The sequence below is a fragment of the Chrysoperla carnea genome, chromosome 2 (assembly GCF_905475395.1).
Source record: "Chrysoperla carnea chromosome 2, inChrCarn1.1, whole genome shotgun sequence".
NCBI lineage: Eukaryota > Metazoa > Arthropoda > Insecta > Neuroptera > Chrysopidae > Chrysoperla > Chrysoperla carnea.
Window position 1 is genome coordinate 72125903 of NC_058338.1, and position 72089 is coordinate 72197991.

Genomic DNA, 72089 nt, shown 5'->3' on the forward strand with positions numbered 1-72089 from the left:
GCATTTTATACTTTGGATTTATTTAAAAATGGTTTTTTCATCTATTTATGCATAAATCATAGGTTTTTTTATTAACATTTTAAAACAAAATCACAAATCATATAAAAAAAAAAAACGAACTTCTATTTTCACTGGTTCTAGAACGTGGTATATATCATATTTGTATACAGAGTGGTTCTCGAGCACCACACTTTCCTTGACTTATTTTACGCTAAATATGTCCCCTACACTTTTTTCCCAAAACTCCATAAATTTCCAAAAATACTCTCTTCAAAAAATAATAAAAAATTAAAAATAAAAAACACATTTTATTTATACCAATAACAAATGAAAATATTGGAAAATTCGAAATTATTTTTAAACCATCATGAAAATTCGACACAATAAAGTTGTTTGAATTGTTTTCAGATTCAGCGCATTCAAAAACATTTCCGAAAAGAATACTCATGTTTCTGTGAAAAGAATTATGTCGACCATTGTTATTATTACCAAAAAGGAAGTTATTACCAGGAAGGGAGGAAAAATCCTTTCATTTATTTTAACTTCCCAATAAAGGAAAATTCCCAATAAAGACAATGGTTAAACGACACTTTTAGATAGTTTTTGTATGTATGCATGTGTGTTTGTTTGTTCGCAAACATTTGTTCGCTCACGATTTTTCGTTAATTAAAAGTGATAACATCTAGATGTCCTAAAATGACAAAAGCGATGCTAGATAATTTGAGGGAGAGGAAAAAATAAAACTTAAAATTTTTCTGTTAATATTAAAAGACAAGAAAGATATTAAAAGAGAAGAAAGTGAAATTTTGATAATCATTAAAATTATAGATAATAAAATAATTTATCCCCCCAATCGATTTTCCTAAAAATCTATACTTTACAGAAATATTTACGAAAATTGAAATTTTGAATTGGTATAATATTAAATAAAAATTGCAAGTGGCAAATATTGATCCCTGCACTTCTGGCCTAGAAAGAGCGTACTTAGCCTCTAAACTACATAATATATCATTGTCATAATAAAATAGTTAATAGTTCAGTGTTTAAAGCAATTAAGGAAAGTTAGTTTAAAAAATGAATAGCTTGGTACATCTTGTACCAACCCACATGCATGTAATATATCATAATTTTAGGTAATTCATAAAATTTTGATAAAAGATAACATCCAAAGTTCTTAAAAGCATCTACAAATTTATACTTGTACTCTTGAATAGTTGATTATGTCTAATGGTAATAAACACATATACACATACCTACGCCTACATGAATTCTACGATTCAATAAATTTGAACCAATATTGGTGAATATTTAAGATTTTTGAATCTTCAAGGACGAAGTTTACCGAAACATGTCTCTTTTTGTCCACAAGACAAAAAATATTTTCTCTCTAAAATACTTTTACCAAAAATACGATCTCGGTAAATTATTTATGGGTTAAGTTACAAATAGAGAGGTTACCATGTTATGCAAGATTACAATTTTAATGGAGATGAAGAATAGTCTTAAATTAAATTAAATATTTTAATAAAAATACTTTTTAAGTGACAAGCTTTTATTATACTTAAACTATTTTAAATAACTAAGACTATTTGTAAAAGCATTAGGCGCTAAATATCAAGAATGAATTGGAAAATATGTGGAGGGGATGAGGGACTCCGATTCATTCTTGATATTTTTAATTAAGCGCCTGAAGCTTATACAAATAGTCGTGTATGAGATACTCAAAGAAAATTAAGTACTTTTTATTAAAATTTCTTGTTAAGGTAATTTGATCGCGATTGTTCTTAGCCATGTTTCATGAGGGGCGATGGTCTTCCAATGGCTGAACAGTTTTTCTTGGAGCATAGCTATAAACACTCTCTATTAAATTAGCTTTTAAACAAACAAAAGTTGAAATTGGTACATTCGTATAAAAGCTAAGTTGCCACAAACGAATCGATCGGATCTGATTTTATGTCGAAAATCCTTGAAATTCTTGTACTAAATTTTTTTTAATAAATATTGTTAAAACTAGCAATGGTAATGCAGATTTAAAAGAACAGTGGATCATTTTAGGATGAATCTGTAGATCGTATTGAAATTGACAATAACATGGTATGAGTTTCAGAAAGTATTTATATTTTAATAACCTAGACGTATACGTCTGTAAATACTTTTACACGTCAGATATTCATTAAAAATTTGATAATGTTATGAATTATTTGAATAGTTGTCTTCGCCCGTGAGATAAGAAATACTTTTCTCACTCAGTACGTGTGGAAAAAATAGTTCATTACCGCACTATAGGAAGGAAGGTAATGAATTCATTACCACACTAGCGTCGTAATAAATTCATTACCACACTTTTAATTTCTGTCAAAATTTAATTTATAATTTTTTTTTTATTATTTTATTTTTGCCATAGTTTAAATAATGATTATTGTTTATTTTCACATCTAAGAGGTGTAAAAAAACTTTTGAACGATACACGTATTATTAGCGTACTTCTGTGATTGTTCAACTCATGCTTTTTACTTCATGTGCAAATTTCGCAGGCATACGTTAATAAGTATACATTAATAATGCTGTTATCCCACTAATATCATAAATAACTATTATACACTGTACTGCAAGAGGTGTCGATTATTATTAGTCTGTATTCTAGAAGTAGGTACATATTCAAAATGTCTTGAAAGTATCAAATATTATTTTATGATTAAGCATAGAATCAAATTTTATATAGTGCCCTTAGACTAGCGTCCCTCCTACAAAATTATATCGAGTTTTTTCTCTTGTCTCGTTTCTATCATTAAATTTTCTCGTTTTTTTAAAGTGCCATTTAAACAGATGAAAACAAACAGTTAATCATTTCCTAATAAATTTTTTATCTGAAAAATTGATAATTTTTATTTTTTATTTGTGCAAAATTTCAACATCTTTACTTAATTTTAACACAACAAACTCGTGTTACAGTTCAACCTTAGCCAATTCTACATTAATATTTTCTCTCACAAACAAAGATGGCTTAGATATTAATGAGATTGAAGTGCATTACTTTAGACAGTAAGAAATACAGGTAGGTCTCGTTAATCGAACCACGTCCAGTAATGGGAATTTCGTCCTGCGCTTTCCACACCGCTCACTACCAATCATTCTAAAATGATATTGTTTGTTTGTATATAAATCTAATAAGATTCATTATTATGATTCTACACTCTCGCTTACATACTCAATTATTTTATTTATTATAAGTTTTTCCCATACAATATCAGTAAGCGAAACAAATTCAGTAATCCGAATACCCCTGGTTTTAATAAAGTTCCGATTATCTGTCTCGATAATGTAATGCAAATTATATGAACCATTCCCTCATGGCTGCGTCTGTACATGAAAATTCACCGTTGCCGATAAATCTGTTTCTTTTTTACTTAATAAAAACTATAACAGAATTAACCCCCTTAACAAATAAATGGGATGCTCTCTTGTTATATGAAACGTATATAAAAGATTTCATTCAATTAAACAGATTTAAAGCTCGTGATATTTTTCTGCATTCATTTCTTGCAATACCAACCCTGCTCTATCGGAAACAATATGTTAACAGGTCAAATAAAGATTCAATATCATATGTTCGTATATGGCGTAAAATCATGAAGGTGGCAAATTTTTGGTGGTAAATTCGGAGTGAAATAAATTATTGAAATTATTAATTAAAATAATGCTCCATAGATTATTCAAATCAATTAATTTAAGCGGCAAATCAAAATGTTTTTTCTTAATTTATTGCGAAAATCATTCCGGGAACGTGTCCGAAAATCGTAACCCGCCGACAATAACAGATAAAATACATATTAAATTTTTTTTTAATACTTCAAAGGTACTTTGTTACTTATTTAATAGTATAATAAATTGATATTTATAAGTTTCCTAGTTGATACAATATTATTTTGTTCGAAAATTCGACTTAAAGTATGGCGCACCATTCCGGAATCACATACATTTTTTTAAATATCTTTTTCCAGTAAAATGCAAAAGATACCGCTACTGGGTAATTATTTAAAGCAATTAAATGCTAATGAATGCCTGATGTGTTTGCTTTTAAAATGACACAATTCTAAGAGGTAAGCATAGTTTAATGTCAGATTTTTGGACCGTATATCTTCTCGGAGTCATTCCGGGAACGCCAATAATTCTAACTTAAACAAATGTAAATGACTTTTAATACAATATTTATTAAATGTTATTATGACCTTTTACTATTTTAACCAAAAAAATACCGTTTTTGTTATTGGTTACTTTTTAATCATTTTTATGTCAATCCATTTTATTTTTATGCAAATCCGGGAACGGGCATGATCGTTTTAAATGTTAATTTAAATGCTAATTTGTTATGTAAAACATTAAAACAATATTTATGACTGAGTTTACTAATATTTCAAGGATTACTTATGAATTTATTTTTTTAAAAACACAGAATACCAGACAAATCGTCATGTCGGGAACGCTTCGTCATTTCCAAGAAAGTTTGTAAAAGTCAATTAAATGACAAAAAACATTTTTTTTTTAAATAAATAATCCATTTCAAGCATAGCATAGTATACTTTTATACTATATTCGAAGAAAAAATTTTATTAATAGTACTTTTTAAGGTACTGAAGTTGTGAAAACAGGATATAATTTTAATTCATTTAATTATTCATTTCCAACTCTACCCGCTTAGATATAAATGAAAAATAAAACAAACAATGATTAAAATTGGTTTGTGAAGCAAAAATAAAAATAAAATATTTAAAAAAATATGAAACTCGGAATTTACCACCTTGGCGATTTTGCGCCATATATACAGTTTACAACAGCTGACCACATAGTATGTTTACCACATATAAAGCTCACGACTCATCAAAAATGTAATAACTTTCACAGTACCTTCATTTTCCAATTTATATAACATGATATAATATATCTATATATAAAATAAAATATCAGTTATATATCTGTAATTAATATAATAGATATTATTTATATAGAACTTACACAACACATAACTCACATTAATCCTAATTAAATTCTAATCTACCAAATATTTAATGCTTCTGTAATTGAAAAAATAATTATCTTTTTAATCGTGTGAACGTTTGTAGGTGTGGTGATCAAACAAAAGTAAATCGTTGTTTGAGTGGTTCTAGATATTGGTTATTAATAAATATAAATTCCCTCAAAAATGAAAACCCAGTTTTGTTTTATACACAAATTAAATCAATGAATGTTATTATCACCCAGATTTGTTTTATACACAAATTCAAACAATGATTGTTATTTTTTTTATCATGTTCATTAAAAAAATAGAATAAAACATGTTAAAACCAACAATTGACTGAGTTAATTGTTGAAATACCATGTATAGACAGTGTTGATTACTCTGTCATACGTATGTGTACATACATGTCACACATTTTTAGCTGATATTCCCATATAATACACACTATTACAATTTGCACATAATTTGCGCTCTCACAGGTAAACAGTGATGTTTACGAAAAAATGTTTCAAACAAAAGTTTATTTTTTTATATGAAACATTTTTTATATTTAAACTTTGGTTCTATCTCTAACGGTTTGCAAGATGGGTCCTACGGACCCAAGACCCAATTGACCTATGTTGCTCATTTACGAACTAAGCTATAAAAATTTCAGCTTGATGACTCTTTCCGTTTTTGAGTAATCGTGACAGATGAACAGACAGACGACAGACAGACAGACAACCGGGAATTGATTTTATGAACACCTTTACCAAAATTTTGTTCTTAGTATCCATATTTTTAAGCGTTACAAACTTGGGACTAAACTTAATATACTACTATGTATATTTCATATACCATGTGTGTTTGTACCATCTAGGCATATACATATCTGTAGTATGACAGAATACATCCGTTTAGTAATGCATCTAAGCGAGAGGTATTATATACATGTATTGAACATTAGTTGGAAGACGCTTTGAAAGTGGGAGTTTTTTAGTTACAGATAACTACTAAATCATCAAAACTCCCACTCTCTGCATGCATACAATAGAAGATCTGTCGTATCGTATCTGTACTCTTACAACATATGTATTATACTAAACTGGCTATTCTGTCATACTACAGATATGCATATGCCTAGATGTTACAAACACACATGGTATACAAAGTATAATACGAGGTTGTTCAGTATAATATTTAAACGTTAATGGAATCGTTTTGTTCAAAAATATGTATCCACTTAAATAGTAATGATATATTGTCTCAAGAGATGTTACCATTTAAATGAGTACGGGTATTTATTTAAGGAATATAATGCAATATTAATATTATTTTTTTTAAATTACCTACGTATTACTCTGAGAGAATGATCTTAAAGTGGACGACTCATTCAGTGGTAACATTTTTTTGTGGCAACAAAAAAGTATGTTTTCCACTTGAAAGGAAAAACAATTTGGTAGAATTTTTAGTTACGTTTGCTGTTGAGTAAATTAATCAAAATTCACGCTAACTAATTGCTCCTAAAACCCGCATCACAAACCAAATATTCCCATTGTCGATCGCCTAACTAGAATTAAACCAATCATGCTCAAAGAGATTTAAAGAATTTTTTGAAGATTCCAAATCAAACTTTACCTTACTTGCTTTGGAAGAAATGCAGAAACAAAATACAAACGAGAATAATGGCAGATATTGGCAGAGAATATTTTGCACATTCTAAAATATGATCACATTGTAGTGAATACCGTCAGTTATTAAATATAAAAATAACGAAAATATAATGCAGTTACAATTATTGTTATTTTTGGAGTCCATGTAAGCCAAGGAAACGGTGTCCATGTAAGCCACGGTGACAGAACAGTTTGCTACATTAACTTGGCTGACACCGACTCCAAAAATAACAATAATTGTAACTACATTATATTTTCGTTATTTTTTACTTTTTAGTGCATATTAATTTGTTTTTGAATTTTTTTTTTTTTTTTCTTTTGAAGGCAGTTTTTATTTTTATTTTCTGATTTTTAGTGAATCTGAAGTACACGAACTAATTTTTAACTAAAAAAAGAATCATCGAAATTGGTTGGCGTGATACTGAGTTATTCGTCCATTTGTCGCACACATACTTAATGCATATTTAAGACTTATATGGTTTTCCCATAGATAGCATTTTCAGAACTGGACCAAATTGAAATAGGACAACACGGGAAGCACGAGCTTTCAAATAGATAAAGAATCATCAAAATCGGTTCACCCTGTCAAAAGTTCTGAGGTAGCAAACATAAAAAAAAAATACAGTCGAATTTCTTTTTTGTTTGAAGTCGGTAAAAAGACAGCTTCCTCTCTATCTCAAAAATGGCCGCTCTACCCTATATATGTTCTAGGAGAGAAAAAATTCCACATCCACTCAAAAGCTTATTTATTATGCAGCAAGAAAAATGAATTCATGGAATTCTTTACGTGTCATAACCTAGAATAGGAGTATTACTTGTATTATTCAACGAAGATATAAGTAACCGTAATAATTATGCTTTTAAGTGAAAGAACGTTGGAATCTCATTGACCTTATGGTATTTATTAAAAGTTAATACAGTATAGCTAAACAAAGTACAAGGTATACGCTCCTAAATTACTGAGACTTAGGGAAATGAACAAATTTTCTTTAAATTGTTAATGAATGAAAATGAAATGTTTTTTTTTGTATTATATATAATAATATATTATGTATTATATATATATATTTTTTTTTATATTATAAATAATTTCATATTTTTTGAATGAAACCTTTTTATATTTACTAAAAATGTAAAGAATCTTTTCATTTTAAACATATTTCATATAGGATTCTATTAAAATTATTTTATCTTTAATATACTATGAATAATATAATAAAGACATTACATAGATATACAACTGACTATTAAATTCACCAAGATAATAAAATCATTTATTTCTTTAAAATATAAGTTGGTATGTATGTAATATGCACTATGACATCACAGATTCTACCTACAATTAAATTTACATGTCATTTGTGTGAACTTATCTGCAGGTGTATTAGGTACAGAATATATGTATGTAGACCATGGAGGTAAGAATATGAGAGGAAAGACCAAGACTTTTACAAAACTTAATGTTGGAAATAATTATTGAACGCCCTAAAGATTTTCTTAATGTGTTTTTTATAATACCTGATAATTTTTTTTTTTCGCATTTTAAGTATATCCAGAGAAATTAAGAAATAACAAGAACTAATATACGAACTTTCGACAGAACATAGTTTGGGTGACTGTCTTTGATTATCTGTTGTCATCGTTTTACAATAATATACACAGTGTATTCATTTCAAAAGTTTCCACAAATTTCCTGGCCCGATTCAAGGGGCAATTTCAAAAATGGAACCCAGAAAATTTTAGGTTTCACAAAATTCTCAATTCACCCATGATAAAAAAATGAATCGATTGGTTCTTATGATAAACTGCAAAGAAGATGGGCGTACGAAATCAAGTATTATTAACAAAACGTTGCGGTTTGGATACACTGGACTGGAATGAGAACTAGTACTAATGATTTCGTTCCAAAGAATACCAGTCTATATATTAATTTTTTGAGGAAACTGGGAATGATCTTTGTGGAATATATGTGGGTTGTCAGTATCCCAGTATCTACAATCATGTCAGTTATCAATCCCGTTAAGGAAAAAAAGGCACTTGTTGCTGAAATAGATATTGAAGATAAAATTAAGATTTCTAATGATTTCTTCGGGCATTTGTTCGCAAAATTCAATTATTCAATCGTAATTGTCTTAACTTAGTTGCTGATGAATTTAAATTTTATAAGAAAATAGCTTGTTATGTTCTATTTCAACACGGAGCCTATAGAAATATTGGTTACTTTGGAGACTTTTCTGATAGACGTTATAGGATCAACGGCAAAGTGACCGAGAACTTTGACTTGTGTGCCCAACACAAATTAATTTAATAAAGAGTTGTGATGGGTTCTGGTGCAGTGCATGGTATATGCATGAAGGAGGTGCACTCAGTCTCTGAAAATAATTCAGAAGCTGATAAATAAAATTATCAGCTAAAAAGATGGTAAAACATCTATATGGTATCACAATGGGCTCTATAGCCTAAGTGTGTCCTTCGTGGGCAGCCAATATAACCTAACGTAACCTATGATAAAAAACTTTGAACGTGTTAAGAACAGGTAACCTAGAATTTTTCTACTTTTAGTTCTTACTTTCATGATAAACATACATAAAATTCACACACATTGTTCATAATAAATTCAAAACACTTACTGTATTATAAATATGTACCTTTACTTTATAGCGTTGGTAAAATATTTATATAGAACCAGGTTCATTGAAACACTATACAGAGATTTTGGGAAAAATCAAGTACAAGCCTAACGAATTTTCGGAATAAATTCTGCTGGCTACGTGCTACTAGTAAGTGCATACATACTTATAAAACTTTTTTTAAGTACTGTTAACCTGCCAGAACTCGCACTGTCAGCATTTTGCTCACGCTTATTTTTAAATATAAATAAAACATTTATTTTTCAAATGGTATATAGAAACTTCATAAATAATTTCATCTATCGAAATTTGAATTCTTCAGATTTTTTCATGAAATTCCTCCTTTCAGAAATTGTGAGATTTTCTCTCATCACAAGAGTATACGTGTAAGCAAATAATATTAACTTAATACTAAATTTTCGGATCTGTTTTTGTACTTTCGTAAGTTTAATATAAGTCGTGAAATATGATGAAATAAGTAAAAATTTTTTCAATGATTTTGATTATTTCTCTGCTCTAATATTTTCAGTCTCAATCATAATTCATTAGTCTCGTAACCAAACTATTTTTAATTAGATAGTGCATTAAAAATTAGTTTATATACAATTATGTAGATGCTATGATTTAGGTACAAAGTAAAGAATATTTGACGAGCTAATTGCCGATCAAAATTCATGTTTGTCGGTAGTGTGATAAGCGGTTTTTAGTTATTCGCTGTGTGTGTAGTCATGGGAGGGACAATAAAAACGATTCCAGCGCTTCCATGAAAAATTTTGGCGATAAAGGAGGCTGTTATGACCAATTTTCAATTCTTTACATGTCAATGTTATAGGAAATGTCAAATTAAAATTATTGAAAAACACTAATTAATTAAACTTAATGCATTAAAAATTGTGAAAATAAGAAATCAAATTACACAAATATCCTTTTTCAAATGTAAATTATCATAATTTTTTATTTAAATTTGTGAGACAATAATATTAAATTTTCAATGTAAGTCATAAATGCAATCCATACAATTATATATGCATCCATAGAATTCCATAATTAAAGTATTGTATCGTTACCATGGAAACGCCTCCAATAAAACTCACGTACGGTGCGAATTGAGCTCTTTTACTTAAGCTCTGTAAACCATAGTTGCAGCTGGCGAATGCTATGAGAAAAATTTATAAATCTTATTATGGTAAAATGGAGAACGAACGATATTCCCTAATTCCTCCTACATTCAATATACTCACACCATGTTCATAAATTACAGAAGGGATATAAAATTTAAACGGATAAAATATTCTAGTGCCCAGTCAGTCCCATTTTAAAGATATAATTTTTAATTTTTCTACAGAGTTTGAAGAAATCTTAGAAATTAAAATAAATTCTACCTTCAATATTTTATTTTATCCATACACAAATGTGAATGCATACAATTTACGTATATGTATGTATAAATAATACTCGTAACTATGATAATACCAACATTGAATTCATATAGTAATGTTTATAAAGAGAGTTTTGGTGTTGGTTCAGTCTATTCACTAATTGTGAATTGATTCAATATAAATGCATGTTTACTAACTTACCAAACGGTTATCAAAAATGTTACAAATCGTCTGACTGTTTGCATGAGGAACCAATCATTTCACAAGCTAAGCTTCGGTTATTGATAGTACTATAGCTTTTAATTTTAAATACCTACATACTACTACTTAAAAAATGACTGTCCTTCATACAAACTTCCATGCCCTATTCAACCCCTCGAAGAATATATGTTCGCATGTCATGAGCACATATATCAATTTTTTCATTTAAACAAGTGAAATTTACAAAATTTTAAACCTCGAAAAATTTGTCGGGTTCAAAACCCTAAGGGCGTACTTGAAACGTATCTCTGGAGCCTTCTCCAAACTGAACCGACGTTGCGGATCATCGTCTATTTTTTAGTTGCTCTGCATACGGAACCCAAACTTCGCATTTGAAACATAGCTAAAAACACTCCATTAAATTACCTTTCAAACGAAACAAAAAAATCCAAATCGTTTAATCAGTTTATGCGCTACGATGCCACACACATAGCGATCAAAACTTATATCACCCCTTTATTTGGTTCGGGGGTTAAAAATGTATGGAAAAACCATTGAAGATATTTGCTATTTTTCATCAGATTATTTGTTTGACATTCTGCCCGAACATTAGACTATTAGTCATTTGCAAATTTTGGATAAATTGACCTCTTCAATTTAAATTGATAATTGCAAAGTTAACATAAAACCAACATTTTTGATAGACTAATAATAACCTTGATAAACTTTTACGAATAACAATATTCTTAAAAGGATTTATTTTAATTTCCGAACAGATTTGTCCTTTAAAAAGCTTTTGTAAACTACTAATTGTTTGTCAACCCTGGTAGTTCAGTTGGTTAAGGCGTAACCAATTCCGTTCGCGGTATGCAATGTGCACTCAGCCTCTGAAAATAATTGAGGAGATTATAAATGAAATTTAAAGCGGAAAAGGTGGTAAAGCACATATATGATTTCACAATGGGCTCTGTATCGGATCTAGAATCGCAATTCTACAAATGAGCCGCTCTAGTATATGACATTTTCAATCTTTCCAAATAACATAATGTTTTGTTCCAAAATTGCCTAATTAATTTTGACAAGTATTTATTGTCCTATAAATTCAATAAAACCAGAAGAAGCAACTACTACAAACGAACTTGTCGAATATCCTCCAAGTCGAGTAACCAATGGCGGCCACGCGGAGAGTGAAGTTGTCTGGAAATACTTCAAAGTTATTTGTAAATAAGCTCTACTATGTCATTCTTCTATGCCCACCTTTTGGCATTGTTTATGGACCTTAAATAAGTACCCTGTTGTAAAAGTAAGTAATTTAACGATGTATGTTGTGATGTTATATGCACGAATATAACAAACAGTTGAGTTTAGTTAGTTGACAACAATTTTATTGAAATAACAACAATCCATTCAGTCACATTTAAATATTTATTTATAATTAACAAAATACCATTCAAAATTTAATTAAATGAACTAATTTTGTTTAAATTTTGATTGAATTATAAATATATGTCCTACCTACATATGAAACGTAGCTACTGTATTATCTATTCAATTGAATTAATTTTTTATTGTTATGAAGCCAGAATATGTTTTAGTTGGTAAAATATTTAGGTACAAATATTTATTATGTAAATAGATTTTATAATTGTTATTAATGAGTCTTATAAATTTATTTATTCACTATTGTAATGTAAAGACATATTTGACTTGTCTGAAAAAAAAAAAAAAAAAAAAAAAAAAAAAAAAAAAAAATCGGGATGATTTGACGATTCGTTACAATATATCATCCAAAAAACTTTAAACAAAAAGAAAAACGACTTCAAAAGAAAAATTTTACCAAAACAAATTAATATGCACTAAAAAGTAAAAAAATAGCGATAATATAATGTAGTTAAAATTATTGTTATTTTTGGAGTCGGTGTCAGCCAAGGAAACAAGTCTGACAGAACAGTTTGGTACATTAGCTTGGCTGACACCGACTCTAAAAATAACAATAATTTTCACTACATTATATATTATTTTTTTTTTTTTTTACTTTTTAGTGCATATTAATTTGTCTTGGAAAAATTTTTCTTTTGAAGTCGTTTTTCTTTTTGTTAAAATTTTTTTTATTTTGTGATTTTTAGTGAATCTGAAGTATACTAACTAATTTGTCTCTAAAAAAAGAATCATCGAAATCGATTGGTGTGATACTAAGTTATTCGTGCTCTTTTCGTACATGCCTAATGCAAATTTAAGACTTTTATGGTTTTCTCATGGATGCCGTTGTCAGAACTATACCAAATTGAAATGGGGACCACACAGGAAGCACCAGCTTTCAAATCATCATCAAAATCGGTTCACCCAGTCAAAAGTTCTGAGGTAACACACATAAATAAAAAATACAGTCGAATTGTTAACCTCCTCCTTTTTTGTTTGAAGTCGGTTAAAAATCATGTCTATTCATGTATATGTTACAGTTAAAATATTATCCGATCAAAATTACTTTAAACCAGAATAGGATTTACGGAAATGTAGACCTAAGAAAATTTGAATCCCATTTTTGAATGCAAGGGCTAAAAACTTCAGAACTCAACCAACTCCTCTATAGCCATACTTGAAAATATTTAGAAAATAAAAAAATTATAAAATCAACAATCTGTTTCTGTCAATTCTCTCTTTTTTTTTGTAATCAATTGAACGGAATATTTTTGACGACTTTTATAGCATAGGATGCTCGTATAATTTTCAAATGAAAAATATAAGCAATAATCATTTTAGCCATAAAAATGATATTAACATAAAAGAATTCTAGATAACTATTGGAGATTGATTTGTATTCACATTATTGGGTTGCTTAGATTATTAAATTGCTTTAAAATTACCACAATTCTGGCACCATTATAGGGTCTACCATTAAGAATGGAACGTTAAACTTACATAAATGTTTCTATACCTATTTATACGGGAATATATGATACAATTAATTTGTAACCAGCAGCTTTCTGGAAGTTGTTTATACAAAAATTACTTTTTTTTTTATTGCTTGATCGCCTAGATTCTTTAGTCTACATCACTGATGACATTGTTGTGCTTAAATTAAATTTCGATTTTGCCCCGATGTCCTAGATCAGTATTTATCTATAAATATATAGGAGACTTTCTATAGATATAGATAGTCACTCATCACGATATCTCTGGAACTATAAGACCTAGAGACTTGAAATTTGGCAGGAATATTCCTTTTGCTAAGTAGAGGTCAGCTAAGAACGGATTTTACGAAATTCCACCCACAAGGGGGGTTGCGGGGGTGTTTATGAATAAAAAATTCATATTTTTCAATTATGGTTTTTAATAGTTCAAAACTTAGTCAGAATGTTTTAAATTACATTTAGAAATTTTTTTAACCTTCGGAGGGTAGAAAGGTGTAGCGAGAAAGTGGGAAGGAAATATCGAATATTTACAAATATACCTAAGTGGGGTATCAAATAAAAGAGCATGACGTGTACATTACAAAACTGTTATCCAACACAAGGAAATGTGGAGGGAGGGGTGCAAGTGGGGATGTTGCCCAGCAAAGCGGGTAGTTCCCAGCTAGTATTATATAAATACCTATGTATTATATAATTGTATTAAATAACTACTTTTGAGGGCATTTGATCAAACCTCACATTTTTACTACGTTCACACGTTGTACGATTTTTTACTAAACCCTTTGATTTAAACTTTTTTACCAAACGATGACAAGGGCAACTCATATTGATAAAATGAGCCAATAAAAAATGCATATGTTAAAAATTTTGAAAAAAATTTGCAATGTATATGAATTGTTCAACCATACATTCAATGTTACATGATTATTTCTCGAATATTATATACTTCGCGCTGCCCAACACGAAGCTGCCATTGCAATTTGGCTGGTGTAATAATATGTCATTTGACTGGTAGCACAAATATTTCCGTAAAATGGCATTTTTTTTTTATGTTAAGTACCTCTAACACAAGTTCTTTAAGTATTAAAGTATATCATTCTAAATGGAAATTATTTATATGTTGTTAAGATACTAACAATAAATATTATTTAGATTTAATGATGCTCAGTGTTTAGACGATCATTTTATGTTCATTTCATTTGGTCTATCAAACATGGTTTATTCATTGATAGGAACATAATATGAGCTTTATTTGATAAGGTAAAAGCGAAATTAATTGCTAGACAAGTAGTGCAGTATACACTAAAATTACAAATTATAAATGTTGGCATTACCGTTATATTTTTAGGACACCTTATACTTTTAAAAAGCTTATAATAATAATAATAATATTAGTTTAAAAAGCAAACATTATGCTCTAGAAAATTGCAATGGAAGAGGATTGTATTGATCTGTCGTAAAAAGTAATTATTCTGAAATGCAGAGTAAAATTTAAGGTTTGGATGAGATTCTCCTTCAAATAGAACAACTTTTATTAGGATAATTTGGACAATTCAAGCAAAATTTTGCAATGGTCTCGAAAAAATTTTTATCTATATGCCACAAATTAATGAAAGAGTGACGGTTGGCTCAGGTCTTGACTTTCTCCCGTTTTCTATGCAATAATTGGCTTGAATTTCTCAAATTCTGTAGATTCGCACTGTCTAGATTGACCAATCGCTGAAAATTGATAAGCTTTTTTATTCGAAATAAGAATTTGGCAGAATTAAATAATATTAAAGCTATTGACTGCTTATTTGACGCTGTCCGTTTTTTGACTTTGTCGTGTTTCTACCTATAAATCAAAGCCGAAATGGCATTCTCCAAGTTTACGGTGATTCAATTTAATCTTTCTAAATCGAAGCTATTTTTTACCCGACTGTCAAGGAGTGGTAATGTTTATTCGCGTGTATCATGTATGTATGTATGTATGTTTGTATGTATGTACATTTATTTGTAAATTTCTATAATACCTCGAATCTTCGAAACGGCTCTATGAATTTCAACATTTAAGGTGTTATATATGTCTCAGACGCCCAGTTGTTTGTAGATAGGTTTTTGAAAAAAACAATACAAATGGACTGATTTTCGGACTTAAATAGTAATACGTTAATGGCAGGAAATTAACAAACCTATCGAGTAGGGTATCAAGTACATTAAAAGGGAACTACACAAATAGATATAATTATATGTTTAAATTTAATTATAAGAATAAATTGGCTTAAAAGTATTAATATAGTAATAAATGAGAGACCTTTTTTAGTGCTGGAATACAAAAAAATCTAAAATAAAATAAATAATTAAAGAAATAAAAAGCTCGACCGGGACTCAAATCTTTCCAATAATGGACCCGAACTCATAAAGTTGTTCTGTTAACTACTGGACTCGCTTCTTCCTTTTTAATCGCTTTTCATTTTTCCTTTTTTATCGACTCGCTTTTCATTTAACGCAGTTGGTGTTTTATTTTCTCCCATGGATATTTCATTAAAAACTGAATTTTTTCCATCGATAATAATAGATCTTTCAATATACTACGTAACGAAATTAAAAATAAGAGGTTTTTTTGTAACAAACATTTAATAATTGACAAATGTTGGTAAACTCTAATTGACAGAAAGTCAAGACGAGTATTAGGTACTCAAGACGGGCGCAAATTCAGAGCTTTATGGAATGTTGGAAAAGCTTTAGTAAGGTAACGTACATCTATAACATAGTACTTGTCATCGTAATAAATTATGTGTTATATGATATTACTTGCAAACATATTTTGGTTATATATATTATAAAGGTCGTCTTGTGGTGTCTCTTAACAATTTCATTTGGTTAAGTAGTCGTCATATTTTATCTCATCATCTAAAAACCCACAAGATGATGATGATGATGATGATGATGGTGGTGGTGGTATAAAGTAGCTCTCTGTTCTGCGCTCTAGAAATTCTATTTCTCTGGTAGTTAGTAATCATTATTATTATTCTGAGTATGAATTTAATAGTAGGTATATTTTTATAATATTTTATTATCTTCATATTCCGTACCACATATACATGGTCATGTTTGGGCCAAACATGAAAACAAAAAAACCAACCTGTCAATGTCAATCGATTCATTTTGCCATTAATTTTTGAGAAAATGGAAAATTATTATTATATTTGTCGAATTGTATTTTTTGTCCTAATTTTATGTTTTATCGTTTAAAAAATATAGTTGTGAAAGATATAAAAGCTAACAGAGACAATTTAAAGTAAGTACAATGACATTTTTATGTTATGTCATAATAAATATCCTGATCAAACCATACGTAATGTGCGCACATATTGGGTTGACTACTAAATCAGAAGTATTTCTTTTTTAAACTAATACTACAATCAACACAACAAAAAGTAAGAGTAGCTATAAAATTAAATTCTTTAAAGAAAAAAAATATTTGACTTTTAGAATTAATACCTTGAATTTTCCGAAGAAAAATATTTTTAAATAAAAAAAGTAAGCACTAAATTTATAATGTACTAATGTACAAAAATTTTCAAGTTTTGTTTTGGTATGAAGTCTAGCTACAGTTTGATATGTAATCAACTTTCCAATTGTAGCATGAAACTATCACTGAATACTTTTGAATAAAATTTTTTTTGAAATCTTTCCAAATAAAAATACCCATTAATATTTTGAAACTCTTATTGGAAATTGAAATTATACCTTTCTTAAAATAAATCATATCGTTAGCGTATAAAATGTGATGTACACATCTACATACTTCGACTTTTTTCATCATTTTGTCGGTTTTTCAGTTTTTTGTTTATTTTGTATGTATGCTAAAATTTCAAGTAACATAAAATCATTCTCCTATAGATACTGCAGATCCAGCGCAAAAAATTGTAGCTTTGATATAACTATCTTAGTAAATAAAATAGTAAAATAGTAACATGTTTTAGACAAGGCAAACCACATTAACGAAAATCCATGTTCTCAACAGACCTAAAGGTTTTCTTAATTGCAGCTAAGCTCTCTTTTTAACCTACCCGTGAAGATTCTTGCACAAGGGTAAATAAACTGGACTATTTGGATCAGCATACTTTGAAGGAAATCTTACTTTTAGTCTAAGATCCCAATTAGGATCGACCTTCACCCATCTGTTAACCGGATGAAAGTTATTTTTTATGAAATATAAAATGTTAACAAATATCCCTGCAATGGGTTGCCTAAAAAAATGTGGTCCAGACTACTTTTAGTGAAAATATCAAGAGTAAAATTTTTAGAAATTTTTCACTGACTTGCATATCTTACGAATTTTGATCTACTCGAAAGTAAAAGCCATAAAGAATATGCAGCGGCTATGTTGTCTGCCTTTTTTCGTTCACTATTATCGCATTTATACAGGTTGCGAATAGTAATTACGTTCATCTGTTAATTCATTGACTCGCATATCTAAATAAAGATAATTTTGTTACAAATACGGTGGCATATGATTGGTCACAAAATATTGGTCAAAAATAATGTTTACAAGCTTTCCAAGTTTTGATATTTATATTAAAAATAGTCTTGACCATATTTTTTTAGGCAACCCGTTACAGGAATATTTGTTAATATTTTACATTTCATAAAAAATAACTTTCATTCGGTAAAAAGATGGGTGAAGGTCGACCCTAATTCGGATCTTGTACTATTTGCTTTGATTTCCAATTTTATAATGTGCTGAAATTTATTATTAATTAAATCCCTTTTAATTTTCACTTTTTAGAGCCTGATAGAGTTTATTGTTAATCCGAATCGTCGCGAATCAGTCATTAGTTTTAGTTTTATTTCGCGATAAAACACTTGCTTTAACTAAAAAATTCTACGTTTATTAAAAATGTTGAAAGCTCTTCTACAACCAATACTTTTCGCAATTTCTAAAAAAAATATCAATGAACAAAAGAAGTAAAATTCTTCTATTGTATATGTAGTCTTAAGTCTTCTAAAAGATTTAATAAAAATCCCAATAAACTAAAATGAACTAACTACCATTTCAACGAAAATATCACATCAAACATGTGATATTCGAATGAAACTAGAATGTCACATATTGTTGGCGCCTGACTCACACTTGATCGGTTCTGATGTTTTTAATGTTTATACAACGTATAGTTATTTTTTATACTTCTCGTTCTTACTCAATATTCTAGAGCCAGTAAAAAAATTGACCTAAAAATATTATTTTTATTTTTTCCATTACTATAGTTTTGTAAGAATAAGACGAGTAAGGTAGGTCGTATATGTACATCATTCTTTGGTAGACGCAATCGTAAAAGTAAAAAATGAATTTTTGATAACAATATTAGGCTGTAAAGGTTGTATTTTTTTTCATTTGTTTAATTTAAAGATTTTCTGAGGATACCATAAATATTATAAGTAGATAAACCATTACGAATTTATAAATTATCCATACAGAATCAATTCTGAGGCGGATTAAAAACTATTATCAACAAATTTGTATAATTGGAAATTCGTAACTTAACGACCAGTATGAGAATCTACTTATATTTTTGTTCACTTTATTGTATAAATTCTTCCCAAAAATCATTGTCTGCCTCTTTTTAGAAAAACAAGTTTTATATTTAAACTTTATAGTGATGTTCAATTAGGAGTTTTTAACGTTCATATTGTGCGTATTTCTAGATTTTCAAAAACCAATTTCACGAAGTGATAAAAAAAAAGTCAACATCTATATTACACAGGAATCGGGGAAATAATATATATGATCGGTAGTTAACCAAAAATAAAAACTCAGTACATGCAGGAAATAAAAACAATGAGCTCTGTTAGTTGTAACATTTTTTATTGTGTTTAATTACAATTAAAATGATAAAAGTAAAAAAAAAACGCCGTCTATTGTGTCATAATAGGTATATAAGAAAATTGTAGTACTGTCTATGAAGATAATTGGAGTATTTCATGTGTCAATGACCGAATTTAAAAAGGAAAAAACGCTGTTAGAATATGTGACAAGATTTATTCAGAGGACTTCCATAAATTATGAACATAAATACTTGAAAAATAAAGCATGTTAGATTATTAGTCTGCTTATAACAAATCCAATGCCAGAACTCATGAAATTATTGCTTTGAAATTCAATTAGAATACAGCGTTTAATTTGACAAAAAGTCTATACTGCAACATTCAGGTGTTTAGATTATGATTTGGTACAACCTCTCTTAGTTACTCCTAGGTATCATAAGAAATTCCGTAATTTAGGAGTGCTTTACCCTAGGAAAGCTACTATAACCAAGTCTAACCTAAAAATGATCGGGTATTATAAACAATAATGAAAAAATTATAGTTTATCAATATTTGCAATCTTACAATTACAAGGCCTGTAACAGTCAAATACTGATAAAATTCATCATGTTATTAAACTTCCACTCTGTAAAAAGATTAAAGTAATCGAAACATAATGCACTTACTAGACGGAAGTAAAATGTTAGTTACTATGTAATTAGAAAGAAACACTTGAACAATATTGAAGTGTTGAATAGTACTTACATGTAAAATGTAGATACTTTTACCAGTATGAAGTTTGTATGCAATGTAATATATAATAAGAATATAGCATGAACATTGTCTCTCATACCACGGTGTCGATGTCATCATACCATTGCCCGTCTTTGTCTTCTTTGGATGTAATAAGTGATAATGTATGGTACCGGCTCATATCAGTAATTAAAAGATTGGAGAATACAAAAATTTGCGTCCAATTTCGTTTCCTTTTATGACTTTAAAGTGCTTTAAAACGAAACAGAGGAGGTTTTGTAGACAAATTAGCGAATGCGGATTTAAATTTAACTCGTACCTGTTCTGACCTAATAGAGTAAATCAATCCAAGAGTGACTTTTTTATGCTTACCCAGATTTACAGTGTTCTGATACACGAAAATTCTGGCATTCATTTCAAGTTATTAAAAATGAAAATAATATGTTTTTGTGGTTGGAACAACTATATCGATTAGACTTTTCAGAGTTTTTTATGGGTTCATGAACATTGCTGTCTCAATAAGTAATATTGCTTCCTCAATATCAACCCTAGCTGAGACTTGATAATAATGCAATTAAGAAAAAGGTTTTAAATGTAGCCTTTTGTAGCTAATGTTAAAAACCACAATAGAATCGGCTCATCCGCATAGGAAGTCAAACGCATAGATATAGATACATCCGCTGGCAGAATAATGCGCTCTTTAAACTTAAAAATCGGTATTTTGTCAGAAGCTAAACATTGGTAAGGTGGAACGTTAAAACAAACAATTGACTGAGGTCATTATTGAAATACCATTGATAGACAGTGTTGATGACGTAATCGCTTGTTTTATTTTACGTCCCGAAAGTAAAGAAAGATATACATTCTTAGATAGCTACACACCATAACTGATATTCCTATATAATACATACTCTAAAATTTGCACCTACTTCGCGCCCTCGCGGGTAAACAGTAATGCTCACGAAAAAATGTTTCAAACAACAGTTGTCTAATTTTTTTATAAGGAATATTGCATTTTTTGATCTAGCTCCAACGGTTTACCACGCTATAAAAATTTCAGCTTGATATCTCTTTTCGTGCTGGCAGACAGGCGGGCAACCGAAAATAGAGTAATTAGGTGATTATATGAACACCTGTACAAATTTTTTTTCGTAGGATCAATATTTTTAATCGTTACAAACTTGGGACTAAACTAAGTATACCTTGATATATTTCATATATACATGGTATAAAAATTATTCCTCCTCCTGGGCGAAACTTTATGTTCATCTTTGACTGAAAACTTTTATAAATTGGACTATACTAACTACCACATCCTAGATGATCGTATAGAATATAGATATATAAGAGGTAAACTCTTATACAACTTATACTCAAACAAACGTATTAAATTCAATGAGGTAAGGGAGACAGTCGGTTTAGTTGAATGTCTGACAGCCACTTGGGCTTGTTGAATAGGTAATGATGTTACTACTACACTACACCACCGACGGACTATTCAAATATGCTGACAATGTACCAATCGAACTGTCGAAGATGATACTACTGATGATCATCGTCGTCATCATTCTTGACTCTTCGTACTGTGCCTTTGCTGTAAATTTATTCCGCTATTGATGATTTAAGATGTTGATAATAATACATGAGTCAACATTTTATTAATTTGATTATGCAGGCACCGCTTTAAAATATGTTAATTGTAAATTATAATGAACAATCATTATAAGAACTTATTTTTTGAAAAACATTTTAAAATTGTTACACGATTGTTAATTTTAGGAATGAAAAATTAATTGACAATATTGAGGATCGGACTATGTTTTTTTATCACTTTAGGTGAATAATTCTCACTACATGAGCAGAAAACTGAAGTTGATTTAAAAAAATCTTTGCTAGTATGCAAGATATGAACGTTTAAAATTCGTAATTGAACAAAGAAGAAGATACCCACTAGTAACGGCATAATTGTCATAGAGATTATTTATAAAACTTGGTGGGCTAAAAGAGAATGGGCAACCAGTGAATGCAATCTTTGATTGCTTAAAACTTCTTCGTTTTTTAATCAAAATTTCTATTTAGGAGCTTAGAAGTTCCATAATCCATGTTTACATTTACTTAAATTGACAATTTGGTGTCATTTTATGATACGGATATGTTCATTTTGGATTATAAGTTTTGCTAAAAAAAATGGTTTAGTTGTAACATTAAATGAAAAAGAAATCATATTGATAAACCGGGGCTAATTGAGCAGGTTTTGGCTTTCAGAGTTGTAGCTCCTTCACGAATAATCATATTTATTCGATTCATATATCAATCAATAGATTGTCCATTCCTTCCTTTAGAAAACGTCCTGTAGAATCTTTTCGGTATTTCTTATTATTTTCGAGAAAACTAGCTTTAAGTGACGATAGTCGTAGCTGCACAACTTACCTCACTATTGGGGTAACTTGATCTAGTATGTGGGGCAAGTTGAGCAGGGTTCGAAATAAATAAATTAACCTTAGAAAAGTCCCCGTTTATAAATCAATCATAAATGTATTCGTATATTTGAATTATTTAACGACGACGAACATCTGGTAAATATCTATAAAATATCCCCGCCATTCATAGTAGATAAAATCATTTAAAAAATTTCTTGTTCACCGTCATTTTTTAAATTCTAAAGCTTTAGCAGCATTTTTAAGCTGTTGAGGAGTGTCAATAGCCCTTAAATAGCCAATTAAATTTAATTATCATCGCAATTTACCGGCTTGTCAAACGATTATTTCACATTGTTAAGAAAAAAAAAAAATTCTAAAAATTTTTTTTCTACTTTTGACTGTTAAAATCAACAAAATAGCTCTTGATGTTTACTGGTTCACTGCTAGTCATTCTATGATGATGTGATGAACTAAGCACACCAATACCTCTCTTTCGTTCATTTGACGTATTGTCGTACGATGCGTAGTTTCGGCAGTATTTCAATTGACCAACTTGCACCATTGCACAACTAGCCCCGGTCAACTCTACGTTACCCTCATTTAAAATTATAAAATGTATAACTCAAATCACCTTCCTGGGTTTCTTTTATTGAAATTTTTTCTAATTACATGATTTTACACGGATCATTCTGTATCCATTTATTTGTAAAATCAAATATTTAAAGTAAGTTTAATTACTATTAATTAGTAGAGTTTTTTCTTGTATAAAACGATATGGGAAACGAGATATTCTAATTCTATTCATTACATTATTTTTAATCGTCATTGAGATGAACGAAAAAATAATTTATTTCCGCCACGGAAATAATGACGGTGTCGTTTTTGATAGAAAAAAATTTTCGAGAATCGACTTAATTATAGGCTACACAAAGAGTTTTTTTAATAAATGTAGTTACTCGTGTAATTTATTTTATGCTTAATGATTATAAGCTAAGAGTAATTTCTAGTTATTACCGTTGTACAGAGAATTTTTAATTTACATAATCGAAAAGCTAAATTATTAATTAGCACGTCTAAGACCTGCAGGATTATACAGGATGTATTTTCAAATAACAAAATTCTACTTATGGTATCCGAAAAAAATTTAATAAAATAATCGTTTATAAACCCTGATAAAGATTGCGTCATACATTTTTTCACGTTTGTAGCTATCACGAGGAAAGCGGGCTAAATAACAGGGAGATTGCGAGGTCACTACCACAAGGAGCCTTGATTCTTGGAAATTTAGTCAAAATTGAATTGCTTCACAGGAGACAGGAGAACAATCGCTTCTTTTGTAAAATATTTTTACAAAAAATTGTAATTCTTGTTTGCTCACAACGACATGTTTATTTGCGCCACATTTTCTTTAACCTTTATTTTCGTCCCATCTCTGCTTATTTGATAGTCGTGCTGATTTCTTCAAATTATTCTGTGTAAATGGTTATACGAAAGAAATAGGCTGCGTAGAACACCATGATTGATTTTATAACTTCTCGACTACAAAAGTACACTAAGTTTTGGACCACTTATATATGTATTTTATTTTTACATTATATTCATACTAAAATTAATAAATATATGAAAGTATTTATTATTGACAATTTTGTAATTTCATGAAAATTAGTCAAACGTGTTCTTTATAGGTCAAGCTTTCTCACTTTCTGTAAATTACATATCGCATACTATTTATACAAGAAGGTCCATAAATAGTTCTCAGTATAAATTAATTTCAGCATAAAAGAATACTAAACATTTAAAGGTTTAAAAATCTGAAATAATTGCGTTCAGAAGTTGAAAATTTCATTACAAAAGCTTGTAACACTGTAAAAATTATCAATATATCTACGAATCCCTTAAAGAAATTAGGTTTTCAATCCATTATTCCTCATCTATTCCTCACCTGCAGAATTGTTTTAAGCTCCACTGGCGGAAATACGTATAACTTCTGCAACGATCCATTATATTATTAATTTGAGTTTACACACAATGAAGTCATAATTTAAGAAATAATATTGCCTGTATTTATGAATAAATACTACATTTTGTTTAAAAATACAGGCAATATTGTTACATGAATGATAAAAATATTGTGTAAAAATTCAAATTAATTATATACGAATACATAATAATTCAAATCTGTGGTATGTCCAGATAGCCAAGGCTTTGGAAGATGAACGCCGTTGCAAGACGGAGACTCATTAAGCCGTGCACAAAAACTTAACAGCACTCACAGCATGTATGGAATCCGAAATCGATTATAAATAAGCTTGACTTTCCTTTTTGGTGCCGTTTCTCCCAATACGTCTAAGTGATAGTTTTTATTGTTTAAACGATACGTTTGAAACTTATGTGAATTGTTATAGCTAGTCTAAAACAATTTTATTTTGAAAAATCCAAGAACATACTTTGTCATCCTGCAGGGTTTTCCATTTTTTTAAATTGTACCAAAAACTTGAATAATACAAATTTAAAAGCTACATTAACTATCGTGAAGCACTACCGTTACCTAGTGACACATCCATAATCGTTCCAAGTTTACAAAAGTTGAAGAACCTATTCTTTTGAAATAATCAAGTTGAAAACAAGCGATGAGAGATACTCGGTAATATCGTATCACACCTGGAAAATTTACTTACTCTTAAATTATAACATGTACAAATTAGAATTAATTATATAAGAAAATGAATCGTTTGTATGTTTTACTTTCACAAGCTGTCTGGGAACATAGCTTCAATGTTTTAGAGGTAAATTTTAGAAAAAATTCAAAAAGAATCGAATATAAAAATTAAAAAATTGTAGGAAATTAAATTGAACTAGAATAGTGAACTAGAATCTGGATCAAAAAAATAAACTTTATTTGAATAAAATGTTTTTGTGAACAACACATTTGAATTGAAATATATAACTTAGCTTTTTAAATCGAAAAAATAAGATCTACATTTGAAAAACAACTTCTTGTTCTTACATTAGAGGCTGAACGAACTTTTAAAAACGATATAACTTAAGAAAAACCTGATTGGTTTCAACTGTTTTATTTAATTGAGAAATTCTCTGCATGTTTTTTATTTTTTATTTATTTTTTGATAAAATTTCCTGGCCGAAATGGAAAAATTAAAAACATTTAATTACGGTAAGACTAATTTTTTTTAATAAGTGCTTTTATTTTCAATAGTTGTGTAGACAAAATAGTAATTATCGATATTTAGTGCAGAACATATATAAGAAAAAACCTCAGATTTGAAAATAATTCTCCCGTCTGGTAGTAGTTGTTGGAGTTTAGAAAGTTGTTTAAAATATCGGGAAGGTGTAAAAATCAGGTATATATTTCACAGCCATATATCTATATCATGTATATATGTAATATACAAGGTATACAAAGCTTAGTCCCAAGTTTGTAACGCTTAAAAATATTGATGCTACCAATAAAACTTTGGTATAGTTGTTCATAAAATCACCAAATTAGCCCATTTTCGGTTGTCCGTCCATCCGTCTGTGAATACGATAACTCAAAAACGAAAAAGATAAGCTGAAATTTTACAACGTACTCAGGATGTAAAAAGTGGGGTCGACATCGTAAATGAGCAACATAAGTCAATTGGGTCTTGGGTAGGACCCATTTTGTAAACCGTTAGAGATTATAACAAGAGTTTAAATGTAAAAAAATATTCTTTATAGCAAAATAACCAACTTTTGTTTGAAACATTTTTTCGTAAACATCACTGTTTACCCGTGAGGGTGCAAATTAGACGCAAATTGTGTAGTATGTATTTTATGGGAATATCAGATATGTATGTGTGACATGAATGTATGTGTAATATGATAAAAGTCATCAACACTATCTATCCATGGTTTTGTTTCGCACTTTTCCTATTATTGTTCAACAACTTTCTACAATCCGATTTTTGCCAAAGTTAGTTTCTTAAAAGTTACTATTTTTCTCCAAAATGTTATGTTTGAAAAACCGGACAGGATAATAATATTTTATGTTTTCTTTTGCTTTTATTACTAATTGTGTAATAAGTACATAAAATTGCGAATTTCGTCCATAACTTCCGTTAGTTTGCGTCCATAACTACAGCACTTGTGCGATATTTGGATTATAAATAATATTTTCATAATAAAAATAATACCTAACAGTACCATTTTAAAAAATTTTTTAGGTGTTCATATGAGACGACTATTAGTATTCTTAAGGCCATTGGAAGTGGTAGATAAAATAAGCTGTTTGGGAGTGGATCCTAGTATTCCTAACTTAATATTTTTATGTTTGATTGTAATACCATCATGGATTTCAATAATAATTTTTCATTGCATATATTTATATTATCATTGCACGGACCTTGAAAATGCTATGAACTGTTTTGTTTCGGGAGTGATTTTTACATCGGTACGTTGTGCATTATGCACAAAAAACTTAAGTTATTTTACATATAAAAACATTTTCGGAATTTTCGTGAAATTTCTTAGGCAACTCTATTGGTGTTTGACTCAGAATTTCAAAAGAGTCTATTGATTGATCGAATTAAAACATTCATTTTCCGCCAAATACAAAGTTGCGTGGTTAAAGGTTTCTTTGTAAAACCTTACTACTATGATGGCTATATACTAGACGTAACCGAAATTTGAAAACGCAAGTTATATCAATAGTCTTGCAGTCTAATAGCCTTATTAAATTTGCTATTGTTATTTTAAAAATTTGTAGAATCTTTTAAGGTATTTCCAGCATGGCATTTGCAGTTTTTATGCTAAATATACGGTAAAAATTTTTTTCTACAAAATTTAACAACAAATTTAAATTTAAGAGCTCAATAGGGCTTACTATTAAATCCCAAAGTTTCAGACATTTTGACGATTTTAAACACGAGAAATTTATAATTAACTTCCCCATTTTTATCAATTTACGTCAAAATTAATATCTTATAAACGAAAATTAATATCCAATTTATTTATTTTTTAATAAAAACATTCCTTTGAAAATTCCTTCTTTTTTACAATTGTGTCGAGATAATTTTTTAATATCGTAAACAATACCCGTGAGGACAGCGAGTTTACATGTTGTGACCCTCAAACCGTATATTTTGCAGCTGATTCTCAAAACTTTTGCAGCGATCAAATCGACCAAAAATTCAGTAACAGATCTCTGGATCTCTGGAACTCACAGCTAACATTATTTTGAGCAAAGAAATTAGGCCCGGTCTTTCGATAAGTGTTTTCGGGCTGGAAACACCTTAATAAAGACTCTCTTTTTTAAATAAAAATATATATGAAACAATTTATTTTCTTTATTTATAAAATGCAAATTCAAATTAAAGAGATTTTATCAAAATTTTTTTTCTATAGATTACGGGTAGACTTTTGACATTAATTTTTAGACGCAATTTAATAAAAAAAATGATAAATATAATGAAACATGAATTTTGGCCATTGAATTTCTCAAAAAATGATGTTTACTATGCTACAAGGTTTAAATACACTGTAATTTGTTTCAAAATTTATGTAATTGTATTAATTATTGGAAGTTTTGTGTATGTTCAATATCAGTTTTATATCGATGATGGTAAACGAAAAATGCCTTTGGTTATGTGGTAAGAATCCAAAAATACTAGTTTAAAAAGAATAATAAAAAAGTTCCTTAGAAAAAAGAGTGTTCCTAGCTACGTTTCAATAAAATATGTTCAACTGCTTGAAGATTATAAACTCAACTCGATTTTGATTTTTTTTTTAAAGATAATTTGATCGAGAGCGTCCTTAGCTATGTTTCATGTAAATCCACTTAGCCATTTAAAGACTATCACCTCTTTTCTAGTTATTATCGGAGGTGCATTTCTTAACTGAAACTTGAAACATAGCTACGAACACTCTTGATAAAATTACAGACACACGTTTAACTTAAACATCTTTTTTTCGGTGATTAATAAATATACAACTTTTTAAGGTACCCACTGGATATTAATCAAACAATGCAATATCAATTATCGATGATTCATGTCTTTATTGGAAATTTATGGTTGGTTTTTATTTGTATTTATTATGGTGCATATTACATGGTGTTTGTCTTTACTTTTTGGAGTCAGTTACGTCTTTTATGTGAAGAACTTGAGGGAATTCGAAAGAAAAAATTTGAAAATGAAGATAAACTATATGAAGAATTAAAATTTTTGATAAAACATCATTTAAAATTAATAGAGTAATTAAAATTAAATTTTCATTTATGAAGCTAACTACATTTATTTCAAGTTCGAAGACTAATTAAAAAATCAATTTAAGTTTAAAAATCAAAAACACACGCTTTTTTGCACTTAAAATTTTAAAATAATTTTAATTGTAATGTAAAATTCAAAGCGCGGCGAGTTCTCGACGCCCACTCTTCAAATAATCTGATTAAACGGATATCGAGCACTCCAAGATTTGAATTTTATATTACAATTAAAATTATTATCCGCTTTTTAATGCAATAAAGCATGTTTTTTAAACTTTAATTAACATTCTTATTTTTTAATCTCGCTAATTTAAAGGCTATTTATTCTTTGAGTAGCAAAGGCAAAAAAATATTAACTTTATTTGGTTTCTACACCATGATTTGAATGTTCGTTTATCCTGGTGATCCCGGTAAGGTTAATAGGGTAAACGTATTAAATTATTGTATTGACATGAATCCTTCATACGAGTGAAAATTTTCAAATGAATTGAACATCTACAAATTAGGGAAAATTACGTTGAAAGATTCCATTACATACATTCATACATATACATACAGATCAACCTTATAAAATCGTGTTAATATAAATTTAATTTAATTTTTTTTTTAAATTTTAATTTCTACAGCTTTGCTCCTGATAAATATTACAATTTTACTCATATTAAACGACAGAATTCTTACTTTTACTTATCCGAGATTAAATTTCTTAAAATCTATTTTTTCTAATTTTTCTAATTATTTTCTCCCTACTTGCAGTGGCCGAAATATAATTTTTTTCGGGTAATGATGAAGGGCCATCGATCGTGTTATAATTGTAATTTGTAATTATTAGTAATATTATTCACAGGTTTTGGAATTACTTTTTGGATTTATTTAATTTAAATGTACTGTGCGAATACTTCACGATAACTTTTGCAAATTCGGGTTTGTTTACCGCAGTCCGAATAATTGTAAGTACAACAAATTAGGCAGGATTTTTTATTTTGAGTAAAAAAATCTGGTAAGATAACTAAAATACAGAAAATACCGCTAAAGCTCACGGTACACAATATTGAAAATAAAATTGTGTATCAAGTGGTGTGTTATATCCTTTTTCAACGATCAATACCATAACTATAGTCGTTTCTGTTCAACAATAAAGTTGAATTACTTTAGGATATGATATCTCAATAATAAAACGGTCATTATTTTTATAATGACCGTTTAATGACCCAAATCACCTAATTAGCCCATTTTAGGTTGTCTCTCTGTCTGTCTGTCTGTCTGTCTGTCCGTCTGACAACACGATAACTCAAAAACAAAAAAGATATCAAAATGAAATTTTCACAGAGCGCTCAGGACGTAAAAAGTGAGGTCGAGTTCATTATTGAGCAACATAGGAAAATTGGATCTTGACTCCGTAGGACCCATCTTGTAGATCCTTAGAGATAGAACAAAACTTATATAAGAAATGATCCTTATAAAAAAATAAACATTTGCTTGAAACAATTTTTCGAAAACATTACTATTTTCACTTGTTTTAGTTTTATTTTTTCTTTTAACACAAAATAAATGCACATCAAACGGTCAGTTAGTTATATAAAAATATATGAAGGTTAGTTTTTATTCTAGAATTAAAAAACTTACCTCTTGTTTAAAAGACAACCTTCTCTATGCTCTTCATGTTAATTATCCGAACTTTAAATTAATTTATCGCGAGCCTGAGACGGTCAATCGACTTCAAATTTTTATTCAAATTGTGTTATTATATTCTAAAAAAGTATACAAAAATTTAGAACAATCCAGTTCGTTAAAACTTTTCTCAATCTCTTAATAATATCAATAAACAGACAAAGATGAGACTCGTTGAAGACGATCCTGAATTTAAGGTTAAATTCACTGTATCTGAAAGATATTCTCCTTTGTTTGTACGATATCATATTTTGTGTTTTAGTTATCCTTTAAAAAATTATATGATTGCTTTTAAGTTTAGTCGTAGCTTTCTATTCCATACTTTTTGAACACTATTTTATTTTGTTTTTCTATTTTAGGAAGACGATATGATCAAAATAATTTATATTGTGGTCATAATATTAATTACGGTTAATTTCTTATACTATTCGATAACTGGATCCATCATTGAAATTGAAGTATGTTTCAGTATAATTTTTATTCAAGAATATTTACTTTCACATATTTACTTATTAACTTTTACCCGCGTTTTCACCCGCATTTTTAGCTTTCAATAACTGACAAAGATAATTAAAAAGTAAAAAAAAAATAGTATGAAACAAACTGGGCGAATTCGGAAATTCAATTTATTTACATCGTTCAACCAAGGTTATCAGACATACTTCTGACAAAAAAATTAATTAATTTAGAAACATAATAACTGTTGCTTGAAAATTTGTTATACCATGTATATGAAATATACGAAAGTATATTAAGTTTAGTCCCAAGTTTGTTACGCTTATAAATATTGATACCATGAAAAAAATTTTGGTATAGATGTTCATAAAATCACCTAATTAGTCCATTTCCGGTTGTCTGCCTGTGGTCTGTCTGTCCGTCTGTCATCGCAATTACTCAAAAACGGAAATATCAAGCTGAAACTTTTATAGCGTTCTGAGGACGTAAAAAGTGAGGTCAAGTTCATAAATGAGCAACATAGGTCAATTAGATCTTAAGTCCGTAGAGCCCATCTTGTAAACCGTTAGAGATAAAACAAAAGTTTAAATGTAAAAAATTGTTCTTATAAAAAATAAACAAATTTTGTATGTATGTTATGGCTATATCAGTTATATATGTGTGACATGTATGTGTGTGTAATGTGACAGAGTAATAAACACTATCTATACATGGTATTTCAACAATTAACTCAGCCAATTGTTTGTTTTCATTTGTTTTTAATATAAATTTATATAAATTATAGCTCATGTGTTACTCTGATGTATGAGCTTTATTATTGTCCAGTTTTTTTTTAAATCCATGCAGTAGTTTATGTCTGAAAGCGTAACAAAGAAACAAACAAACAACAACACTTTCACATTTATAATATATTGAAATTTGAATTTTAGAGTGATCGGATTACAGATGCTGTTTATGCTTGCATGTGGTATGACTTATCCAAAAAGAATAAATTGGCACTGTTACAAATTCTACAGTCTGGGCAGCAAACTTTAACGTTAAAGTGTAAAATTATTGGGATTGTCAATAATAAGAGAATCATTGATGTAAGTGAAACAATTAATTTTAGATTTATGTTTGTTTTTAATTAATGAAAGAAGAAATAGTTCAAGAGTCTTAATACACTGATAAAACATTATTATTTCAGATTTTACATACAGCTTTTTCGGTTTCTACGTTGTTTTTGAAAGGTCGTAACCAAAAAACTCAATCAGAATGAATTAAAGTTAGTCAAAATACTAAGGTATCAATGGATCTCACTTAACAATTTTTTTTTAAATAGCCTCACATTTGTTAATTTTAGTAAACATCGTCTATTTGTCATCCGTATTTGTTTGTCGAGTTTAATTTTAATTTAATATTTTTCCCTCACACGATATTTTCATATTTTATTAAGAAATGCGAAACTAGCAAAACTTCATGCATATACCCTATTCAAAAGTACTTAAGATTAGTATTTGAAAATTTGACACCAAGGTGTATTTTCATGAAAATATTTTTGCACATAAAATTAATTTAATAAAATCTTTGATATACATAAAAGGCCTAAATAAGATTAAAATTTAATTTTAACAAATGATTAAATAAGGGTGGTCCAATATGATACCAAAATCACGTGACGCGAAACAGGATGTGCTTGGTCTGCCGTTATTATGTATATTATTATTACTTATACATTATATATAAGCATAATTATTAAAAGTAATAATTTTGAATAGAATATAGAGACAGCACATACGCAATGTGGAGCAATTTTTTTTATTATTAAATAGTTAAAATATTTATGAATAAAAAATAAACATTTATTCCTCAAAAATTATTCAAAATATTAAAAATTAATAAAATTGGTAGTACATAGTCGGTGTGACACTGAAGTCGTGTGAGTGCGACCCTGTAGTCCACACGTCTAACTTCCCAGAGGAGGTAAAAACATTAAAAAAAGGTCTGGTTTGCCTTCATAGATTATTCTTCTAATATGTACTGCAGCTTATGCTGCAGTACATTATCTCCATAGATAAATGATGTGTTTTATCCACTTTTTAGATTCGGTTTATTCAGTTCTAATTCTGCTGAATCTTTTAGTTCTTAAATACGCGATTACAGTCAGGTGTGTCACACACACACACACACATACACACAGACATCACATTGAAAAGTTTGATTCGGATATTGCGGCCTTGAAACCGCCGAAATATGTAAAACTATAGATTTTAAAAATCGCCCCCTTTACATTTACTTCCTCTGGGAAGTTAAAAATATGACTATTCAATGGATTGCAAAATCATAGAAATACCCAATTGTTTGTAATGTAACTTTATTCAATTTCGTGAAATAAACTGTTGTCAATTTCACTTTGTAATAATGCACTTGGTTTTAAAAATATTTAAAGCTTATTAAATAATAAAATTTAATTTAAAAGCAAATACAAAATGTAATAATGCACTCTATTCTAAAAATAAAAGTTAATTAGCAATTTCAATTTTATTATCATTATGAATTCAACGAAATTCAAAAAATTGTTATTATCCTGCTTCAGCGTCCTCAATCGCGGAAATACATTTTTGTAAAGAATATTCTCGAAAATCAGAATACAACTCCCTTTAGAATGGTTGGAAAAGTACTACTTGATGATTTTCTGCAACAAATTGTATTAATCGTCTTGTTATTTCGTTCCGACCACCACCGATGTGGCTTGCATTAACAGCACTGAAATTTTGTATCAATATCTTCTCACTCTACGTGAACAAATATTTATTTCCGGGAGTTTATTCGAAGTGGTTCATTTATACCACATAAAAATCATAAAATTTTATAAAAGTTTGTGTGTTTTAAACAAAACTTTTGATAAATTATTAAAATATGATTGGTAAAAAATCAATGCATCATTCTCACTTACACAGTTTTGAATCTTGAAGATTTGTGTAAATGATGGTTGATTTTTGGTTCTTTAATTTTACTAATATTCAAGGAGCCAAACCTTTCAAATTTTGGTCGTGCATTAAGACATACCAAAAAATTAGGCGATAATACTTAACTTGCACGAAATTATGGATTACAAGGTTGATTTACGAATTACGCAAACTGTTTTTTCTTTAAGACGTCCGACTGATTGAACTTTTTGTAACTTTAAAATATCATTGATTACTTTTTTAACTTCCCAGTATTCGAAAATTTTTGAAATCGGTCCGAAAATCTAAATCGGAATTTTTAATATATTTTTACGTTTCATGGTCAGGCGATGTTTTAACACTATTTATAGATGTGTATTTTTCGTTTATAATTTCTCGTGAATGAAAGATCACAGCGTAACCGATTTGCGCCAAGCGTTGCGTAATAAATAAAGTTTTACTGAAAAGACTGTAAAAAGGGAAGTATAGATATTAAGACGCTGAGCGGTTGGAGAAAAATTAAATTTTTCTGTAAATATTAAAAATCGATAATAAGTAAAATTATAGAAAATCTCCAACTCCAAAAAATCGATGGAAATCAGGATTTTTTTTTTAGTAAGTTTTCCCAACTGAATATAATGATTACTGTTTAGAATAATGTGACGTTATTCGAAAACACAAGATGTTTTTGAAACAGTTCAACTTCTTAAAAGGAAAAAGAATGTAATTTACCACAGAGTTAATAAAATGAATCTATTACAATAAAATATGTTCTAAAAATACTAGAAAGTAAATATTTTCTAGGTGTGGGAAAATAGTTTCTTATTATAGGTAATTTAATTTTTAGACAGCCAAGTACTTATTTTCTTGAATTAAGTATTGAAATCGTTGCCTCGAGAAATATTTACTTGTTGCAGGAATATCAACAGCCAAGTAAACGAGCTCACTTCAATCCCGTGATGTCTTTTTATTTTGCAACTTTTCCATCTGAAATTTCACCAGTTTTATCCATATATTTATGTAAGTCCAATGCACGAACAAAATTCGGCGGGTTTGGCTCTCGGTATAATATATGTTTATATAGAAACTTTTTTAATTTCAAACAGTGAACTTTTACGATTCTATTTAAAATTTCAATATATACTTTTTTTTTCGTATTAATTTTTCTTATTTATTTATGTTAAATAATAATTAAAAATTTAACTTTTCTTAATTAAAATTGAATACATTGTGTATTAACAAATGAAAATTGAAACCTTATTATTTTTGTTCAACAGGAATAGCAGAGAATATGAACTAGCTAAAGTTTCTTTTTTTTTGTAATCTCTCATCTCATCAACGTTTCTGTTTTCACGAAAAGTTTTTTTTTAATATTTTTAATAACGCGCACATATAATGTATGTATGTTTGAATGTATAAGGTGAAGAGAAATTAACTAAATACTCATTTGAGACTAGTAAGTTCAGTATTACCATATTCTGACTTATCTGAGTAAATTGCCTCAATTTCAATGCATTGCATCGGGTACCGGCTTGATTCTATTGCAGATTCCATTCGCAAACCTATCCAGATTTTTTTTTTATAAATTAAATGGTGTCATAATCTGTCTCGCTCAACGTTGTCTTGCTTTAGTTTTGTTTGACTTATAAATATAAAGAGAAAATTTCATATGTTTATTGTGATAGTTTTTTAAAGTGAAAATCGCTGTATTTTACTGTATCAAAATAGGGCTAGAATTCTAATCCGGATTTTATCAACCTCATCCGTAAATTCTGGATTTTTCTATGATTCCCATCGAAAGTGTATAGTTTAACATAGACACAGAACTAATTTAAGAGTATTATATTTTTGGTTTATCGAAATTTAATATAATTTTATGTAAAAGAGCAAAATTAAAACTTTGTTGGATTTTGACAATGTTTAAATTAAATAAACTTCATCATAATCCAAAATAATACATAAAAAAATCGATTGTTGTGCTTAATGCCGGGACCAAACCCCATATACTTGAAACATTTTACAATATGGTTATAAAATTAGACCACTTTGAGAAATATGACCTTATATGTAGAATTGGATTTGGTTGATCAAAATTGGATGTAATTTCGTGTGACAGAGCATAATTAAATTGATTGGATTCTGATGTCGACATTTAAAGTAACGTTGAATTGGGATGTTTTGTTCATTTAACAGTTTTAAACACTTTTTTTTAGACAAAATAATTGCATACCTATTAGAAAAGAAAGCATTTTTTCGCAACCTAAATCGTAGGCTTTTTTTGAATTCCATTATTTGATAATACAGTTATCACATATATGTAAAAAATATACGCAATAGAGACAATCTCCATTAATTAAGTTTACAGTACATTGAATATTTAATTTAGTTTTTACCGTTTTTGAAGCCTCTAGACAAATTGTAAGGATCTCTTCTAAATATATTAGGTATATACCCAATTATTATTTTCATTTATTTGTACAAACTCAACTGATTACCCAAGGTAAAATTAACTGTATATTTGTAAATAATAATTGTTCAACCATATTTATAGGTTCGTAAAGTAACCGTTTAACGAAAGTTGTATGACAATTATTTCAATTATTTATTATAACTAATATAAGATAATGTTTCGAATAAATGTGCACTGAAATAAAGAATAACATTGCCCATCATCGATACCTCAGAATACAGAGAATTCATTTCTGCATTAAATTACAGGATTTGTTTTTTTTATTTAAATAGGTTCAGTATCACGTACTGAATGTAAATGCACCAAATCCTTGCAAGAATAGGCGGGGGAAGTGCCTCCATTTTAAGGAAAACCGTTTTAAGCTATATCTCCATAACTGTGCACTTTGGACCAAAAATGGTAATTACTTTTCTTGTAGATAATTAAATTACCTACCTTTTTGTAACATAATTATTTTGTATCAATAACCGTTTATTACTTATACGACTATGACGATTTACTTTTTAACTATTTGACCGATATCTCTTCTAATATTTGTTTAAGGTAGTACCAGCATGAAATCACTTTTCGACAGATTTGGCCGAATTTTTTTTCTCGGGTTTATAATAGCTTTATTTATGAATTCCTAAAATTTCATAATTTTTGACCGTTTAGATCGCGAGATATTTAAAGACAAAGTTCGCGATTTTGAGGGTCATATCCCATTTAAATCATGTAAAATGTCCGGTCTCTCCAACTATTTTTTATGATATTTATTATATATTGAAGAAAAAGTAGAAAAAAATGTTTATACAATACAATTCTAAAAAAAAAATTTAGAAATTAATTTTCACTTTCGAGATATTAATTTTGACGTAAATTGATCGAAATTGGGACGTTGGCATAATTATTTCCCATTTTAAACGGTCAAAATTTCTGAAACTTTGGGAATTAATAGTAAGCATTATTAAATTCTTAAATTTAATTTTTCGTTAAATTCTGTCGAAAAAAAAATTGTACCATTGCTTTAACATAGAAACTGCAAATACCATGCTGGAACATCCTTAAACAAGAAAATGATAATAACTTAACTTTTAAATCTACAAATTTCTTAAAAGTTTTACTTTAAACTTTTTTTCTAAAATTAATATTTATGAAGTTATAACGCGTTTGATGTTGCAACGACCAAACGTTTGATGTTGATGTTTCCCCGCCTATTTTTGTGAGAATTTTGTGCATTTACATTCAGTACGTCATACTGAACCTATTTAAATAATAAAATAACTCCTGTAATTTAGTGCATTATGGACAAGAGTAATGTGTTTTTATATTTCCTGTTATACGAGACCAACGAATGAATTGAATGAAATGAAATTGTGGATAAAGTTGTTTATTGATCAAAAGTTGGTTAATCTTTCTTAAATATTACTTTTGTGAAGTAATTAAATCTCTTTATGATATTTCAAAAAATTTTGTAGATTTTGGATTAGTTTACACACATATTTTGAAAAATTTGCGATAAGAAATGATCACATGCAATTCAACTACAAGTTGTGAAAATTTTATAAATCATCTTTTCCAGAATGGAATCGACACGCTTTAATATTTTGCGGTATTCATACATGTAGAATCATACGCTGATATAAGAGCAGAATATTCAGTAAACTTCGATTTAAAAGTTCATTCCAAGAATTTTTTCTGCTAAAGAATTTTATATCGCTAAAGTCGAGTCCAGGCAGCGGCAGTGTGAACAATTATAATTAATGAGGGTGAAGAATTGATAACATTGTCGTCGCCTGATAAAGAACAAAGTAACCGAATCCATCCGCACCAAAATGTTATTGTAAATATGTATGTAGTTAAATAAATATATATTAACAAATAATGATGTGGGTGGCCTCTGTTATAAGGCGTATATGTCGAAGAAACGGAGGTTAAACTCCATTATTATATTATATATCGCTAAAGATATCTATCCATTACGTTACAGAAAACTTTCTTGTGTTATTTCATCAAAAACATACGTTTTTTTAGAAACATATCATAGATTTTTTGAAAGGAGATGTTTGAGAAATTCGAATTTCTGGTGTTTTTGGTAATACACAAACGGCCGCTTATATGCAATAGAAACTTGCATCCTTGGTGAACAGTCCTCCGTTTATTATACTACATAAAGCATTTCAAACTTCTGTGTTCGATAAAATGGTTACCAAAATATACACTGCCCTCGAACCCTTAATATTGGATTTTAGTAATAAGATTTTACGTAATAACAAATTAAGGCAGTAGAATTGTACATTTTCAAAAAGAAATGTTTTTGTTTAAACTAATTATAATGAACCGCCAATAATACCATTTAATACTTACACAGTACAAATGAATATAATTTTTTTATTTAGCATGAAATTAGCTATAAAAACAAATGGATTGTAATCTAAAAACCTGATTCTCTCTCTATGTATTTAAATAGAGATAACATTTTATTTGATCAAAAATTATACACATCAAATATGGTAGTTTGCATTAGAGCCCGATATATTAGAGATATTATAACATAAAAATAATAATGTATACTTTTTGAGTTTTAGTTATGTATAATTAATTTGTATTTATAATTAAAATTAATTTTTCAATGAATTTACCATCATTTCTCATCAAAACGAATTGCATAGACATGGTTAATATAGGATGTCTTCAAAGTACTACACAAACGTTATGAAATCAGATAAGTAGATTCTTACTCGAAATTATTAGTTGATTTCATTGGGAAAGCATCTGAAATTAAATTTTTGTTCTACTTAATTCAATTTGCTCTAATTCAAAATATTCAAAGAGTTAGTATAAACTAAAAAGTAGCACTGACAATTAGTTAAATGCAAATTTTTCCCAAATTTATTGTTTATGAAATTATTTCTTAAAGATATTTTGACCCAAAGATCGTTATTTGAGCGAAATTCCTGGAATAAAGCTCATGCTCGCTGTTTATAGGAGTGTCTTTTATGAGACACCTTATTCGCGACTCAAAAATACTGAGCTGCTGACCTGTAGTTTTTTTAAATATAAAATGTAGAGTATAAACATTATCTTAGAACATATAATTAAATGATATTAAAAGGGAATTTCTAATAATTGATTTTCGAACTAGAGTTGGGACTGATAATTTGGGACTAACATATTAAAATAGATTATAATATGTTCTATGGTTTTTTGTTTGTTTATGCAATGGACATACATGTTTATATTTTCTTCAACCGCTATTAAAGAAAGTATCATATAGTTTCTTGAAGTCGCGAATACAGATTACAATAATTTTAGAACTGTAAAAATAATTTTTGTAACCCTCAAATGTCATTTTCAGTTTATGTATTTTTAATTCCAGTTCAATGAAGCGTTGAATAAATAATATATATATTTATATATATAGATATGTAGATATCTATACGATATATCCATTCTCTATCCCTATTTCTATATATTATAAATGCGAAAGTAAGCATGTTTGTTTGTTTGTTTGTTACGCTTTCACGTTAAAACTAGCGAATGGTTTTTAATGAAAATGTACAGCAATATAGCTCATACTTCAGAATAACACATGATATATACTTTATAAAGATTAATTAATAAAAAAATAAAAAAAATTTATAAATCATTTTAATTTGACATAACCATAAATTACAGATTTCTGTAAGAGTAGTTATTTGACATTACCTACCATAAATTACATATTTCTGTAAAAATATTCAATATAAACTATTTCACGGTGATCTAATCTGATATACTCAATAATTAGGACTAATATACATTTAAAAATAATAGGAAACCATACATATATTTTACCTGTGTAAAACAATTCTAACCATTATTTGAGTGTTATAGAAAGGGGATAAGCGAAAGCAATCTTTATCAATCTTTACTATTAAACTCAGCAAAGCGGGTGGGTATCACTCTAGTATACTATAAATGTGAAAGTAAGGTTGTTTGTTTGTTTATTTATTACGTTTTCACTTCAAAATTACTGAATGGATTTGAATGAAACTATAGCTCATACATCAGTATAACACCCAAGCTTTAATTTATAAAGAAATATTTTTAAAAAAATCAAGAAATAAATTTCGTCTTTGACATTTGACTGCGCCATCTATGAACATCTTTGTAAAAGCTAAATTAAACATTTCTGTGGAAATGGTGAACGAGATACAATTTATGGCCGCCTGTTTACTATTTTATATTTTTATATTTAAAAAAAGCAATGAAAAACTGTACATATATTTTACTTGTATAAAACAATTCCTATCCCTAATTTGAGTGTTATGAAAAGGCATAAGGGGTAGAGCAAGCGAGGTCAAGGCTCTTACGCAATGATCTTTCCTTTCTAGCGGGGTGGGTGGGTATCAAGCTAGTACTAAAATACAAATTCTATGCAGCTGATCAGTATATTTTCACTTGTGAAGTGGGATGATAAGTATATCTCTGCAGCTTTTGTTGTTTGAATTTCTACATGCTTATATAAAAAATCATTTAATATTTAAATAAAAGTCTTATTTACATGTAAATTTGAAATTTGGTGGTTAATTTAACGCATTGGTATTAGCATAAACTGGCTTACTTAGACTTCAGCATAGATTTCTTATCTTCTATTCACGATTTCTATCTTCTATAGGAAAAAAACTATTAAATGTTTTACAGTATGGGGAAAATCATTTTTTCATGCTACACTCGATGTTTTCAAATCAAACGACGATAAGAGGCTTAATATGGGTTGCAGTAAGTTTTAAATAAATAGATGATATGAAGATACCACAGCTAATTAATTACAACAATACTAATTTAATAAAAAAATAGTAGTCATTTATAAGCTCATCTATTTTATGGTCTTGTTATTTCATAGAATATTGCTGTTTTATATTTAATATTTAAAACTTGCTCTTCACTTCTTAAAGTCGTCGGGGTTTTTCTATAGCCCGATTTGAAAAAAGAAATAAAGTTATTGAATTGTCGAAATGTTTGAAATTAGAATTTTTTCTCGAATAGAATTTTTGATTTCACAACATCTATCTGTTGAAAATCTATAGATTCGCAAAAATTTGTTTACTGTATTTTTTCAATAAAAATTCCGGGTACTTATTATTATTTTACTGAATTATAGACCAAAGCTAGCTGGAGATAAATTATTGAAAATTTAGGAAATATTAGATCTTGATTAACGGCTTTTAGGTAAATAGATATTTTCGAAGATTGCTTTAAGCATCTGATCTCATTTTTTTTTTCATAAATAAAAAAATATTTATATTCGATGAAGACGTTACCTTACTTAATAATTAACAGCGTTTGTTTGAAAAATATTTTGTAAAAACAACCTTTTTCTAAGAAAAAAAAGTTTAGATGTTTATATTTATTATACAGAGACATTAAGAAGCATATATCCAAGATGACTGGGAGGTTTTTCCTGTCAGAAAATCATTTGTCGCTGGTTCAAATCCGACTTGAAGAAATCTATTTTTTTCTTAAATAAAAATATTAGCAGGCAAACCTTTTATATTTTTTACCTGCTCGTGAAGTTGTAACAATCACATCAGTATTTTGTTATAATATTAATATTATTCAAAACAACAATATTTGAAATTTGTTAGACAGTATATTAAATTCATACAAACAACTCATGCGTTTGTGTCAACTTCACCACCCCAATCAGCGACCCCAAAACCCCTTTATACGTCATAAAAATTTTGAATTTGCAAAAATATGAAAGCGGGACGGGGAGGGGTGGATGTTGTAAAAAGGGCTATGTTAATAAAAACATCTAAAGTTTTGGGTTACTTTAGCATTTTAAACTATTTTGACCTCTTTTTAAAATCTTTTAAGATACATTTATTCCATACACCCCTTCCCCCTAATAGCGCGGTGGTTAAAACTTAAAAATTTTGTTTTAAACCATATAGACCTCTTTTAAAAATAGTTTTCTGAAGCCAAAGCAAAAAACACCCCCCAAAGCCAGTCCATACACCCCCCAAACAATTATTTCCCGAAAGTGTTAAATTTTCCGTTTTTCGCCAAAATATGGATCAAGGAGTCATTTTACGGGTAAGCTACTTATTATAAAATCGAAAGATAATAAAAAATGCTACAATTAAAAAAAATTTAACCTCGTAGGACAAAATGGCATAAAATGGCAGCCATTTTAAACAATTTACTAAATTGGAAATTTTGGCCGAACTATGTAACGGATTTCGCTAAAATTTTAACCGAAAGTTGTAAGTAATGAAACCTACTATTGGTATTAGTTTCATTAAAATCAATCAAATATTTTTCAAGTTACAGTCAAATGAACTGTTTTACCATATGTATGTATACATATATATATAACTGGGAGGGGAAGGGACGAACCCCCCCCCCCCAAAATATGAGGAGTAGTTCTGAACATTGACTACAAACCTACCAAACTTGGATATCCACCGATGTCCCATTTTGCGAATATAAAATAAAAATGATAAAATTTCTGAAAAAAATTCCATTTTTGACGACATTTTGTTTTTTAAACTTACTTTTTTATACTTATTTTGATGTGAAAAGAAAAACCCCAAAGTTTCGCTGCTCGAACTTTTAATCCATATAACAGCCTTTTTTTGCTTAGATTTACTCCAGTAGTATGGTAGTTGTATCACATTCGTGGCACCATTCGCTATATATAATCTCGCGATGAGGTTGAGACAACCACATATCGGTTGGTATTAAGAATTTTTTTTTAGTGTTCTCTATACTACAAAATACGAGATTGATTACGCTCAAAGTGGGCGACACACTGTATATAATTAATTCAAGTGTTGCTCTGCTCCAGATTTTTCTCTATTCAAATACAAACAACTAACGTAGGTATCATAACAAAATCATTGATTACGTAAAATGATATTTAATGATTGTAGATAATTAAATTGTTCCAACTGTACTACTGATAGCTAGGCTAGCAACGAAGCTACTAAATAATTCGATTCAAACGTGCTTTGCATCTTAATTAAAATGTAATATTGAAAAACACCACATTCATTGAATATTGAAAATAAATAAATTTTTACAATATATACCTATTCTACTACTCTTTTATTCATCGAATGAATGTTCACCGTACACACACAAATGACTTTTTAAATATTTTTTAATGATACACAGTATTTTAGAATAAATATTCAAATTACATCCGTTCTAGTAAATATCTTAATTTAACCAAACGAACCAACACGATACGAAATGAATTGAAAAATAAAATATACCAAACCGACATAGATACGAATTAATTTAATAATATTGTTTGTGAAATATTATATAGAAATTATAATTCAATATCAGACCAAGAGCCAAACCTGTTAAATTTAGATTATAAGGCAGATTGTACAGAGGGGGACACCTATTGCATGTCAGAGCTTAGCTTGATTCGCACTGTCTTGTCAAAGCTGGTGGTTTTAATAAGTAGTATCGAGAGTCGCAGTAATTTAAAAAAAATTTATTCGAGAGATCATAGTTACTTACGCGAAGAGAAAAAATTTAGATATTTTTACCATACCGTACAAAATTACATGGGATCTTATGAGTGGCTTTGTTCAATTTTACCGGAAATGGTTTATGTTTGAAAAATTGGGACAGTTCAAATATAGGTAAAAAATTATCGATGTATTAATGTGCACTAAAAACGAATTATTCAATTTTTCCTTACCGTACTGTTTTTTTTTTAAATTAAATAACATAGGGCCTGTCTCTGTTTTCCCGTCAACAGCCATTTTAACTACAAAAGATATATTTGGGAGAAAATAAATTTAGGGGAAATAGCGGTCTTTTAAACAAAGACCGCTGAATTCAATTAAGCAAAATTTAATAACTTCGTGTATCTGATACTATACCTATACCCTAATTTGATGCTGAATGACTTACTGATACAAATTCTAAGGCACTTCTAGACGTGTTCAAAGAGGAGGTTTCATTCGACAGCGAATTTATTGAAACCTACGGGAAAAATTGCAAAATAAAAAGCGGTCTAGGTGTGACTCGAAAGGTCCACACGACTAACTTCCCAGTGGAAAGGATAAAAAAATATCATATGTTTTAATATTTAAAATTTTTTTTGTAAAAATTTTTTTTTTTCATTTATCCGTAGACCCCTTAGCGGGATCTTCGCCCCTTGCTCCCCCCTGACGTTAAAACTTTATAAATACTAAGTGATAATAGTGACAATTATTCAATTTTTCATTCGGTACAAAAAAACGGCTTGACCTTACATACATACATACATACATACATGTGCACACATGGGTATCCTTTTAAAAACCATACTATTCGAATCTAAAGGCCTTGAAGTTGAAACGTAGAGATATGTCTAAATTTTCAATTTGCAAGATCGGACCCATTACAATAACTATCCCACTGGGAAGTTAAAAAAGAAAAAACCAACCCAATATAACGTTTTTCTGTTCTATGCATGCTAGAAAGATGGGATCTTCACCAATCAAACTAAAAACACTTTGAAAAATTTCCCAAAAATTTAATATTGACTCTTTCTTAAAACAATGTAGCCAACAATACTTTGAAAAAGAAGTTTTGGAAAAAAAATAAATCTTTTAACAACGAAAATAAAAGAAAATAATTCTGAAAGCTGCCCTTTGTCATGAACACAATAAAAATTTGCCAGGCCTGGCTCTAAGTGTATAAGATTATAAAATTTTAAATATGTTAATTAAAGAAAATGCCATGTAAAAGGAAATAATATCATTTGATAACTTCAAACCACAGAATAGCAATATTTATTATAACCAAAAATTGTCAATCGTAGAGAAAAGACATGCCAAAGACAACAAAAATATAGCTTGTAAAGTAAGAACAACTGAAAATTTGTTGATTATGCTTCTGCATTAAACTCTGTTAGGAATTCATTAAAAAGCCGTCATTCCAAATAATTTCTGCTGAGAAAGTAAGATTGCCCGACCTCGAAAGTATTGTCTGATATGTTTTGTTATATCTTTTCAACAAAACGGCTACGAATATAAGCTTGTGCACAAAAATAATTCTTAAGAAACCTCGATGTATTCTGTTTTTTAACACCCCATTATCAAATGGCAAAGCTATAGTTCTTCTAAAATCAGAATGGAGAAAAACTTCTTTACATCTTTTATCTCCCTATAAGCTCAGTTGGTTAAGGCGTAACCAATTCCGTCCGTGGTATGCTTAGAGTAGCGGGTTCGATTCCCACCGTCGCAACAAAATTAATTTAATTAATAGTTATGATGGGCTGGTGTAGTGCATGGTATATGCATGAAGGAAGTGCACTCAGTCTCTGAAAGTGAGGAGCTGGTAAATGAAATTATCAAAGCAAAGGTGGTAAAACACATATATGGTATTACAATGGGCTCTATAGCCTAAGTGTGTCCTTCGTGGACAGCCAATATAACCTAACCTAACCTTTATCACCCCAATTACTGGAATGCGTTTTTTTCGATAATATTTTAATTCACCCTCAATGAAGCAGCAAAAGTTCCTAATGCCTTCTCTACATGTTTTTTATTATCTTGTTTTTTTATGTCTAACATAATGTGCATTAAATATGTGATTATAACTATATGAAAAATAACTTAAATGTATGGAAAATGTGTCTTCTTTTTATTTGCATAATATACTTTTGTCACGTAATGTTGTTAGAAAATTGTAAAGAAAAAAATATGAGAATAAACTTTCAAAACTTTTATATGAAATTTAATACCGAATGTGAAATAAAATAATATATTAAAATAACACGAAAATTAAGACTTCTAAAATAAATCAGATTAAAATATTTTAATTTCTTATAAAAAGCAGATAATTTTGTTTTTCAAAATGTCTATTAAATAATAAAGCATATTTCTAGTAAGTTATCTTGAATTTTAAAAATTTTTGTTTGATAGTAACCATACGACAAACAGGTATTTGTTAATTGTGGTGGAAGCGGTGTGTAGCCTCTGTTTTGTGAAAAATACGTATATTATTTGAAATGAACTTACGGAAAATATTGTCAAGTAAATCACCTTTAATGTTAAGAAATCTACATTAAAATAATATCGTATGTTTGCCAGTTACAATACAAGAAACAAATAGTTTTTATTGTTGTAGAAGCGATTCGTAGATTTTATGATAAATCGGAATTTAATGAGTATCTCTATCTATCGAGTCTAACTACGAAAAAAAAACATATTTTTTTTAATCAACACATTTTGGTCAAACACCTAAGAATCTTTATTAATTTGAGAGAGTAGAAAATTATCAAATTAGTGCTTTTATAATAATTTTTTATTTTGAAGCGGGATTTACAAAAAAAGGCAACAATCGGTACTATTTTTTAATGATAAAGGATTTCAATTGGATATAATGAAAAGCACGGGGCAGTACCCTTTTTAAAAATTGTTAATAAATACTTTAAACTTTGTGAGTGGCTTTCTACCGTTTTTCGAGTCTACCAAGCTTTTTCTCTACGACTTTTTCCAAAAGTGCTACATTTTTAAATGAGGATGATAACGTCATCGCTATCAGTCTGAAAAAATGCAGCAGGGAATTATCGGACACAATGACTACCTACTCGATAACATAACTCAGTAATAAAAAATTCAGCAAAAGTTAACTATGTATGTATTGAAAACCAATAATACTTGTACAGCATGTTCAAGATAGTAGACGAGCTCCTCGATGCAGTGTTATTGTCAGAAAAACTATTATATTGTTTAATAATTGTTCATGTTATAAAGTGATCATAGTGCCAGACAAACTTGCGATGTCTTTTCAGATCGATAGCTAAAGTTATCATTTTCATTTGAATTCGCAGCACTTTCGAAAAAAGTCGTGGAGAGTAACTTTGGCAGACTCGTCAAAAGAAAGTTATTCACGAAGTTTCAAGTATGTATTAATTATTTAACAAAAGGAGTGCTGTTCCGAGGACTAGTAGTTTATCGTTTAAAAGAAACCGTTTGTTTCTAGATGATTTTTCTGAATAATTAAGCTGTCAAAATTACTTTTGGCAAGACAAATATGAGTTTCTAAAATTTCAGAATTTTTGTCAAATAAAAATAAGCCAAAAACCATCACATAATATGAATACCTACTTCAAACAATTTATCATTCAATTTTCTTTCTAATAATTACTATAATCATTTTTTAGTCGAGAAAAAGAAATGAAATAAATCGGATTTGTTTTTCGTTTACTTATTACTGCTATCAGAATCAACTCAACAAATTAAAAGTATACTTTCCTTCTCTAACGTTACATTGTGGTTACCTCTATATACAAACTATAATAATGCGGTGATTTTATATTAATAATCATTCAGATGTTACTTCGATAAGACAAGCCTTCGGCTTTGAAAAATCATGATAAATTTTTGATTGAAGCTTCTCCTGGTTTATTCTCTTTAAAAGAGAAGGGATCGATTTAGGATGCACAAAAAGTACCATCCACTAATTTTACCATCAAAAACAGTAATATTTTTTTTTCCATTCGTGTGTCCAAATAACGTTTGTAATCGGTGAATACTTTTTTAAATTTTATTCGTTTTAATTAACTTATACACATAACTTAAATTTTGTGAACACACAAATTTTCTTCGTGAAGTTCAATATTATTTATGATAAAGAATTGAAATAAAATACAAAAATTGATATTTTTTTTTATTCAATAAACCAATTATGCTCTGTACAGAGGTTATTTGATTGTTTCTCACCTTCTATTTTGTATGTAATGTATCTTATAAAATTTTATAATAATATATACATTTACGTTCGTATATTTGGCATAACAACGTATCACAGAGTGGTCCATTGTTGGAACGAAACTGTAGCAACGTTGTCTCAAAAGTCACATTTGATCACATATGCCCATAAATATTCATGGCCAAAGATATCAAAAATTTTATTTTTGAGAATATCTCGTTTCCTACCATTATTTACTACCTTACATTTATAAATATTGCCCCTGCACTAAGATACGAATAGCTAAGCGCTTCATCTGCTTCATCCTTTATATCAAAAACGGTTCAACGTTTAAAAAAAGGTTTCAGACAAAATTTGTAGAAAAATTTATCCTCTATACTTGTGTAGCTTTAATAATAAATGTAAAAATGAATAAATTTAGATTTTCGGATTCCAAGAATTCGGATACTCGAAAATTTATTATATTAAAAATCCCCGACATAAAATATGGTCTGATCCACTTGTTAGTGGCATCGTAGCTCCAAAGCAAATGAACCAATTTTGATTTTTTTAGTTTTGCTTGAAAGGTAATCTTATTTAAGATTGTTCTTAGCTACTATATACTTCGATGTACTTATTTAATGAGATGATGTATTGTAGGTAAAGTTTAGGCTAGGCACAATAGATTTTCGAAAACGTATCGTATCGTTGTATTTTAACTTTAAAAATGATGATAATAAATAATTTTGATCTTGAATTCGGACGCTCAGTTTAGTGAATGTCTGTAAGAGCACTAAGTTTTTAGAAAATCTGCTTAGCCGTTTGAAGAAACCTGGTTCCAATTTGTTATCTGGCACGGAATTTGGAACTTGAATTTAAAACATAGCTATAAACACTTTTGATAAAAAGAAGAAAAAAAAAATTTGGTTCATCCGTTAGGAGTTAAGTCTTTTAATCGTTTTTTTAGTCGGGGGTTGAAAAAGTCGCATAGTATGGATCATTCTATACAATAAACCAACCATGTACATACGTTACATAGTAGCATACTCCTTCCCCGCTACCGTAACATTTCTCATGTGATTTTCTCACATAACAGTCATAAATTTATTTTTCTTTTGTAGTAATCCTTTTTATATGCTTTTAGTGTTGATTTTATGTTTTTTGAAACGAATTTAAAACACACCATAATACAAATATAAATAAATAAATATACATTTAATATGTTTCTTTTTTTCTTTTCGTTTCTATTTTTTGGACTTCATTTCATTTTTACTTCAAACTCGTTTCTTTTAATTTCTTTTTCTTCTTATCCTATTTTTTTGTATATATATTTCTTTATATAGTGTTTTTATATTGTTGTTTGGGGATCACTATATTATTGAAACATTTATATAATTGTATCATTATTTAGTTTACACAATAATTATTGATATATCAAAATAAAGATATTAGAATAAGTTCAATTTGATGAGGGCGATTATTTTTACGAACGACTTGAATTTTGTGCTTCAGGCTTTGTGCTCATAAGTGACTGATCATTTGGACTATAATAGAATCTCGTTAACAGATCAGATAAATTAAAGTTTTCTTATCTTTTAAATTTAAATGACGTTAAATGACACCGTACTAATTTCTACGTGAACGAAACAATCGAATTCTTATAAACCTCCTCATGTTTAAAGCACTGGTTGAAAATTATCTGATATTGTTGGTGTATAAGCTGTTTAGGTGTGAGTGTGTATGTGTGTGTGTGTGTGTGTGTGTCGAGCCTGTATATTGAATACGACAACCCGATAACTGGATTAGTTGCTTTATCATCTCCTAAGGGGTCAAAAATGAAATGAACTTTCATACATGGAAAACCCAAGTAATTAATTTTATAGACAAATATAGATCAACGTTTGCTATAATGTCATGTAACTGGGGATAAGGAAACGAAAGTGTGAATGAACGATGGAATATTTTCAAATATATCCAAGTCTAATATAAAATAAAAAGGCAATATGTGTACATTAAAAAACTGTTAGGTACATGACAGTCAGTTCAGCCGTTTATTTAATTATAATTTACTTCTAGATATAGAATACTTCTCATCTATTTCTATGCAACCATAAAGTCCCAAGGAGGATAAGTCAAGGACAATATATGAAGAGAAGGTTATAACATGATAATCATTGTATTTAAAATTGAAGTTGCCCACCGAAGCGGGTAGTACACAGCTAGTTTTATAATAATATTGATAATGTTTATATATTATTTATTATAATTACTTTTAATAATTTGTTTGAAACAAAATGATTGAAATCATAAAAATTTCCGGCGATTTTGGTTAAAACAAACACATATTTTTATAAATGGACATAAATATAAATAAAATAAAATATTGTATTTAACTTTATAAAATAATAAAAAAACTTTTTTTACAAAAAATAAAACTTACATCAAAGTTATGCCAAAAAGAGTTTTAATACAAAAGTTAAAAAACAAAAAAAAAAACTTTTAGAAACGCAAAACGCGATGTAAAGCTGCTTTCTGGTATGCCATTTGGACTATTTGCGTAACAGATGAAAAACTGAAAAATTTTTTTGGCATGCAACACGTAGTATTACACTCCTCTAAGGGGTCTAATAACATACCAAAGAAGCACCTTTACATCGCGATTTGCGATTTTAAAAATTAGAAAGTAGAATTTGATTGATGTTTAAATAATTTTGAAACAAATTGCTTGTAAACAAAGACGTTTTAGAGTCGACGTCATGGAATGGATTTCCAGCGAAGGATGGCACATTTTTTTGAAGTTAATTCTATATTTTGTAATTTTTTTTTGTGATTTGATTACTTGTCTTAGTAACCACCCAAAATTTGAAACTTTCAAAAACAATTTTTTTATTTTTATTTTGTATTCTCTCCCCTATCCTTAAAAATAGCTTCATCAAATTTAAATCGGACCAACCAAGGAAGTACCTAGTTAACTGAAGTCGATTTGATAACATCTTCTTTCTCTGTCGGTTAAAAAAAGAAATCCAAACGATCAGCTAAACAAGCAGTCGACCATCCGTCAGTTTTTTCGAGTTTCCATTACATTTATTTTTGAATTGTCTTTCTTTATTATAGCATTTATTATATTATTTAGATAAGCTTTTATTAAGTCATATTGATACTCAACTACCAGTGGTTGTACTTATATATATAGTTTACAAAATATCATATTGTGTACAGGATATTAAGTTTCATTACATATCCCACTAAATAACAAGAAATATAAACTTTATAAAGCTTTTTATTTTCTTTTACCATAAAGAAAGGAAAAGAAAAAGATAGGGATGTCAAATTCAAACTTTGAATACCTAATAATATACAGGGTGTTTTGTTATTGATAGTAGAAAATAATACCAGTAAATTAAGCTTATAAAGATAAAGGGAAAAGCTCTTTACCAAATTTCGATCTGAGGCCTGATTCGGGAGATTTATGAAGATGTATGCCTATAGAGTATACAGATGACTATCATAAAACAATAATTGATTGTAAATTGATTTAATTGAGTAACGAATACTAAAATAAAAATTTTGTTATCTTTATTTATAGAGAAAACAAAAAAATAATACATATTTATCAAATTATTTCACCAATACAGAGACACTTAGATATGGGAGGTATCAGATTATACATTCATATATATACGAAGGGGATTAAATTGTGTAATACTTAACACCTATATACAGAATGTTCGATTTATATCTAGGCATATAAGTATCACGAGTATGACAGAGTACATGCATAAAGCAATGCATCTAAGTAAGAGGTATTATATGTGTTATATGAAATTGCAAAAGTGTCTTGTATCGTGGCTTATCTGTTGTAGTTCACCTATTCAACTAAGAATCTCCCACTCTCCGAGCTTCTTACAACTATCTCAAAGCATATCGAAGCTTCAACACATGTATATAATACCTCTCACTTAGATGCATTGCTCGCATGTATCGCTGTCATATTCGTAATATTTATTTGCCTAGATGTAAATCGAACATTCTGTATATTCTTTTTACTTTTTATTTTCCTTTACAACAATTTTGTGGCTTAATAACTCTAGAATAAAAAGAATATTTGAATAATGAATTCAGTTATATTTCTCCTCATAATATTGTTAGGCCCTGGACGGCGTTATCCTTAAAAACGTGATTTCTAACACACTAAGTCAATCAAAAATTAGTATTATTAAGTAATAATATTTTAATGGTGTTATAACCTGAATTGTAATAGTTTCATGGTTTGATTTATTTAGCTGGTCAGCAAAATTAACATTTAATATTTAAAATTTACGTCACAATATTTTATATTTTGACCTAACTGTTTTATATTTAAAGGCAAGTTAAATGTTCAAAATTTATACAGTAATTATACAACTTGAAGATAAAATAATTACTCTGTTGTAACATCGTTAAAATACTCAAGCAAATTTCAATACCAGTGATAACTTTGTATAATATATTCAAACACATCGAATTATTAAAAATCATACGAAATATCGATGGCAGTATATCAGTGTTTATTTTGTTAGACTTCGTATTCATCCCCAAGGATTCTCAAAGTCTTTCCTTATAAAATATTAAGATTTTGTGGTGGCAGCATCTTCCCTGGACCCGCAGCCAAAGCAGTCCCAATATATACAATATATGCATGTGATTAAAACAAGAACAAGAATGAACAAGAGTTCATTAGTTTTATCGTGAAAGCGTAACAAACGCACAAACAAACAAACATTCTTACTTTCATATTTATAATATATAATAGGGATTATAGAGATATAGGGTATAGGGATATAGTGATAGGGATAATAGTTTTATTTGATACCTAAATACATAAAAAAAATTATTCTTTATACTTCGAAAAATGTTTGAAGACTATGCCATAATAGGGTTGGTTTTTTAAACTTTTCTAATTTATTAACAAGTATGCACACCTTGATGATAAATACTGTCTATACAGGATATTTCAATAACTAACTTTGTCAATTGTTTATTTTCACTTGTTTTTTCAATAATTTTGATGAAAACAAGAAAATAAAACAATTCAATTGAAAAGAATTAAAAAAATACACTTGTTTTTAAATTCTGACCAATAAATTAAATTCATTCTAAATTGGACTAAATTGATTTTTATTCTTTAGAAATTTGAGTTCTATCATTTTATTGTCATATTTTGTCATATTTATCTCTGTTTATATTAACCTCAAAATAAAGCAGTTAGGTGTTTACATTCCAACAAACAATAGCCTTTTTTTATAAGCCCTTTATATATCGGTCCTACCGTAAAATATGATTAAATTAATAATGTTTTATATTTTGATGTACTATATTATACATGTTTAGTATTGGGTTTGTTGATGTCATGTAATATAGGTAGGTAAAAGAGATAGCTTTTACTATTGTATATTGTATATAAAAATACAGAATGTATGCCGACATTAGGAATACTCATCGTTGACATAATCTTGGACTTTGCGGAGAGGGTTCTAAGCTTATCACATCAACAAATCCTTGAAATAAAATTTATTTATTTTTTTTGAAACGCATTGATCATCGTCGTTGCTAAAAAGGAGATAAAATTGACTTGGATATAAAACTTGGATATAAATAGGGTCGAAAAAGAAATAAAAGTGTGACCACATTTTATCAGAAAGTCCGACCTGGGTGAATGAAATTTTGTACAGTACGGAATGGCATTTGAATTATGTATCTACTTATTTTACCGTATTGATCGGTTCAGTTTTGAAAACTTACATTAGCAGATTTTTTTAAAAGCTAAGCAATTGTTTTATCTAGTTGAATTGGCTCGTGTATGATAGTTTCAAATTTTTTGCAAATAGGAAATGATAAAATAAAACAGAGGATAGACAATATGGTTGAATCGCAACACTTGTTCAGAATTTGTTGTCAAAGTTTGACCGCAATCAATTGGTTTGTGAAAATCGCTAAAAACTGTTTTGATGGGATGAACACAAAAAGAGGTAGCTCACAGAATACCACTGCGAATGCAATATGGAACAACAGACAATATTTTTTGTGACGATGAGTTTTTTTTTTGGTGTAATTTCAATCAAATGGGCTGTTAATCCTAATTCAAAAGATTCTTATTTTATTACTTTTTTCATCCATTTCATCATGGACTTGGTAAAATTTGATAAAAGTTTTTATTTTCCTGTAGACAGTTTTTACGACCTCGAAACTCGATACACACCCAATATACTCACATACGTATAAATAAATACAATATATACGTCGCAGTCAAGTAGCCTAATTAGCCGTTTAGTTCACAGCCTAGCCTTTTTACTAAACGTTGTCGTTCAACTAACGCCCTGAATGATATTCTACCGTACATTTAATGAACTGAGTGGCTGATGCTTAGGACATTCATATAACAGGTTGACCATTTGACATAAAAGGTGAATCTGACACTAGAAATTGTATATTTATGAAATTTAAACCAATAGCATTGTGTTATTTTTTAATCATGAGATCAAATAGCGTAAGAGATGAACTTTAAAAAAAAGCACAGTTATTATGGCAACACTCTTTCAAAAGCGACTTACAGTTACATTTTTGGAATCTCTGACAGTGTGTTGGTTTCAGCGGCACGTGGCAGGATGTGAACTAAGTTTAAATGCCTAGACTCAAGAAGTAGTTAAACTTTATAGATTCAAGTAATTCAATTAAGTTGTTTGATTGAATGGCTGATATTGTTCAAGAGGTTATAGTTGATCGACGCCGTTTAGTAAAAGACTAGGTTGTTAATTAAACGGCTAATTAAGGTAGTTGGCTACGACATATACATATATAAGTGCGAGTTATACCACATAAATTTAATATTATAAAAATATTCATACTCACATACAGAGAAAAAAAATGTTTTAAATTAAAATTTATGTTTCTACGAATATTTTTCAATATTATTCCCGCCGCCACCATTTCTAACGAAAAAAAAAAAAAAAAAACAACATACAGCAACAAAACAACAACGATATTAACAACATACAACATCAACCAACGAACAGGGTAGTCAACCTACACATAAAATACAAAAAGAAAAAAAAATTGGTTTAATAACATCACTCAACTTTCATTGTTTCCCAAAAACTCAATGTTGTTTTTTTTTTTTTATTATTTTCTAACGTCAAAATTTTCTTAAAGTTATAGCTTTAGGTTTGGTTTTTATTTTTGAATAGATGTAAAATTTATTTTGTTTTGTTTTTGGAGGAATACGCACTTGAGGCTAACTTTTGATTTCATTAAACATCGCGACCGCATCGTATGTAATATTATGGAAAATGTAGAAAATATAATAATTTTTTTCTCTTATACCAAATTATTTTTCCAACTTGAGAGGAAAAATGTTTTAATTTCCTTACTTACTTCAATCACTCCTAGCTCCACTCTAGAGAGAGTGCTTGCTATTAAAAAAAAATTCTTAAGATTCGTAATTGCAGACTCGTAATCAGAGATTCGTAATCAGCATTGGACATTGAGAAAACAATACGAAATAATTTGAAGTATCTAAAATTAAATTCACTTTTTCCTAAGAGAATACCTAAAATTGAATACAAATGGCAAGTTTCCTGCCTATTTTTCGAATAGATTGCCCTCGACTTTCTTCTCATACGTACGACAAACAAGCAGAAAATTCAAAAAACTGAATTTACATGAACATTTAAAATTTAAACTCCTCAATTCTGTTATTACGAAATTATTCTAGATATAACAAATTTGCAGCAATAGGGTAGTTGCCTAATATCGAATTTACCTTATAACGCATAAAAATATTGTAATATGAAAGTAGACTTCATACCATGACAAAATTTGGAAGTGAAATTATAATTTATTAAAAAACGAGGATGTTATAAACAGCATTCAGAGATTGTTGCCCATCTCTTTTAAGCAAAACAAAGATTTATATTTATTTTTAAAGTATCTCTTTGGTGATATAGGGCAATGACGTCACTAACCTATATCATCCTCTGTGTTTAATTAGGAATTTGAAAGGTTCATATTTTGTTTGTACTTCCAAACATTTTTAAAAACTAACTTTTTTGCCCGTGCAGTGAGAATTCTTCAACATAAGTCATAAAAAAAGTTTATTCAAGATGCTTATTATTACAGAGAACCTAAATACGGCTTAATTAATTCCTGACTGCTGTGCAACTTAATTAATTCCTGAAATGCAACAATGGAAGTAAAAAATTTCCGTTGTTGATAAAATTGTTAGCGGTGCTGTGTAATGGCAGTTTTATATTTTGTAGCTCTATAATTTTCACTATTGTTTATGAACTGCATATAAAATGGTAATAATTTGTAAAAAACAAATTTAAATAAAACAAGTGAAAATAAACAACTGACTGAGTTAACTGTTAAAATACCCTTTATTTGCTGTGTTGAATATCAATGCTTGTTTTATTTTAAAAAAAAAAATTAATCAAAGTTAGAAAAACCAAAAAGATTCGTGCAGGCTAAAATTGTGGCCATTTTTCCAAAAAAAAAATTACTAGGGATGTATTTCTCTTTTTTGGGATCTATATGCTTTTAAACAAGTTTTTAAACAAAAAATTATTCTCCAAAAATTGTCAACTTTGACTCTTTAAACATGTCAACCTTAAAATTATCGGATGTATTCAATATATAATTCGAATCAATGAACTTAATATCTAAAACTGCCTTCATGTTTTCAACTTTCTATCTCTTATAGTTTTTGAGAAAATAGAAACCTTATTTTTTTTTTTTTGGTTGATTTAAAGTCACTTTTTACGGCCTAAAAACTCTATAAGAATTTCAGCTTAATAACTCTTTGCATTTTTGAATTATCGTACTCACGGAAGAAGAGGCAAACAGACGGACGAAGGGCCATACGACAATGAACTAATTAGCTAATTTTATGAAAATCTACACCAAAACGTTTCTCAAAATCTACACCAAAACAAATATCAAAATTTATATGCGTTACAAACCTGGGACTAAACTTAATATACTCTGATTTATTTCATATATATACTGAACAAATTTCAAATGCAAATAATTTAATTTTTGTCTAGCCTAAGTGTTTATATATTTGTTAATGTATTTTTAATTAGCATAGAATTTATGCTTAGTTAGTTCATATTCAAGACCATTACTACAAATTTTTTTAAATTATATTAACTAGAAACTTATGATTTTTCACTATAGTCAATGGCCAATAATATAAGTAGTATAAGATAAATCAAAAGAAGCATTTTGGTAACAATTATATATGTTTGGAAAGATACTCTCCATAGCACTGAAGCTGTCTTTGAAGAATTCTATTTCCTTAAATGAAAGCGTAGCAATTGTATCTAATTTTCCACCGAAATTAAAGTATTTTCTAAATTTAATACAGACTTTTAAATTCAAGGAAAATTTCCAATTTTTGTATTCCTCACACAGCTTTAAATATTTCCAAACCACAGCAAAATAATACAGTCAATGATATATGAGCTGCTTCCGCAAAGGATAGCTATAAAGCTTTATTCAATTACAACGCGCTTAGCGTAATAAACAAGTTTGATAAAAAATACTGTATCCAGTTGTAGTAAAGGAGGTAGCGTTGCTTTTATTTAGGAATTTTACACTGAATGAAATTCATTTTTTGAGTTTAAACACAACTTGAATGACTTTTCTGAAAAATCACAGTCAGCTGTATGAAGGGAGGGGTTTATACAACACTAGCGTATCTGAACCATATAGAAAATTTAAGAATATTTGTTTGTGGAGACTTTTTTTACTTTTTAAATAGTAAAGAAAATACATATAGATTGGTTTTATTTTCGCAGACATTTTGATAATTATATGTTTCAAAACTAGCACGGCATAAACAAAATTGACTTGCCAATATTTTTGCGGCAGATGGTATCGTTGCTCATTCTTCTATATAAATTTTGATTACTGCATTGGGGTTGTAGTTGCTGCTAGTATAACAAAGGAAAAACTATGCGTAAAAATACTTCTTTGCCTTAACCCTTCAGCACTCGCGTTATGAGCATTCTGCTCACGCTCGATTAAAATATAAATAACTTTAATTTTTTCAAATGGTACATGGGGTTGAAGCTTTTTCTATCTTCATATAATTTTATCTATTTTCGAATTAGGAATTTTTCTGATTTTCTTTAAATTTATGTGATAATATTTTTAATCATAATAAATAATTATTAATTAATTTTGATAAGTTTCATAAATGCCGATAACGTTGAGGTACGTCATTTTTTAATTTATTTATTTTATAATAATACATTACTTATAATAAATGAGCATATTTATTTTCTATACAAAATATTTGACTCATGGGCAGAACGTGCATCAAATCGTTCATTAGGCGCTTAAAGATTACCAAACGATTGACGCGAGTGCTGGCGGATTAAAAACAGTTTTTGGAACAAAGATTATGTCATATAAATAAATTTATAGTGGATAAGCAAAGTAAATTTTGAAAATTGAAGAAATGTATAAATGTAGAAAAATTTTGATAAAAGTGTATCAATCAATAAAATTTCATAAAAAATATGTCTCGTTTGGTTATCAGATGGGTGAAAATTAACCTTTTACCATCTCTTATACCACATAAGTAAAATAATTCTTTTATTTTGTACAAGAAAGTAAAAATATTAATGGCTCATTTTAACGGTAACAACTTGTATAAATATGAATAAGATAAATATTTATAATTCGTATAATAATAGTAATAGTGTACTGTTCTACATAACACCAGTTATAGTTTTATTGCACCCACATAATATAATATAAGATTTAATTAATAATAACCATTATTTATTTCAATGTTTTGTTTAATATAAATGTTGCAATTAAATACATTTGGTACTTCAAAATGCTGGCAAAAATGTTAGTTTGTTGTTTGAAATTTTAGATGTTACAAGATGTGTTGAGTATCATTAGCTCAAGAACACTTGTATAAGTCATCCATTCTAAACACGGCATTTCAGCGTTGTATCCACGCTGTCCAAAATAAAAACTGTTGATGAACACGAAGCTGAATAAAAACTAAAGAGTGCGTTTTCTGAAAGCGTTAGTATGGTCAGTGTTGTTGTTTGTCTGTGAAACGTGGACTTTGACGAGTGCGACTATAGATCGTATTGAAGCGTTTGCAATGTGCTATCGACGTATGATGGATATTAAATGGAACAAATAATGATGAAACCTTGAAAACAATCAACGAAAAAAGGTCCTTAATTAATAATATAAAAAAAGACAAATTATCATATTTTGGATATGCTTTCTGACAAATATGCAGTACAACGACTTGTCTTGCTTGGTAAACTGCATGGAAAACTCGCAAGAGGTAGAATAATAATTTCTTTTCTGAACAATATTTTAAAATGGACCAGTCTGACTTTTGCGGAGGTTGTTCGAGCAGTCCAAGACGGAATAAAATGGAAAAATATTGTCGCCAACGTCCCATAGGGATATGGAACAAATATATATATAAATCCACGCTGTGAAAAATATGTTCGCTTTCAGTATGATTTCAATAAATAGTCATGTATGAGTGACTGTAACAAATCATTATTTTATACTTTTTAGTAGAACAAAACTGACCCTTTAGAAGGTATTTTTATTTAAATTTTTGATTCATATTACTCCATTGTATTATAACTTTGTTTGAGCTATTTCAACCTAAAATTTACTTCTGTTCAGTTTTTCATTTTCCTTGGTCAATTATGCAATGAATATTAAAATTTAATAATTTAATCGGTGAAAATATAAAATGGTTTGAAAGAAGAATTGTTGCATTGCTTTTGTTTATAAAAGAGCGTGCGAGATACCTACCGACTAACTACATACATATTACTTTTGTTTTATGCTTTTGTTTAGGTATGTACAAAAAACAATAATAAAAAAAGTACCTATTTGCCCTATGTTGACGAAGGCATAGGCCAAACCAGACCAGAATCAGACCCAGACCATGTCTACATATTATGAAGCGGAAGTGTTGTACCTTGGATCACAATTTACATTTACATGTTTTTACAAAGTCACTTTGAAATAAAAATAATTTAATCATACAGCTAGAGCAAAGTGGCGTGCTTGGAAGTTTTTAAACAGACGTCAAAATATTTATGTAGGCAAGTAGGCTAATACTTACAGTCCCTTGATATTGACATTTGTGCAGTAATTCAAATGTACGACAGTCTAATTCATATAATTCCTACGTGGAAAAAGGGGGAAATTTTAATAAAATGAATAGCAAGCTTTGGTACTTTCTATAGTCAAAGAATATGAAAGGGATACAAGTGAAAGCGGGTACGGCAGTGAAATCTCATAGCAAATGCATCTACCGAAGATATTACTTCTTAATTATCTGACCAGGAATCATTCGGAGTGACAGTGTACCAGTAATGACAATGATGACTACATTTTTTTTTATCACTTCAGTTAAAAGACTTCACTTCATACACAGAAAAGTGAAGTTGTTTTTTGAAAATCTTTATAAATAACAAAACAAAACAAAACAAAAAAAAAGACAAAAAACAAAGAGGAAGATGTGACTTCATTAAAAAGTGGGGTCATTGTTGAGTATTAGGGATTACATATAAAACTCTTTTTTGCAAGAAAGAGACAATCATTTTTTTAATTTTTAAAACTTCTTCGTTTTTGAATTTTAACTTTCAAATTTTGCTGTGGGATCAAGGTTACTTTAACATTTTTCGTTTGATCAATTTGAATACTGAAGAAGTTCAAAATAGAGCAAGTATATTAGTAACGATATATTTCGGTGATTTAGAAAATGCATCTAGATATGTTTGATGAATGTATATATCTACGTTCTTATTAAACAAAGATAGCTAAAGCCGGAGAACTACTCCGAACAAAAAATGCGATTTAACAGGATCTAAAAAATAAAGAACTTGAAACTAAAGAGATAAAAACATCAGTCGTTATTGATAGATTTTTCTTACTGGGGGTGGGAACTCTAGTGGCTGAGTAAGTTAAAACCTAACGCATTCCATCCGCGTTATGCCAAGGATAGAATGTTCGATGCCTGCTATAACAACAAAAATTAATTTAATTCATAGTTGTGACAGGCTAGCATAGGGTCAGTATATGCATGAAAATGTATACTTAGCTTCTAAAAATAAATAAGGAGCTGAAATAATAAAAAAGGTGAAAAAACACATGTAGGGTATCAAAATGAGCCCCTGGTATCGGACCCCCTGGTATCAATATTTCTTTTCAATCCACCCACCTACACTTAATTGGAAAACACGAGCACATGGGATTTCATTACCTTAGTTTGTTACTACCTATGTGTTCATATACTTGTGGATAATAATATTTTCCAAGAAACTGTAGAATAACTCACAAGGTACAACATGTTACCTTAGATATGTAGTAAAAAGTAGGTATATCTTATAATAAACATTACTGTATAGTATACCTATTCTTTACACAATCATCATCCATATTTACATTCAAAGAACGCCAGTACATGTGAAAAACAATGAAAACAAAAAGTTTATATAAATTTTCTTTGTTTTTCAATGAATATAATGTTCAAGTATTTCTGTTTTGTTTTTTTTTTCACTAGTGAACTCTCTGTAAGGTAGGTACTTTGTTGAATATGTATACACAATCATGAATGTACTGTGTGTTCACATACTTACCCTTGTAGCCTGTACCTAAGCGACCATTAACGATGTTCCAGCATGGTATTTGCAGTTTCTATGTTAAAGCAATGGTACAATTTTTTTTTCGACAGAATTTAACGAAAAATTAAATTTAAGAATTTAATAATGCTTAATATTAATTCCCAAAGTTTCAGAAATTTTGACCGTTTAAAATGGGAAATAATTATGCCAACGTCCCAATTTCGATCAATTTACGTCAAAATTAATATCTCGAAAGTGAAAATTAATTTCTAAATTTTTTTTTTAGAATTGTATTGTATAAACATTTTTTTCTACTTTTTCTTCAATATATAATAATATCATAAAAAATAGTTGGAGAGACCGGACATTTTACATGCTTTAAATGGGACATGACCCTCAAAATCGCGAACTTTGTCTTTAAATATCTCGCGATCTAAACGGTCAAAAATTATGAAATTTTAGGAATTCATAAATAAAGCTATTATAAACCCGAGAAAAAAAATTCGGCCAAATCTGTCGAAAAGTGATTTCATGCTGGTACTACCTTAAGTCTTGAAAAATGCTTTTGTTTTGTTCTAATTGCACTACATTTCTTAAACCTTTTTGGATGTTGAAAATTTCTTTCCATTTTCTTTAGGTTTCCGGTTAACAGCATATGGTAATTAATTTCATAAAATGCCAGAAAAAAAAGCATAAAATTTTTGTTTCATAATGGGCTCACGGCCTGAGCGGTGTGTTAAATAATGTCGAAGAAAACACTGAAAAGTTGCGCACCTGTTAGGTCCTCATATGTACTTAAGAATGCATGAACCTCGTTGTTTGTATGACAAACTGCAAGTATTGAAGTCTGTTTTGAGAGCACAAACAAACAAAAAATCTTAATATTACGAATTTCAAAATATTGAAGTGTCGTTTTACGAGCATTCCGTTTTATCGTGGCTATCGATTATCGATTCTTTATGTTTTTGCTATTTATCTTTTTTTGTAATAGACTGTAATAGACCCATAAACTTTTGTAACCTTTATTATCACGCAGGAGATACAAGGAAATTAGACATTACTAAGCCGTTCAAGAAGTCCTAGAGAAGTTTTTATAAGTGGCTATCTTGATGTGATAGATATGATGCCAAGATTATATATACTCGATATACCCTTAAATATATTGAACTAGAAACGAAAATTTGTTTGTTCGAAAACGTTAATTTTAGGTATGAAGAAATAACAAGTGAAAACCAACAATTGACTCAATTGTTGTTAATTGTTGAAATACCATGTACATGTACAAAGAGTGTAGATTACACACACGTTTGTTTTTTAACGTCATGTAAATAAGGAAAGGCAGCCACTCTTACACACTAAGTAATAACAGTATCTTTCTTCTCACTTCCTCAGTGGATAAGTATAAGTTTAAAATATAATCAATAACTTTATAGAGAATTTATAATGGTTTAACCTTATTTGCGCCCTCATGGATAAACAGCGATGTTTACGAAAAAATGTTTAATCAGAAACTGTTTATTTTTTTATAAGAAACATTTGTTACAGTAAATTTTTTTGTCTATATCTCTAAAACTCAACTTACGAACTTGAACCATCTTTATAAGTCCCCAGCACGCTATAAGAGTTTCAATTTGATATCTCTTTTCGTTTGAGTTATCGTGTTTACAGACGGACAGACAGGCAACTGGAAATGGACTAACTAGGGGATTTTATGAACATTCAAACCAAAATTTTGTTCGTATTATCAACTTTTTTAAGCGTTACAAACTAGGGACCAAGGTTAATACTCCACTAAGATTAGTACACCTTGATATATTTCATAGCCACTATTGCAGGCATTCGTATTAAATGTACAATACAAACAACTAGCGGTTCTTGGGCACTAACATTTATTATGTCACTCTGTAGGTGCTCAATGTATATAAAATTTACACATAAATTTTATCCATGTGTACAAACGCACATATTTATCTTGAATGTTATTCTACGTATCTCTATCCATCCAACAACAGCAACAGCACAACGAATGAGCGTTTTTGGCTTACTATACCTCGTGCTTCAGCTAAAACAAACTATACATTCTACCACCTTATTCGCCTGTAATGCCTTTTATCTCATTTAAAAATACTTTCTTTTTTGAATAATAAAGCACCAATTTTTCTTTTTCACAAACATCGTCGTTGCGTTGCCTACGGCCTACAGGATATTTATATGAGAAAATGAAGACTTAAATTTAAATTGTTGATTTTCAAGTGTTTTTTGTATCTCTTTCTTAGTTTTCCGTCAGAATTTTGTCAGTCACATTTTCCACGAAAATATACACTTATGCTCTTTGGTATTTGTAGCCTCAAGGAGATAGATTGAACACCAGGTAGATCGATGTTATTACAGCAGTGGTTGATTTCAGCAATTAAACGAAGCTGAGCTTAAAAATAAAGATTGAGATGTGTATCAAGGCAGTGGCTTTTGGTTTGGAGGTGTCAAATTCCCAGCCCTTTCCCTTTATTATTCCGAAATATAGTGGGTACATAAATTTCGCTTTTTGTATATCCGGGTGGAATATTGTAATTGATTTTAAACTAACTTGCTTTATAAAAATTTCAGCTTGATATCTCTTTTCGTGTTTGAGTAATCGTGATGACCGACGGACAGACGACAGACGACAGACAGAAAGACAGACAGACAGACGGAAATGGACTAATTAGGTGATTCTATGAACACCTATACCAAATTTTTTTCGTAGTATCAATATTTTTAAGCGTTACAAACTTGGGACTAAACTTAATATACTATGTATATTTCATATACATGGTATAAAAACGAAAAATAGGAGAGAAAGATGAATAAAAAGCTTTATAGAATTCGGATAGAACCTTGTAATTGATTTTAAACTAACTTTTAAGTAAGAGATTTAAAATTTGGGCCATAGCTCAGAAGTGTATAACAATAATGCATACACATAACACTAAAACGCAGAAAAAAATTTTTAAGTTACCATGATTTTAATAACGGGCTAAAAAATATAAAATAATTTTTACTTTTGGTAGTTATTATTTAAAATACTTGTAAGATTTTAAATGAAAAAATCATGGAGCGTTTCATCCTAAAAAACTAGCACCTACTCGTTCCTCATAATTTCAGTAATGATTTCTACCAATTGAGTGCGCCAAATGTTTTTGGTTTCCAATCTTACAGCTCTGTTATAAAAACATGGTAACTGAAATTTTATTTTTATTTTTTTTCAAGGTTTGCTCACTTCCACTTCCTCTCCAAATTGATCTTGAGGGTTGTAAATCTGTGGGTGGATTGACTTAGTAATAAAAAATGCCTTTTGGTGTTTTCAACTTTTCTGCTCTACTCCCCGTTTTTGTACAACAAAACTTTTGAATAATAAGCCACATTTATTAAGAAGTCATTAATGAGGGGAAAATATGACCTTTGTGATGGTGGAGCTCTGATTTAGACGAATCTTTTTATTTTATTCTGTTATGTTGTGTACCAATGTTGGATGTTTTATATGCGTATCATTCATTTACTCTCATTCTTCGTTTACATTATCCTCCCCCCTTTTCAGTACTAAGGTGTAGTATTTTGGTTTATTATATTTTAAGTGTAAAAGTTTTTTGATATATTTGTCTTCTTTTTTAAAAAAGTAATATGTGTTTGTTTTGTGTCTAATAAACGAAATTTATTTGCTTTATAAAATCTTGTGTTAAAGAACAATCAACACTAAAGTAAACAACAGTAATTTTATAAGACAAAAAATACTGCTCTGTTATTTTAGCTTAATATATTCAAGCTTAATATACCTACTGTTAAGGTAATCCTTAATTTACCTTATGCATTCTTATACACAGAAAAAAAAGATTTCTTGACGCAACAAATTTCTGCTTGAGTCAAAAATATTGTACCAATATAATTCATATTATCGGGCAATAATAATTTTAAAGAAAGAAAAACATAATCCTGAACCCAGAAGTGATTAATTTACGGCAAGAAACAATTTTTTTTTCCTTTGAATATTATTGAGCCAAGATAAATCATTTTTTCTGTGTAGCTTAATAACACTCAAAAGCACATTGGAAAATTGTTTAAAATATTTGGTTTTTTCACTCTAACGTTTACGATATTTTATATAGTAAGGAAAACTAAAACAAATAAAGACAAAAAATAAAGTTTGTTGTTCAAATACCCTGAATATGCTTGACTTCAAAAATTTGAATTATTAATTGCCTATTAAAAAAGGACAAATCCCACAAATTTAAATCAAGTTTTTTGGAATGTTTATGCCTTGTTACCAACACTGTTAAAGTTGTCTTTTGACCTGTACCACTTTTTCTTCGAAAATTATCCTCTTGACCCTATCAATGTTGTCGGATGGGTTTGGCACGCAATAAGAATAAATGTACTCATTAATTGTATCTACAAATTTGCAACATTCTATTTTTTTATGAAAACGGAAACTTTACCTTAAATTTGTTGAATTGCTTACAAAAAAATGTTTCGGAAAATTACTTATTTTTTCGTTACCCCTTCGTTGGTATACTTCCTTATACAAAACTATGTTCGAAATTGCCGACATCTCGTATCAATTTTAGGAGGTTGAACTTAGGACTTCTTTAATATCTTGTTGTGGACGTCCTATTGTGTTTTTTTTTTGCGAAACCGAAATTTTAAATTTCCAGATTCAATAGAAATATTATTTTTACTTTCTCTAACTTCATTTTGACTACCTAAAATTTTTCCTTGCATATTTTTTTTTTTTTTGATGTTATCATGGCACCACTATTATTTTTTGTGTTCTACATAATTTTCTACACCTGCTGCAATAATTATTATACTTTAAATTTTATTAAAACAGAAATGTTTTAAACTTTTAAAAATATTTTGCATCTTAAATTTTACAAAAAAAATAAAAAAAAAATAAAAAAATTTGCGATAAAAATAAAAACCGTACTGCAGTGGTACCACATTCATATTTTAGTTACTGCTAAACAAGAACAACATTTTATAAAAAAACGTTGTAATGAATGATCGATCCATTAATTTAATCGGTATGGTGTCACTAGTCATTTACCAACCTATTAAAAAAATTTCGTGAAAGTAAAAGCGTAAATAAATGCTTTTAGTTCCCAAATTGATCAATCAATTTTATTGTGTCTTTTCTTAATGGGCAGTTGATTAAATGTAAATAATTTTTAGGAATGACTTTAAATGTAAATGTATTTCAGCTGTTGTATATTAAGTCTTTCCTAGTTTCCTTGAATTTATAAAAACTATCAATTAGAACCCATAGGTGGCCCTAAAATAATTAAGAAATTATATTTTATGTCAAAATCAAAAATATCATTAAATTTCTTCCCCCTTTGAAACAAACAACATTGGTCATTTTTCTTGAAAGTCACTAATGTTCGTTTAACTTTTATTCGTCAGTTTGGATAGAATTTTCTTCCGAATAAAACTGACGAATAAAACTCTGTTTGTTATATATATACTGGATATTTCTGTGTTTCAAAGTCTTCCAGTGATTATTTTGCTCAAACGAATATAACACTAGGCATATCGTTAAGCTATTAAAATAATAATTACATATTGTTAACAAATAAGTTTAAAGTTTTAACCTACAATCCGTTTTATAGAACAAAAACCGGGACTATATAACTACTTACATATTTTCACAAAAAGAAAAATTAATATTATATTTGAATAATTCATAAGTAAAACTCCATCATCAACAATAATAATACTAGCACGACATACACTATTCGGCAAATACTATACATAGAACGAAATAGTACAAGGAGTTATTTATGTGAATGCGATCCTTTTGGTCTACATCATCAACTTTGCAGATAATGTAACTTTTTGAATTTAAATTACACATTGTCATAATTTTGCCAGTCATTTTAGATTCAAAACATTGAACATTTTGTCACTATTTTTCATTTTTTAATATATCTCATTTTATCACTAGTAAAAAATGTACAATATTTTGTTACTGAAATGAGTTACTAAAATGGATATCACTAGTGATAAAATGAAAAACAGGTACGTAACTAGGGCGTGAAAAAGGAGTACCCGCCACCGACGCAACAGAACTTGAGGCGCAAAACAAAAAGTATGTTTTATACGTAAAACAAAAAGATAGTAAAGAATCATGTACTCCGAAATTACTTTTGATATAAAATTATAAACATAAACAAGGGAAAACAAACAATTGACTGAGTTAATTGTTGAAATACCATGCATAGTCAGTGTTGATTTCTTTATCACATTACACATACAAACATGTGACACATACATAACTAATAAAGTATAGTACATATGTAAATGACTTTATAGGTTTCTGCATTACCGACCGACATTTAGTGTATAGTTTGTACACATATTATAAAATTTCCGCCTATTTGGCGCCCTCACGGGTAAACAGTGATATTTACGAAAAAATGTTTCGAACAAAAGTTGTTTAATTTTTGATAAGGAACATTTTTTACATTTAAACTTTTGTTCTATCTCTAACGGTTTATAAGATGGGTCCTACGAACTTGACCTCACTTTTTACGTCCTGAGTACGCTGTAAAAATTTCAGCTCGATATCTTTTTTCGTTTTAGAGTTATCGTGTCCACAGACGGACGGACGGACGGACGGACAACCGGAAATGGACTAATTAGGTGATTCTATGAACACCTATGACAAAATTTTTTTCCTAGCATCATTATTTTGAAGCGTTACAAACTTTGGACTAAACTTAATATACTATGTATATTTCATATATGCATGGTATAAAAATAAAAGCTAACACTCTGAGCCGACAGTTAACTGTTAAGAACTTAAGTTGTTAAATGTATGTCTATATAGCATCTTGTATGTTATATTATGTGTGTAGGTATATGCAGAATATTAATTTTTAAAGCGTGCCTTTGTCCTACTCAAAGGCACTTCATCGCATCGATTGATAAAGTTAAAAATTTCGATATTTTTGATAATTCAGGCAAATTTGATCCGATCTTATTAGAATTTTTTTTGAAACCCACCAATTTTGCATCACTCTTTTCAGGTTTGATGTCAGTTTTTTGCTAGCTACCACGCGTGCGCTTAATTCCGAGACCAGGACCCCACATTCTTGAAATCTATTAGAGCGAGGTTAATTTTGATCAAAAATTTGAAAAGTTTGTTCCAAAAAGTGAGGCTAATACATTATCATTACTATAAAAAAAAAATATCCGTTGTTAAATTTCCATGTAAATTTTCGGACTCATTACAAAAATTTCTCTTTGGGAAGTTGACAAGAACAAGAACAATTGTGTTGTGTTATGTGTTTGTTGTAATCATACATACAACAAAGTACTACTGTACCTACTACAGTATCTACCTATTATTATATTCTATTCGAGGTATTCGAGGTAGGTGAATGGGTAGCTACGTAGGTTGTAACGTTGGTTGGGTGTGTAGTTCTGAAAGAAGGTGTATAATATGACACATGTGACAGATAAAAAACAAAACAATGTGGTTAAATTGAGCGTGGTTTGTAAATAAAGTAAACAAGAAAATGAAATATTTGTAATACGGAATGTTATATAAATGTTGAAAACAATAAAAACTGAGTCATAAAATCCAATAAAAATTCAAAATAAAGTTGATGTCACCATTTTATGAGATTAATTCACACGAAATAAACCTCGTTAAATATTGATTGCGCAAATTCCTGCCTATAGTAGTAGTATACTAAAATTAAAACCTAGTTTATTCGAATTTTGAAAGTATAGTTGAGTAGAGAGTCTGCCAAATTTATGGTGAAACATCGTTGAGTAAATAGTTGCAATAATATTTATCTTGATAGTTTAAATTGGGATGTTTATATCCGTATTTATATACGGTATATCAATTAAAACTATCGAGCAAGATATTACTTAAACAAAATCTACTCAAGGATGCTTCTTTGGATGGATCTTAAATTTGGCTAAATCTCAACTCAACTAGACTCTACCTTCAAAATTGGAATAAAGTAGAGAATAATTTTAATATACTACTACTATAGACAGGAATTTGTGCAATAAAAGAAGCAGATTCCTCAGAAACTGTGGTCACCCATGGGCGTTATGGCTATTGTTTTCGAATATGTCATATCTCAAGGATGGACATTTCTTGGCAAAAAGAGCTCCGTGTAGATTTTGGACGGCTGATACTAATGAAATTGGTTATTGATAACTGGTAGTTGCAACTTTCCAACTGGCGATAGTAATTTTTACTAATTAAAATCAGAAGAAGACCCGAATACTGTACTTAAAATTTCGACCGCCAGATGACAATACTTACCTTTTTTTAAGGCCAATAAAAATATCCAAATTCAAATAAGATAAATCCCGTCAACTGGCGATAAAAATTTGCACTAATTAAACAGAAAGTTGACGGCTTATTAAGTAGATCCAATTTAGACCACTTGATTAGGTACTTACTATTTATCAATATCAATGAAATTAAAAAGAAAAATAAAGAGAAAAATGAGAATGATTTTGTTCGTAAAGACACTTTTGAACGAAGATTGCTATTAATGAATTAGTAGGAGATGCTAGAGTATATAGCTACAGGAATAATTACAAAAAAGTGTACTGTTATAATTGAACTCAAAAAATGGACTATCGCAAATAAGGAATGCGATTAGGAAGAAGCAACAATGGACCCATTGATATTTCAATGTACAATACTGGAACGGTAACGTTCTGAAATTATGGAACAAAATGTGGATCCGTATATTATAATGTCAGACACATGACACAATGTAAAACATCAAGATAAGGAAGATTTGTCCATAATTGCTGGTTCGGAACGTTGAAGTTGTGAGTTCAAGAGCCGATCAAAGCGGTTTTGTCATATGTGACACTGATATCAAAGTCATTGAGGAGCACCATATTATAATCTTCGTAGGTCCTGACTTAACGCTTACCTTCATTTTCAATATACTCTAGGTATTTTACTAAAGATAATAACGTCAACACTATGACAACTTCGGATGATTGCAATAATCACAATAGGGGATCGGACTAAACTTTTTTTATCACTTCAGATGAAGAATTCTTACTTCACGAATAGAAAAGTAAAGTTGGTTTTTAAATATATTCACTAGCATGCAAGATATGAACGTTTAAAATTCCTAATTAAACAAAGAGGAAGATACTCACTAGTGACGTCATACGTGGGTATCGCCATTGACATTACATATAAAACTTTGTTTTGCTAAAAGCAGATGGGCAACCTCAGAATGCTTCGATTGCTTGTAACTTCTTCGTTTTTTAATCAATTTTAATTTCTTTTTCAAATTTTGTCATGATATCAAGTCTAGTTTTAAGTTTTTATGGGTAATATAGCCAATTCAACATCCGAATTATCCCCTATTAACATGCAAACATACCACTTTGCAAATGGCCAATTAACGTCAGCCAAATTGTGAGCATGGAGTAAGTAGTAATAACTACGTAAAAAGAGTTAAACTTTTTGTAACAAACATTCGCGTACATATGGTTGGTAGGTATATATAGTTTTATTTTACGTATACTTTTTATTAATTCATAAGTTCGTTTATTATATTTGTTGTTGACCCCTAGAATATTTTCATTTAAATAATAAATACAATCATAATAGCTGAAGTCATAAATAAATCATAAGGCTCACTATACATACGGGAAAGTCGTCCAGGTCTTACTTAAAATTATAAATTTCAAGCTTGGTGTTACAATAATCAACTTATTGTTTATCTGGACAAAACGACTCTAGTGGATTTCAAATTAAAAAGGCCATAACATGTGAACTTGGATTATTAAAGCGTTTGTGGCTTATTAAAACCAAGTGAGTTGACAAAATTTTTCGGTGTTTACATAGACTGTTACTTTAAGTTCACAGATCAAGTCAATGAAATATGCAAAAAAAATGAATAAATTTGTATTTCAAATCAGAACACTAAGTAGGTACGTAGAACACAAACAGCTGCTCATGTTTTATTATGCACACGTATTTTCTACCATTAAATACGGTATACTAGTATGGGGAAGAAGCGTAGAATCAAATGGAGTACTTGTTGCGCAAAAAAAAAAAAGATATTAAGAATCATATTCAATATTGACTCAAGAGAATCTTGTAAAAGTATATTTCAAAATAATGACTTATTACATGAAAGAAACCAATACTTCTGTACATCAAGAGCAAGAATATATGATACACGAACAGGTACATTATTTGGT